The 72,089-nt window shown below is 32.3% G+C and overlaps 5 protein-coding genes and 2 long non-coding RNA genes across 8 annotated transcripts in view; 2 read left to right on the top strand and 5 right to left on the bottom strand.

Annotated features, from left to right (window-relative positions):
• Positions 1-12,623: 12,623 nt before the first annotated feature.
• LOC144546483 (uncharacterized) lies at positions 12,624-17,293 on the bottom strand. Its single transcript, XM_078295036.1, has 9 exons — positions 16,862-17,293; positions 16,060-16,241; positions 15,748-15,929; positions 15,047-15,331; positions 14,839-14,897; positions 14,648-14,684; positions 14,260-14,331; positions 13,580-13,907; positions 12,624-13,209 (listed from the first exon to the last, which is right to left on the bottom strand). Exons 1-9 carry the CDS (start codon positions 16,977-16,979, stop codon positions 12,832-12,834), a joined length of 1,641 nt encoding a protein of 546 aa, XP_078151162.1. The 5' UTR covers positions 16,980-17,293; the 3' UTR covers positions 12,624-12,831.
• Positions 17,294-29,385: 12,092 nt separating this feature from the next.
• LOC144546325 (protein VERNALIZATION 3-like) lies at positions 29,386-31,555 on the top strand. Its single transcript, XM_078294873.1, has 4 exons — positions 29,386-29,649; positions 29,832-29,893; positions 30,657-30,697; positions 31,127-31,555. Exons 1-4 carry the CDS (start codon positions 29,461-29,463, stop codon positions 31,357-31,359), a joined length of 525 nt encoding a protein of 174 aa, XP_078150999.1. The 5' UTR covers positions 29,386-29,460; the 3' UTR covers positions 31,360-31,555.
• A 4,975-nt stretch (positions 31,556-36,530) lies between these two features.
• LOC144546128 (putative F-box protein PP2-B12) lies at positions 36,531-37,465 on the bottom strand. The gene is made up of 2 exons (XM_078294655.1): positions 37,166-37,465; positions 36,531-37,058 (listed from the first exon to the last, which is right to left on the bottom strand). The coding sequence occupies exons 1-2, from the start codon at positions 37,463-37,465 to the stop codon at positions 36,531-36,533; spliced, it is 828 nt and encodes a 275-aa protein (XP_078150781.1).
• A 5,385-nt stretch (positions 37,466-42,850) lies between these two features.
• On the bottom strand, positions 42,851-43,729 carry LOC144546035 (uncharacterized). Of its 2 annotated transcripts, none has more exons than XR_013508667.1 (3): positions 43,656-43,729; positions 43,438-43,483; positions 42,851-43,133 (listed from the first exon to the last, which is right to left on the bottom strand). It is a non-coding gene; the product is annotated as an uncharacterized LOC144546035 (long non-coding RNA). The 2 variants fall into 2 exon arrangements; XR_013508666.1 differs by having other exon boundaries at positions 43,587-43,710.
• A 3,394-nt stretch (positions 43,730-47,123) lies between these two features.
• Positions 47,124-48,474, top strand: LOC144546486 (uncharacterized). Its single transcript, XR_013508794.1, has 3 exons — positions 47,124-47,453; positions 47,550-47,753; positions 48,458-48,474. It is a non-coding gene; the product is annotated as an uncharacterized LOC144546486 (long non-coding RNA).
• A 2,483-nt stretch (positions 48,475-50,957) lies between these two features.
• On the bottom strand, positions 50,958-55,211 carry LOC144546538 (anthocyanidin-3-O-glucoside rhamnosyltransferase-like). The gene is made up of 2 exons (XM_078295085.1): positions 54,738-55,211; positions 50,958-52,248 (listed from the first exon to the last, which is right to left on the bottom strand). The coding sequence occupies exons 1-2, from the start codon at positions 55,165-55,167 to the stop codon at positions 51,254-51,256; spliced, it is 1,425 nt and encodes a 474-aa protein (XP_078151211.1). The 5' UTR covers positions 55,168-55,211; the 3' UTR covers positions 50,958-51,253.
• Positions 55,212-71,489: 16,278 nt separating this feature from the next.
• The window catches only part of LOC144546539 (anthocyanidin-3-O-glucoside rhamnosyltransferase-like), a 3,220-nt gene continuing 2,620 nt past the window's right edge, over positions 71,490-72,089 (bottom strand). The window contains exon 2 of the mRNA XM_078295086.1: positions 71,490-72,089. This exon is cut by the window's right edge and continues 467 nt beyond it. Within this exon, the coding sequence (XP_078151212.1) occupies positions 71,532-72,089 (558 nt within the window). The 3' untranslated portion in view covers positions 71,490-71,531.

Genomic DNA, 72,089 nt, shown 5'->3' with positions numbered 1-72,089 from the left:
GTGCTATTCGGAATAGAGAAAATGTTGTTTAGATTGAACATTTAGAATAGCAATGGAGGGATTGAACATTTGAAAGAGCACCAATTGTTATTCCGACTTTTTATAGGAATAGAAAAACAGCGCTATTCTCGCTATTCCGAATAGCAATTAAGTATGTTTAAATAGATCGGAACAATGTTATTCTCGCTATTCTCGGTACGTCCAAACATACCATAAATGTGGGGAGTTCTTATTTTAGATTTTAAAAAATGATATATTAGACGGTTCCACTAAAAGAAAGTATTCACATGACACTATGACCAGAAATTTTTAAAATTACCATTTTATAAAAAATGTTAAACCAAAACACCAGTTCTGGCTGTTTTTTACAAAAATCGCATGGCCGCTTGCCCTGGAAGCGGCCACATGGAGCTTGGCCGCTTTGGAGGGAAGCGGGCACCTATTATGGGCCGCTTTGGGGGCCAGCGGCCACTGTTCATTTTTTTTTTTTTTTTTTGAAAACAGAATTTTTTTTTATTGTTTGTATTAAAATATTAGAAATGTTGAACATATTTCTTTGAAAATAGATGAAATACAATATAATTTGATTTATTAGAAAAGACTGCAACAAATAACGCGGATCAATATTTTTCAGGCCGGATTTTTTGCGGTTGTAAGAAAAATTAATATATTTCTTTATGTGTTATTGGAAAATAATAAAAATACTTAGATTCTGAGTTATTGATCCCGGTTCAAAATTCACTTCTAGGTAATACAAAAAATATTATGATCCTTCTAGTACATTTAATTTTTAAAAAGTTGTATCTATTTTTAGAATTATTTTTAATATGAAAGTAATTTAGTATGGACAAATCAAGTTGTGACACATCATAATTATGATAAATTGGACCATCTAAATTGTGACGCATCATAACATATGCAAAAAAAGGTTTGCACGCCCATGCAATTGAGCCATCTAAAGTGTATTTACTTTCCTCTTAATGTGTAACACTTGGAAGTTCGGAACCTTTGATGACAAAAACAGAAATAGACAGGTTTGCATCAACTTTATACGAGCGTGCCAATTTGCACTCACTGGTGGTTGCTTAATTGGTTTCTAGTCTATTCAGCTTTTAACCGAATTAGAAAACTTTGAACTAATTGTTTCAGTTTTTTTTTTTTTTTTTTTTTTTTTTGAAATGAACTAGTTTGGTTCAATTTTTAATCTATTTCGGTTTTTCTATTAATTGGTTCGATTAATATTATGATCCTTCTAGTTCAAAATGAACTAGTTTCGGTTTTTCTATTAAGGATCATAATGCACTAGAAGGATCATAATATTTTTAAAAATAGATATAACTTTTTATAAATTAAATGTATTAGAAAGATCACAATATTTTCTGGATTACCTAGAAGTGACTTTTGAACCGGGATCAATAACTCAAAATCTAAGTATTTTTATTATTTTCCAATAACACATAAAGAAATATATTAATTTTTCTTACAGCCACGAAAAATCCGGCCTGAAAAATATTGATCCGGTTATTTGTTGCAGTCTTTCTAATAAATCAAATTATATTGTATTTCATCTATTTTCAAAGAAATATATTCAACATTTCTAATATTTTAATACAAACAATAAAAATAAAAATAAAATTCTGTTTTAAAAAAAAAAAAAAAAAAAAATAATAATAATAATAATAATAATGAACAGTGGCCGCTGGCCCCCAAAGCGGCCCATAATAGGTGCCCGCTTCCCTCCAAAGCGGCCAAGCTCCATGTGGCCGCTTCCAGGGCAAGCGGCCATGCGATTTTTGTAAAAAACAGCCAGAACTGGTGTTTTGGTTTAACATTTTTTATAAAATGGTATATTTAAAAATTTCGGATTAAAATCGAAATAAAATAAATAAATTAAAATTTTATTCGGTTTTCAAATTTATAACTGAATTGATCGAAATAAACTTATCAATAAAATTAAAATCTAACAAAACAAACCAAATTAATTTGTTCGGTTGAACCAAAATAAAAAAATCAATCATAAAAATAAATATATTTTTTAATTGTTTAAGATAGATTTATAAAATTGGGTTTGATTTGATTTAACCGGTTTTAAACTGAACAAAACAATATGCATAATGTTATAATTATTAAAAAAAATTATATATTTTGTACGAACGGGGAATAGATTCAGAAATTTCGGTTGATTTAGTCTAACCGAATTTTGAAAATTTCAAAGAGTCTGGCTAGTATGACATTGGTGTCATATGACACCAACTCCAAAATTTATCAAATAGATTCCAAACAATAAATTAAAACTGTTCAAACTGATTTACTATATGAGTGATGTGTTTACATACCAATTTTATATATTTTTGAGTTATTTTAGTATCAAATCAAGCAGTCAAAAATATTGAAATATGAATGCATTAAAATTAACTTAAAAACTCTCACATTTGACCGCTTGACTTGATACTAAATAAACTCAAAACATTACAAATTTTGCATATAATCTAACAACTAATGAAGTATATCGGTTTGAACAGTTGGGATTCCTCATTTGAAGTCGATTCAATATATTTTAGAGTTAGTGTTGAGTATGGCTAATATAACATCAGTGTCATTTTAGTCTATATAACACCAACTCTAAAACCTATTAAATCGAGTTCAAATAGTGAATCCAAACCGTTCAAACTAATTTATTTTATGAGTGATGCGTTTACATGCAAACTTTTTATATTTTCAAGTTATTTTAGTATCAAATCAAGCGGCAAAAAATTGAAAAAAATGAATGTATTAAAATTAACTTAAAAACTCAAATATTTGGCCGCTTGACTTGATATCAAATAAACTCAAAAACTTATAAATTTTACATGTAAACCCACAACTAATGAAGTAGATCGGTTTGAACGGTTTGGATTCACCATTTGAACTCGATTTGATAGGTTTTGGAGTTGGTGTAATATATACTGAAATGACACTGATATTATATTAGCCATACTTGTTAGTGTTATATAGACTAAAATGACATTAATTTTATAGCCGACCTCAATTTCAAACACACACACACGACACACCCCAATAAATAAGAAATTCCAATTAAAACTTAAATATTAATTACCAATTAGTCAACATCAATAGCGCGTCGGTTCCACATCAATCATAAATTCATAACTCAGCGTCGCATGACGACGATGATATGTCCGCATTTAATTTCTCCTAGAAATATTTCTAGAATTTTGAATTTTGATAACAAGTCAGCTTTTTATTTCGACTTTTGTTCAAAGGTGGAAATCTATTTGAAAACGAATTGGTTTAATAACTTTGATAATAATAAATAATTATTTATAATTTTGAAATCCCACAATTAATACATTTATAATCTAAACTGTGTACACATCATCTACATGAAATATTTTAAAAATTGATGCAAGTTTTACTGTTTATTAAATTATTATAAAATTAATAACTATTTACTAGTATCGTGTCTGTGCATTGCAATAGAAATATATCATAAGAGAACTAAAACAACCTCATACAAAATGACATGTTTTCATACATATTAAATAAGATTTACATGTAAATAACACTCCTTAAATGACATATTTCATTAAATGACTTAAATATTTTCTTTATATTTCTGACATATTTTCATACAAAAATCTCATATAAATGACATACTAAATGACAAATAATATTCCTTAAAAGATATTAAAAAATAAAGACATGATCAATCAATTATCAATCAATCTAAAAATTTATTAAGTGACATTTAAAATTAGAAATAAATCATGACCTATCAGAAAAAATGGTACAATTTGCATCTCACGAGTACCAAGTGCGTGTCTAAATAAATTTAGACTTCTACGCATAGAAAAACATAAAATGATGTATGAAATCAAAAGAAGGCAAACTATTTGATTGGAGGGCTGATATTCAATTCAAAATTTCACAATCATTGGTGAATCGAGACATCTATGTACTTAATATAAGAATTGAGATATATTTAACAAATTAGATAAAATATTAAATGATATGAGAATTAAATGAAAATTGACACACAACTTATCTACAAGAAAAACTACATGTCTATATTTGTGAGATTTTATTTGACATGATTTTATAAGAAATTGTCAATATTATAAAAATAAATAAAACGCTGTCAAGGAAATAATCCTTTGTTTAAACTTGAAATGTTAATCAAATTTATCATCTATACTTAATTCTAATGATTGTAATCTTAAAAACTTGTATTGTGTTGTGAACCTCCTAATACTTATTTTGATAATTGTGTCTCCATTTCCTAATAAATTAATTAGGGAAAAATTATTTAAGAAAACAACAAGAAAAAAAAAGCTAATCACCCAACTTCCATCTAATCTTCTTGTAATCTTGGGTCATTTATTGTTATTTTTTTTTTCATTGTGGTATACTAAAATTTAAAAAAAAAAATGAAAATTGTGAGTCTTGAGTCCTTCACCGAAATTTGAGTTAGGCCTAAATCCTTGCCCTTGGAAATTTCTACCAACGTGTCATTTATTTTGGTGATTAAATGTATGGTGGTAAGAATTCAAATTTGTTGACTATATATTATGTGTTTTATATTCTGATTGCGTATTAGTATGGCTAAACATTGCAATAAAATATTGTTAAGGGACCCCTGGTTTGATATTAAACCGTATATAACTTATTAACCGTTTCTTAATTACATATATAGTGCGGTTGACATAGTACACAAATGTATAAAATATATTGTCTAGCTACAATAGAAATTGCCACATGCCAACTTCTGAGTTAATGTATCTTGATCGTCTGATTAGAATCTGTATCAATGTGTTCTGACGTGACACGTACGGTGCATCTTTAATATTCGTATCAATACAGTACTAATACAGATCGAACAGTCCAAATTTATTATGAATTCTGATTCCATAAAGTAACTTATTTTTTTAGTTTTGATCCGAACCGTTCGATCAGAAATAACATAAATATTAAAAGGGCATGTGCATTCCACCACAAGCTAGATTGGTCCAAAAAAAATTATCGGACGGTCCGGATCAAAACTAAAAAGTTAGATTACTTGTGAGATACAAACTTGGGAAAGCGGAGTATGTGGTAGACATCAGATCAAATTCAGTCTAATATTCAATTTGAGCCGTTTGATTCATATCGAGATTGATGTTAAAATTTAAATTATAAATTGCTTGTGAAGTTAAATTGGACGTGTGAATATATACGCAGATTAAATGGTTAAGATCGAATATCAAACTGAATTTGTATGATGCTCATTGAATCAAATTCGGTCTAATATTCAATCTAAACCGTTAGATCCGCATCAAAATTGGTGCAAAAATTAAAATTATACATGATCTGTGAATTTAAACCAGACATGCAAATATATATACAAAATTACAAATTGAATATCATGATCAAACATAAGACTGAATTTGTTTAATGCTCATTGAACCCCTTTGCAAGAAAAATCTCAATGAAAATTCAGATTTGCATAATATATTTTTAAATGATGCAAGATTCATTGTTTAAGATTAATTTAATTAATAGTGGAGGGGGACAACAACCGGCAACATGCTCTGTCTATGCATTAATTAGTTGATTATTAATTATGGACAGCTCAGTTTTTGCTAACAGTTAATTAATTTGACAGCAAACCCTCCAATTGTCATATTTATTAGTCAAGTCTCTAATTGTGTGTTTCAACTTTCAAATGTACGGATTGTTGTAAACTATTTGGCACCCTTTTTTTTGCTAAAAATTTCAAACTTAAGAACTTTCAAATGTACGGATTAAGAACCGTTTGGAAAAGGGAATTTTTTATATTCACACACAATATTTAAAATAATATAGAAAAACAGAAGAAGTAACTTTTTTTTTTGCAGTAGAAAGCTTGGTAAATATTTATGATTCAGTAAATATTCTACCAGATTCAATGTTTTTTCCTTTTTTAATAAAAGTATGGGATTTTTTTTGTGACAATCAAGACAAAGATTTTTGAAAATAATTCTGTTTATGAAGGTCAAAAGTTTGTTACAAAGGATTCAAGGCAATCAGATAAAAGGGAAAAAAAAATATTTGGATCTGAAAAATTTTATCGATTCAAACTTTGGATTCAAGGCAATCAGATTTTTTTCTGTATTATTTTCTAATATTTTATATGAATACAAATTCTCGTTTGGAAAAAAGGTGCAAAAAAATATTTAAAAAAAAAAAAAGCAAATCAATGGAAGATTTTTTTTTTGAGAAACTTTACACATTTTTTTTTTTTTCAATCATGCATTCAAAAGTTGAGTTCCAATCTATTGTTATAGTCAGAATGATAAAGACGAGTGATTTCAAAGGGCATAAATCAATATTTGTCTTATGTTCAATTAAAACCGTTTGATCTGTGTTAAAATTCAGACATAATAATTTAGATTTATAAAAATTCAAATTATTACATATTTAAATCATTTTTGCATGAATTTCAATGCAAATCAGATAATTTAAACTTTCATGTAAATGTCAATAATTTTTTTTCCTGATCTCTGTAATGACATTATAATTATAGCACATGATATGAATCATATGATATTGTGCACTTGACAAAGACTCTGAATCCTCTGCCTCTCTGGGTGTAGGAATTTCTTGTCCCCTCAGTCACTGCGTGTGGGACCGATCACTTTTAATTTTAAACTGGGAGCCCATCTCAGATCTACACACAGTGACTCTGAAGACAAAAAATTCATGCCTCCATGAGGACAGAGGATTCAGTTCCCTTGACAAAAGCCTTCACGGTTTACTATGTCTAGTAGAGCTAAACGAACATGCAATTTTTTTAATTATTTTTTATTCCCAATAACCAAGTCAGATTTTACTGGGTCTACCTTGACCTGAAAACTAAAATATTTGGTATTTGTTTCTTGATCACCTCATAAGGCTTTAAAATATATTCAACATTTTAAGATAATTTTTTATCAGAAAAAGGGTTAAATAAAGAAAAATAGAGGTACTAAAGACAAAAATTCAATCTCTACTATTTGTAAAGTTAGCTGAAATTTCTTTTCTTTTGAAAATAAGAAAGGGGGTCCAGAGGCCTAACTTATGTCAATTTATTTATTTTATTAAAGTGAAAACAAAGGTTGTTATGCTCAAAAGTAAAATCTCAAGCATATCATACCAAGTGCTTCATATAATATAAAAGAGGAGGGTTCAAATGCACCCAAATTTTTGTGCACCCAAATGCACCCTATCTTTCAAATCGTTTTTCTCCGTTTTCAAAGTCTGAATAGTCAATCCGAACCGTTAGATGTGATCTATATATTAAGATGTGCTTGGAGATCAAATTTTACATTTTTTAGAATTTTTTTTACTATTTATTAAGCCACTTTGAAAATCACTGATTTTACATTTTCTGGACCATTGGATCAGCGAATTTTCAAAGTGGCTTAATAAATAGTAAAAAAATTTCAAAAAATGTAAAATTTGGTCTCCAAGTACATCTTAATATATAGATCGTATCTAACGGTTCGGATTGACTATTCAGACTTTGAAAACGGAGAAAAATAATAGGATGCAATTGAGTACACAAAATTTGGGTGCATTTGAACCATCCTCAATATAAAATTGGTGGTCCGTTTTATCATTGCTGAAGCAAAAGCAAGTGGTCCTCGTTGGAAAGACAAAATTAACATATCTCAAATGATTCTGATTTTTTATTGCATACATGTTTGTGCCTTTGTGGTGAATTATGCAGCGAGTCAAGTACATGTGATGTAAAAATGTGGAAATTAGAAAAATCTAACAAGATTTTTAATATTTTGCTCAGAACAATTTCAATCCGAGGAATTTCTGTGTCCGTACAATTTGTTTTAAGATATGTGTGAGAGAATATTGAAGCTGTGCAGGCAAATATTGAAGCTGCACATACAAATATTGAAGTGAATCGGACAGACACATAACCCATCAGACTCAAATTCGAGTTTGATAGATATTAGAACCAAATTATTCCCTTTTTCACTATCCCTACAAAAAAAAATATGCAATTTCTATCCTCTCAGTATCGAGTTGAAGTAAACTTCCAATCGAGCAATTAGAATTCAATACCTATTTAGATATTCTATCCTCTCAGTATCGAGTTGAAGTAAACTTCCAATCGAGCAATTATAATTCAATACCTATTTAGATATCGGGGCCGTGTTGCGTTTCATGCTAGATTAAAATAGATGACTCGATCTCATTCTTTTTAGACCGGTATTGCACTGGATCAGAATTCCAAAAAATGCATAGCAGAATCATAAAACAATAAAAACCTATTCATTTGTTACGGAATTGTGCAGGATGAGATTTAACCAGCATAGTGCACAAAGTTGTACACACTGGGCGCCACAAAAATATCCAAGCCACACTTTCTTTTCCTCCAAGAATTTTTGCTGGCGCCGGTTTTCCTTCCCAACTTTGCAAAGAAGTTTTCAAACTGACTCAAATTTATTCCAAATTTAACGAGATTTATTTCCTAATTGAAAAGATACACAAACTAATTTCCTTCCGAAAGTGTTCTCACCGTTTTCACATTACACTTTTCAAGTTACATTTTGCAAACAGGTACTTCAAATATATATATTATTAATAAAAGATATCTTATTCTGAAACGAAAGCATTAAATCTGACTGACAAGGCAAAAAATATATAAATATTTTCACCTAGGACGGTTTCAATTAAAGGCATCAAATTGCGTGTCAGCCTCTCGGTGGACTTCATGTGACGCGTTCTTTCTTAGTCGGCTACACTTGGTGCATAATAAAATACATGCGGGCCATTTACAGTAGCGCAATCAATTTCTGAGAAATAGTGGTCTTGGTGTACCAAACGATCCAACAAATACGACCGTTTCAACCATCTTCTGGACTAGATAGTGAACACACCTGGAATACAAGTGTTTCTAGATACAGACCCCACAGGCAGACGAGAAGTGATGCAGACTTGGTGTACACGATAATTTTCCCAGTCGTGCCCACCGCGTCAACTAACCATGGTTACTTGTTAGGTTAAACAAACCCATCTTGTAACGGGTGACGTGCATTAATTATCTACCCTCGAAACTGCTCTAATTTACGATTCCTACCCCCAACCCTAATTCTCCTCCACCTATAAATATTTCCCCATCACCGAAGCTCTGTTTGGCAAAATAGCCACTTAGAGCTGTCTAATTTTCTCTTTTCCTCCCCTAAACTTTCTTCAATTTCCATTTCAGTCCTTCCAAAAGAAAGATTCCTATTTACAGTATGATGAGAACAAATTCAAGGCGTTCCAGTGGACCGGTTCTTCCGGTCACAAGCCACTCCACCCGGTCAAAGGGTGGTGGCGGGTCGGCGTTCGCTGCCACGTCATCCTCTCTTTCTTCAGCCTTCGCTCCTTCCTCTCAACAATCGTTCCTAACCAGATCTGCTTCACCGACACGTGTCAACTTTTCATCTCACAGTCAACCGTCTCAGTCGGTGAGCTTCTCGTTGCCGTACTCACACCGTCCGATTTCGCCTAGTCGGAACATCCCAGCCGTTAAACCTGCTCGTAAAACTTGTATGTGCTCGCCTACAAATCATCCAGGCTCTTTCCGGTGTAGTCTACACAAGGGAAACAATGGTCAAAATCGATCTGCTCAGCCTTCCTCGCACCGACTTCATGCAAGGCGATCTGCCATGACGAACTCTCTCATTCGAATCTCGACCGTTGAAGGTGAAATCGTGAAGCGTGCTTTGGCAGCGCTGATCAGGCCATCGTCGCACCAGCAGAAGAGGAGGTTCGATTTTCAACCGAGGCCTAGTCGTCTCTCTGTCATGTCCAAGGCAACGGCCTCAGATGCGTAGATCTGGTAAAAATGGTAAAAAAGAAGGGTTAAAAGGTAAAAAGAAATCTTCCAAAGGCGAGATTTGTGTGAAGAAAGAAAGAAACAGCAAGAAAGAAAGAAACATTTTGTGTTTTTAATTTTTGTATGGGGAAAAAGGGAAGAAGCCATAGGAGCTGACAGGGCTGGATTTGTACATAGGTTTTTTGTGAACAGCCATTGATGGCTTCTTGAATTTTGAACGAAGATCGATCGGGCGTTCGATTCAGCAATGGAACTTGGACACACGCAGCAATGGACAAAAATTCACTTGAATTCTAATTTTTAACCTTAATTAAAATTAAAATTCACAAAACTCGTAACTCATTAACATAATTAATATTTAACTTTAATTAATTAACATAATTTAATTTACTAATTTTTGTGTTGTGTTTTCCGTTTTTTTTTTTTTTTAATTTACAGTTTCGTTGTGTTTGTGCATTTCGTGCATTTCTTCGTTTCCGTGGTGCGTGTTGCGTGTCATCCATTTTGAGGTAATTTGTTTGTTTGTTTTGTTTTGTTATTATTATTATATTATTATTGTTTTTTTTTTTTTAATTTTGTTTTGATAAATTTTGAATTTGTTTTTTCAAATGCAGGTTGCTTGGAGGTTGAGAAAAGAAGCCAGCTAATGTGACATCCAACTTGGAAATCTACAACTTGAAAAGGACATTTGAAATTTTAAAAATTCAAATTTACTATATAAAAATGGAACAAAATGAATGGAAGAAAACAAAGGCTTATATTGCGGAGGGGATAATGCTCTGGAATCTATGGACTTTTGAATTTGAACACGGACTTTGAATGTTTGGCTTAAAAAAAAAAAGGAAAAAGGAAAAGTTCGGTGCAAAGTCACCGAAAAGACGAGAGAAGTGGGACCCACGAAAAAGAAAGCGGTTCGGTTCTAGAAAGGAACTTAATGGATTCGGGCATTAAATGCTTAGTCACTGTAGGATCTGGTTTTCGAGCCCGTTTTGATGCCAACAGCATTAGTTGAATTTGACTTTAAATGGACTCAGTCTACGGTGTCAATAAATAACATCAGGTCCCACAAATCAGTCTAATAACATCAAAACAGAGCTTTATATGGTTCGTGCGCTGCATGAAGTTAAAACTACTCTGTTAAAATCTTTAGCCAACCGAAATCAACTACGTGTTAAAAACGTAAAAGACTAAAATCCAGCTGTGCCACGTGGCAATCATCGGAAGCCAGCGAGAAGCGTGGATTGGTAGTTGTAATGTCGCTGTTAAGTTTATGCTGTCTAATACCAAAGAACAGTAATCAACCCAAAAATGAATACCTAAATCAGTAGTATCATTATCAACGTGGCAACTTGACTTTCACACCAAGAATTGAGGATAAAGGAGATCCTGTTTGTTTGTTAGCCGTCCGATTTCAATTGGATGGTTGGATTCGGATAGATGGATAACTATCAAAAGGTTTTTAAATATTAAGTCTGATTTTGATCTGGAAGTTTGAAAATAACCCACAGAAGTGAATCCAAAGCAAATGCAATCAGTTGATTTTTATTTTTTTTAGTAATTTGAACATTGTAAGAGCGATACACTTGTCTATTTTTGAATTTGAAAAATAAAACTTTAGCTTTAAATCCTGCATAACTAATTTGCGTATTTGAGAATTAAATTTCCAACTTGATTTGTAAACTTCGTCTGTAAATAATGTTCGCTGAAACTTCGCTGAAATTTGCGTATTTTTTTTCTTTTTGAAATCTTCGCTGAAACTGCCTTAAACCTGATCAATAAAATTTCTGCATAAATAATGTAAAATCAGTGGATCTCGAACTTAAATTGTAAATTTTTTTTTTGTGTGTGTATAATATACTATATAAGATGATTTCTTATCAGAATTTAGACGGAATAGAATCCCATATTATCGGTTAGGTTTAGCTTACGCAATTTCTTAAGTATCGAGGTTAGAATTAATAATTCAGAATAGAAAAAAAGACAAAATTGTTCTATTATGTGTGTGTGCACGCACAATTTTGTCTGATATGTGGATTTAAATTATCGCTGCTGTTTGCTGAATACCAGAATTCCAATTATTCCTTGACTGGAGATGGATGATTCCAAATTGTTTAGAATTTTGTAGACTTAGACAGGTCTTTAAAAACTGAACAGGGATAAATGCGTGGGGTATCTCATTTGCACAACATCAATTAACAAAGGTTATAATGCTCTTTATCCATAAAATAAATAAATAAAACCAGCTATTTTTTCAACCCAACTTGACCGTTCGATCAAAAATCGAGCCAATCTGATCAAGGTGGAATGCACAGGGTTCTTTTAATATTCGTACAAAGCAAATCGGACATAGAGCGGAGTAGATTTGATAGGCTCCAAGTCCGTGTGATCTGCTTTAATATTCATAGACACGGATCATGAAGCGAATCGGATGCTCTAGATCGGACGGTCCAGGATTTAAACTCAAATTTTCTGTTACCCAAGGTCTGAATTCAATACCAGCCCATCAAATTTTCTGTAACACAAAAACCAAATAATTTGTTGTGATTTGAACTTTCCAAAAATTGTAGTTCTGGAATTTACTTCCAACAAAGAACATTTTTCCAGCCCAAAAAGGCCCATTAGTTCCAACATAAATACAGCCCATCTCACTATTTATTTTATTATCCACAATACTCTACATCACTTGAATGAATTTGCATTTGAAAATTATCAGTATATAAGCAAATTTTTTTATGGGTCTTGAATGCTGTGGCTCATTTTTAAATAATTATAATTTGACATAACAAAAACAAAATTACACAGGAGCCAAACTTGTTTTAACCAAGGTATCTACATGATTTTATTGAGGAACAAGTTATTGCCAGTATATATCTTTTTATGTGAAGAACCTTAAGACCCAACAGAGAACAGAAGAGGTAAAATATCATATATATATACACATATATCACTGATTCAACATGAAATATGCATGTATAAATACAACAAAAATTGCTTCAAGGACCCTTATTTTGTAGCCGATGTGGTGCTGCTAATTCCTTGTTATGCTTCCTGTGCTTCTTCTCTCGCACGAATATTATCCAAAATATGAGCGACAACATAACCGCTGCTGATACAGTATCCAATCCGATGTAGATCCACCTGGTGTATTTGTCCAGTCCCGGGCAGTTGTTGGTCGAAATGGAGGCGAAAGTTTTACGTGCAAAGCTGCAGTCCTCCAGTTGGGTCAGGAATGGACCGTACTGGTACAAACCATTACTCACACTCACTGCTGCTATCATTTGTGTGTAGAGTGATGGTGTTATTCGCCCCACCGTTGTACATAATTCGTTGCCGTTTACAATTGCAGTCTCGCACTCATACTCTTTCCATACCTATATGAAACAAGTCTGTATTCATGAATTTATATATTTTGGGGTTTTTATAGATCCAAAGGGCTTTGGACAAAAATTTATCGTTGGGCCTAAATTGTTCGATTAGTGTTAAAATCTGTGCGGACAGTTTAGATTCACGGGGACTTTTAAATTTATTAAGTTCTATATTGTTTGCACGAATCTTAATGCAGATTGCACGGATGGTTTGAACCCGACTTTGGATGAAATTTTTCCAAATTAGGTCCAAATTTCAACCTCAAATTCAAATGATAGAAAGCTGTATTGGCAAGCATGGTAAAAAAGTAGAAGCTGTGTTTTCTTTTGTTCCTTTTCAATAAAAATACTTATATATCAAATGTAACTAATTTACCGTTGAAGAATTATCGAAGGTAATTTCATTGATCAAGCAAGTGCGGTCGCTCATATCGTCACTGTATGGATTACATAGAGGAGGAATCAACGGTCCAGATTGATTGTAGTATAGAGGTTGCCCGAAAGATGGAGGGAAGTTTTGATTGCTGATATTGGTTATGACCTGGTTGACTAGTGCAACCAACTGAGATGTCACTTCTCGGCTCTGATACATTGATTCTTTAGCTGTACTGACATCAACACATGGTAAGATGTCATCTAGTGCTGTGTGTGCGTGTGGGCGGCTCACCCAATCATCCATTGCTACACAAGTGTCTGTCAGAACACTGGTACATTAGAAAATAAGACAGCAAAATATATTAGCATCCATTGTTATTACTGATAACAAAAATTAAGATATATAGGACACTAATTGGTTAGAAAGACATATGAAGTTATGAGCAAAAGTTTATAGGGATATCCAAACAGTTTACCAGTGTACCAACCATGGTACAGAATTTGGAAATACTGCAATTATTTGAAAATAGATTCGGAAAATTTAGCAGAACTGTATTTTTTGTGTGTGTTTAATATAAGATGATGTTTAGGTACAATGATGGTCATGTACCAGTATCCTGCTGTTATGATAATTTTTCCTTTTTGTATGAAAAATCAATATAATAATCAAAAGAAACATACTTGTGGAAGAGAAGGAAAATTCCACATAATATAAATGTGCCTGTTACAAGGATCCATCCCAGAACAATAAGCCTGGATTTTTTTATTAAATAACAAAAGTGTCAATAATTCGATATCAAACAGTGTCATGTAAATTTATAGAAATTGTTCAATCTCTTGTACATCTATCCACATCAAATTAAATTTACTGTTTTTGGTTTAAAAAAAAAATTGACAGACTTTATCCTTGTCTTATGGAGGGAGATTAAAGGACATGATTTTTTAATTGGTAACTATTAAATATTTCAATTTTTTTTGGCAAAAGCATTTGATATGAGAGAATTTATTGAAATAAACCCGATTTCGCCTTAGTCTTTGAACTTTGTGTTGTGAACAGAGATCAACTTACACAGATACAATGAACTGCATTCCACAGATAGAGAGCACTGCATAAGAAATAAAGCAAAAAAAAAAAGAATTCTTAGAAAAGAAAAGAGAGAGAACTGCAACACCTGATATACAACATGATCATTATATATTTTTCTTTTTATTTTTTGTCATATTAGTGGTGTTTTTTTTTAAAAAGTGTAGGGTACTTACAGAATCCAATAAAAGTGAAAGCAAGCATCACAGCTGCTATTATGACCAGGGAATTTTGCCTGAAAAAAAAGCAAGCTAGAGGATTTAATGGTGGTAATTAAAAAAATAAATAAAAAGAAAAAAGATCTCTGATGATTTCTAGCTGAAGGAAAATTGCAGTATATTAAAATAAAATTGTTCAAATAATTCAGAAAGAAGAATTACATACAATTGATGTAGGAAATTTTTGATGTTCTTTGAATTATGTGTGCTCTTTTCTTCAAGTGAATTGGCCGAAGCGTTCAATTTTGTCTCGATGTTATCGATACTGCTCTGCACATTCGAGGGAAGAAAAATTTGGTCTACACCGACTGCCTTCGCCTTTCCGAGGCTGTCTGAGAAATTTCTCAGGTTTTCCACTGTCAAATTCGCCTGGCTCATGACATAGCCCATTGTTGCCATACTTGTCTTGTTGAATTTGGCTTGTCCTTTGTATAACACCACACATCCTGCTCTGATTTAAAGAACACAAAGGTGTTAAGCTATTTGCTCTTTGTTTATGTTTCCTGAGTGGATTATAGTCTATGGGGCTCAAATATATGATTGGGGCTCGATCATATAAAATTTCATGCTGAGTATAAGGTCAATTTTACAATACCCATAACTACCTGTCCTTGATTATATAGGTTTAACTATGATTTGTTATTTAGGAGGTAAATTGTTCTGAAATTGAGGAATAGCACTAAGTTAACTGTATTTCATAAGGTGAAAAAACAACAGAAACAAAATATCAGAACTGGCAACAGCTTATTTGAACTGGTCTGATACTGACCAGAGCAGAGATTGACTAATATTATATCAAAAACCTAATATTTTAATATTGTAGTGGAAAAATAAAGCAATGAGTTATAAGTATTTTGAGATGCATACATGGCAGCACAAGTGAAGAAAACCAAGAGGGCGAGAGAAGATGCATAGGCGAAGCGTGAATACGAATATTTTCTCCTTCGGCAACAGCACAAGTAAAATGCAAAACAAAGCAGAGCGAGGCCGAAGACAATGAACCAAACAAAGGCTATGCTAAACAAAGGAACTGCAGTATAAGACACTGACTGCAAGTACAAGTCCAGTAAACCAAATCAAATTCTCAAAAATGCAAAGAATTTAGATTGTTTTCCTAATGACATACTAATATCTTAATGCATTAAATTGAATTTTAATTGAATAAAAGAAGAATCATACAGCCCAGTAATGCCCATCGCTGATATTCCAACCGCCAGTATAGTAATTGTAACCGGCCATTGGATCTTTCCTGTGAGTTCTCTGAGCAGCCAACACAAATGAACTGTTATCTAGTGCTGTTACATTTGAAGCTGTAGGTGCCTCTTCTGCTAGCCACCTCCATTTAACACTGCCATCTTTCCCTGTTATGTGCCCCGGAAAATATTATATTAACTTATGAAATGTCATGTTAGGCTTAAGGGGCTGAATAGATATTTAAATCTTTTGGTTCAAATGCAAAATGCTCTGTTTATTGAATTGAAAACTGTAGTTGTATGAGATATGAAGGCTATGTTTAGATGCATGATCAAAATCAAAAGTATATATTGCATAATATCTTGAAACAAAAAAAATTATTAGCAATTCATAAAAAAAATTTCACCTTAAATAGGGGAAACTTTTCCTTAAATATGGGTTTTTCATCAATAGATACTTTTTATATTTTTAAATTCGACTCGAGAAATTGATAGCCAACATTTTTAGAAATAAAAGAGACATTACCAAAATTTGAAAACATCAGATAGGATGCATAAATTCATAAAAAGTTATGCATAGATTTATATTCAAAATTCACAAAGTATCAATTCAATGTTCATGGAATTTATCACATAATTAATGCACTAATATGTTATATTAAATTCCTTATGTTATAAACTTGAACCAAATTGAAAAACAATGAATGAATGAACATGGAAAAGAAAATACAAATTAAGAAAAGCGATCGATCAAGCTATGAAGAGGAAACATCAGAAACATCAGAAACCTGATATCGATTTGCTGTCGGGCTCATGGTAGACAGACGAAGACGAAATTGGAAGGAAGAAGAACAGCAACAGAAACGAAGAAGCAACGATCAATGAAGAACAAAAATGGTTTACCATTCTTTGAGCTCTTGTTAATTTTTTTGTTAGCTGTTTTTTGTCTTCCTCTCAATTTTTTTTGTTTGGTTTTCTAATTTGGTTGCTGATATAAACCCTTCTTTTTAATTTTATTTTCCCCTTCTTTTTCTTGATAAATTGGCGTTAATTAATGTAGATTATGAAGAAGAGGAAAAGATGGAAATTAATGGAGGTCTCTCTCTGTCTTTCCTTTTTAAATTCTTTTTGTTGGAGCTTTTATAATTCCCTTAAAAGTTTGTCTTGTTTTGCAAAAATCAAAATTTTTTTTGGGTATGTTTGTAATTTTGTGGGTCTTTTGGTTTGTTCCCTAGGGTGGCAAAAAAAACTGTCACAAGAGAGAAGTTGAGAGGGAGCGCTATATTCGCCTTATTTTTCAGTTTTGGCAGTTGTATCTCCGAATTAAATGGCCACACACAGATTGACACGTGGACTCCAGATCTTCTGTGGCGGCTGCAATATCCACCACACAGTAGTAAGTTCATTTAATTTTGGAATAGGAGGCGTTTTGACCCGCATCAGACCCGGTCAGACTCATGATCCGATCTACATCAAGATTTGCGCATATAGTTGATTTCATTTGTATTCGGCTGATGGATATCGAATCAAATTCGGTCTAATTTTAGGTCGACTAATTTGTATTAAAATCGTGCGAATAACTTTAAGATCTGTACAAATCAAGTACGCACGAATTATGATATTGATTGGATGGTTCTGACTGGAAATCAGACCGAATTTGATCTAATGCCCATCAAACCGCCCCCGCTACATTTCAATTTGGATCCATCTCCATTATTATCATAATCTCTCATTAAAAGAAGTTGAAATTGAATATTCATTCGGCATGTCCATTAAAAAACATATAAGACTAAACATGTTATACATGATTTTATTTGTAATATTTTTGAAAATGATTGATGACTATAATTACATTTCAAGACATTTTCCGATTATTATTAATATATTTTAATTTATTTTTGTGTAATGGTAAGTAGGTTATTTTTTTAGTTTTATTTTTAAATAATATTCGAATCTTACAGAAAAATAGCTCCATAATCTTTAGATTATTTTTTAATTAATTTTGTCTCTATTCGAAGAAATAGTAAAGTATTAAAAATATATGAAATTTAATTCCTTATTGATTTTGTTGCCAAGATAATCTTAACTCTTAAGTGATGTAGATTGGTCATTTGAATTTTAAAATTTAGTAACGATTTTAAAAATATGGATGAATTACATTTGTAGAACTAGGGTGTTCTTACTCAAGCCTAAAACCCGTCAAATTCGAGTATGCATTGTAACATATATATTAGTACCAAATTATATTTGATATACATAAATTACAAATTTTCGACCATGTTGTAATGATTCTAAAATTCTGAATCACGAATCTATTATTTCTTATATTAAGCATGTAGATATTTTGATATGTCAATAACTAGGATTTGAAAAGATAAAATTTTGGATTGAATATCGGTCCTCCGATTAATTAGTCTGCATTTTTTATTCTATGTATTTTTTATATTTGTTTATGTGTAGAAGTCTAAATTTATTTAGACATGTACCCACCCCATACAAAATGTATCATCTTTCTCATTAATCTTGATTTCTTTCTATTTTTAATGACATTTAAGGAAATTTTATTGGCTTGATAATTGATTGGCATGTCTTTATTTATTTATTTATTTTTTATATTATTTACGGAATATTATTTGTCATTTAATAAATTATTTTGTATGAGATTTTTTTTTATAAACATATGTAAAAAAAAATCATAAAACACATATGTCATTTAAAAAGAGAAAGGGGAGGTAGCACAATTGGCTAGGAAAATGTCATAGAGTTGTTATACTCAAAGGTCGAGAGTTCGATTTCCCCTCACGAACCTTGGTAGCTACTACCAAGTTTTCAAAAAAAAAAATGTCATTTAAAAAATGTTATTTACGTATAAATATAATTTGATAAGTCATTTAAGAGATATTATTTACTCTTTAATCTTTCTTTTTTTTTGGTAAAATATGTCATTTGGAATGAATATTTTTGTTCTTTTATAATATCTAATATGTCACTGTTACTAGTTAAATTATCATGCACAAATTGCATAAGAGTTTGTGCTTGTGTTGGTTAAACAGCCCTGGGCCTGAAGAGAGGTGTGATTTGTAAGCTTTGAAATGAGAGCTTATTTTGTCACCTCTATAACTAAGATCTCTGACAGATCAAATGCAAATAATATCTGTATCTTTTTTTATTATATGAATATAGATTCAATATTAAATGGACGCAGTTACGAATACAAATCTAACATTTAAACAAATAAAATATGCATATTCATATCTATATTTACTTTCAAAACTAAAATCATATTCGTATCCACATAAACTATATTTGTATTCGAATCTGTATCCATAAACTATATGTATATCCAGATATGTTGTTTTATAATCTTTTAAAATCAGATATAAAACTTAAATATATAGTAAACATATTTGTGCCTGTAACATAGTATTTGAGGAACAATACAAACTTGCATCATTCTTGGGCTTTAAAATGAGGATAGAAATTTCTACTTACAAGCCCAATATAAACATATATGGGCCTAAATGTTGCACTTTTAGAAAGCCCAATATCCATCTTGTTTCAAAGGTAAGATGCTTACCGCAGTCTTGAAATTTGAAATGAGAGACTATTCTTGCTTGAAGTACCGCACCAGAAAATTTTATTTTATTTTAATAAAGTAAATATCAATAATATTTTTTTTCATAATATTTGGCAAAACCATTTTAATGACAATTTAAAAAATGATCTTTTTATGTTAAATTGATTTTTTTTTTACTTAAACTATACCATGCCAGTACTCCGGTTAATTGAGACTGAGAAGCATTAATTGATCGGTGTTTATTTCAAAATAAAATATAAAATAAAAAAAAATTATCACTTGATCAATAATTCTGGTGTGAGCATTTATAGGTGATTCTCTCACATGTCAACTTTTCTAACTACACTATTGCTAAAATTATATATACATATATATTAACTACACTAATTTTATAAATTGTACATAAATTGTTCGTTAGATGATAGAAAGAGTATGAAATTTTATGAAATGCAACTATCATTAACATAATTAAGTATACAAAGACGAAATGTTTAAATAATGCTTAAAAGGAGGTTAGTGATCATAAATTGTACATATATTGTTCCCAAGAAGTTATGTGAAAACTAGTAATTACTTCATTCGGTTAGGACATTAAATGCATAAATAACTCTGAAGTTTATTTAGTTTTTTTGGTGTGAAATTGATTAGCAACATACATGTACGCAAAAACTTGTTAATTTTCATTCTCTATTTTCCTTGGATATTGTTAGTAAGCAATTGCAAGATTTTTACTTGTAGAGAAAAATTAACTTCTCTCACTATTAACATATATAATTGGATTATCAATAATTTTGGATTACTTGTTGGAGAAAGTTTAGTACGGAAGAGTAATTACAATAATTGGCGGTGTATATAAATATTTTTTATTTTGAAATATTATGGATTGGGGTCAAGCCACCCAACATATTTTAAACCTCTATGCATTCATCTGTATTGTACAAAACATCTGTTTAGGTTGATTAATCGGCCGATTAGTTGTTGGAGGTGATTAAATTGTCACGAATTTTTTTGATTAATCGTTTGACGGTATCTTGTCCGTCTGATGAGCACATACCGTTATTTACAATACTGATAGTAGTACATATGATTTTCCCACTTTGTGGATTTCGAACCCATAATTTCTCACATGGGAATTATGTGTCTTTGTTACTAGGCAAAAGACACATCTTCATATAAGTATATTTAAATTTGATAGTGTATGGATAGGAGCAAATCTCAGGACCAACTACAGATGGGAGCAAATTGTCTTTTGACCGCTTGATTATGTGCTAAATGAATTCGAAACTTTAAATTTTTTGCATGTACATGCATCACTCACGAAGTACTTGGATTTCAACGGTTTGAATTCGCAGTTCAGAGTTAATCCGATAGTCATTTGAAAGTGTGCTCATCAACTCCTCTTGATGAGCACATTACACCCTAGTTTTGCACGCTCTCTCTCTCTCTATAGACACGGACAGAGGGAGGCACTTGAAATTAATTAACCTTAATTTTAGTTAATAGGTCCATTAATTGTACTAAAAAGTAAAGTAGTCTCCGGTGAAATAAACATACCTCTCATTCCGCTAAAAGTAAGTCTGTAAGATGAATTGTTGGCATTCTTAGTTCATTTATTTTATTTTATTATTTGCTTCTGAAGAACAATCTATTTTTTGTATCTGTTGAAGATCGTATTGTTAATTAAAATGTATTATTGGTTTTGTGCTCTAATGATTCTATACATCCTTTTGTTTGTATTCAAAGTGCGAACAGTCGACTCGAACATCTCAAAATGAACTTCATATTAAAATGTTGTCAGAAACCAAATTTTATATTTTTTTTTTAAATTTCTTTAATATTCTTTTAGATATGTACAAAATCACTGTTTTGGATGGTTCAAAATCTTTCAGAAACAATGAATTTTGTATCTATCTATTTATAATAAATAGTAATAAAAGTCCAAAAAATATAAAATCTCATCTCCAAGGTCGACAAAACCAATAATACATTTTAAACATACTCTTTGTTGAAACACAAGTAGAATTGCTCAACATACAGCAGGAAATCTAATTGGCGCGCGGTTAGAGATGAGAAATTAATATGATTTATAAATAGCAACTGCTTAATGCAGACTTGGTCCATGCTGCCCCTTAACAGTATAAAGGTAGAAATAGTTTTTTTTTTTTTTTTTTGAAATACTAAAGGTAGAAATAGTTAGAAAGATAGGAGTTTTACTTTTTATTTTCTCAAATGATTAGTATCAGGTATTTTTTTTGAAATTATGAGTTGAAAGTCCAGCCACCCAACACACTTTCAAACTTCTATGTATATTATAGAAGATTTTTCTATTTCGTGAATTTCGAACTCATGTCTTCTTAATTACATGAGAGCCATGTGCCTTTGCTACTAAACCAAATGAATGTTCTTGATTAGTATCAGTTAGAACATGCATGTATGTTTTGTTCTGTTTCTCCTGTGAATACAAAAGGACTTTATTTTCTCTTATTACCATCCAGTAAATTAGTTGAATTTAATTGATTTTTTTTTAATAAATTTGTCAATTAGATAATACACAAATATTATCAAAAGGACCTAAACTTTTTTTTATTGTGATCCGGCAAAGCGACTCGAATCCGAAATCATTTAAAAAAGAATCCGAATCTAATATCGGTCTATTTCTATCTCAAATCATGATTTGGTCATCATATCCCATTATTAGAATATTGGTAGCGTGTGTGCGCAACCCAGCAAATTGCTTTCGGCCGGGAAGTTAACTGTGACCTCTATAACCGAATATAGGAAAGAAAATAATATACAATTCGACGATTGCCACTTACGCAGTCATGTGAGATATAAGGAATGTTTGTAAAGCTCTAGAGGTATGATTGGATGCTTCTGACCTTCAACAGATGCATAACATAAATATTTTGATACTTTTAAATAGGAAGAGAGAATAAATCTATTTCTCTTTACGTGACCGGCTCAGGTCCCGCGCGTACAAATATCTTGCTTCCACAACAGAAGTTATTATCCATAAATATCAAGGTTCTAAATAGCGATTATAGCGGCATAGTGGGGAGACAAAAAAAAAAGCTATTGCGAATAACGTAACTATAGCGGAAACTATCACACATAGCGATTTTTCCTTTTCAAACTTTATATTATATATTTCTACTAATTATCAACATAATCAATATTAGAGAATTGATGTAATAACTAAATGACAAATAATCTAAGTCTATACTTTTTATCAATTACGCAAATAAGAAGGAAAAAAAATCTAAAAAGTAACATTATTTAATAGTTTATACTTCATGGTATTACATATTATAATAGACAAAGAGCAATTAATTTTATAAGGTAAATGAAGTTAATATACATATTTAAACATTTTATAATTATAATAATAATCAAAATCAGCTTTCAATTAAAACAAACGATAATAATTTTACAAATGAATACTATAAAAAAAGTAATCAAAATGAATAATTAGTATTTGAATATTTCTCGATATAGAATGATAGAATAAATCACAAATAAAAATAGAAGCATATAATTTGATTTAGTATACTTATCGTAGAAGACCATGTAGCATTAGAAATAAGAATAGAAGTACAGAAGTCCATATAAATTGAAAACAAAAAAAACCATGTAGCATAGCGGTAGCTATAGCGGGTCTCATATAGCAGTTTTAGCGGTCAGCTATTATAGCTATAGCGGTCGTAGCTGAGTTAGCGCAATTTTATCTCATAACTTAACGTTTATGGTCCGGAAAAGCTATAGCACCGCTATAGCTAGCTATTTAGAACACTGATAAATATATATATGTTCTAAGGGTGTCATCAATTAGTCGGTATTGTACGGATCAGATGGAGGTAATACTCATATTCAGAAACAGATACAAAATTTTAATCAAAGGTAGGCACAAAATATTAAAAGAGTATAACATTTTTTTCCTGACGAATCAAAATGGAGTAGTGGATATGGATCTAAAAAAGGTATGGTATGACCAGAAACGTCACGGCACGACATGACACGGTTTCGTCATGGTACGTGTGCCAGTTACGTGCCATGACCATCCACATGACACGACAAGACATCACGCAAAAGGTTTTTTCACATGTTCACGTGTAATTAAGACCATTAATTAGATCTTGAAATGAATGATAAATCTTAAATAAATTAACCTAAATTATGAGAAAATAATTAAACATGAATGTGATTAACATGTTGTAATCATTCACGTACTATGAGAATCCTTCCAAATTTGATCATGACACAACAAGACACTTGATTCAAGTTATGGCGCGACTAATCATGACACTTAACATATTTATATCCTTAGTAGCAGACCTCTTTTTGCTTCTAAAAAAATCAATGATTCTTCTAAGTGGAGTAGCGAATCGGTCTTCGTCTTTTTTCTTTTCTTTTTTTACACGAATCAGTCTGAGATGACTTTCTTTTCTGCACAATTTTCTTCTACTGGACCGTGAATTAAATCTAGGAGTAGACATTATGTCCATCTAGGGGTAAGCACAAGTTTAAAATATCACTGAGTCTAATTTTTTTTCGAATCAAGAGGTAGGCACTTGCGTACCACTGACCCTTCTTGGGTCTGCCACTGCTCATATTCATTTAAAATTTCTTGCAACGAAATTAAGAAATTGTAATGATTATTGTGGATTTGTATTCTTAAATGATATTTTAAAAATGAAAAGAAATGAAATTGATTATTTGACAATCAAATAATGGGGTTTATAAAAGTTAAAAAAAAATGGAGAGATCAAAACATCTACATGTGACGAGTACATGTGGCTCATAAAACAACAACAAAGAGGAGAAAGGACAAAAAAAAAAAACCACAAAAAAACAAAAGTGCTCTACGAACTGAGCTAGCTCTCTATACATCTGAATATGTATCTAAATAAATTTAGACTTCTACATGTAAAAAAATATAGAAAGTATATAAAATAAAAAATGGACAAACAATTTGATTGGAGGACAGACATTCAATTTAAAATTTTATTTTTTAATTAAAACCGTTGACGGATGTGAATATATATCTATATATGTACTTAATATAAAAATAGAGATATATATGATAAATAGCGATGTAATATTCAGTTATTATCATCCATTGGCAATCTGATGAGATATATATTCCATATCCAAATGTTTCCATCAAATATATATTAGCATCACCGTGATATCCCTATATTGTAATATAGGTACCGTGTGTAAGCAACCCAGCAAATTGCTTTCGGCCGGGAGCTAACTGTGACCTCTAGCTATGACCGAATATGAACTTTTTTCAGAAAGAAAATAATACAATTCAACGCTTGTCCCACAGTCACGTGAAATTTAAGGACTATTTGAAAAGCTGTGGATGTCTGATCGATTGGATGCTTACAATGCAACGCTTGTCCCACAGTCACGTGAAATTTAAGGAATATTTGAAAAGCTGTGGATGTCTGATCGATTGGATGCTTACAATTCAACGCTTGTCCCACAGTCACGTGAAATTTAAGGAATATTTGAAAAGCTGTGGATGTCTGATCGATTGGATGCTTCTGGTGATCATCAACAGAATCATAACATTATTTTTTTTTGAATAATTATACTAATTTTTTTATCCCGTTCCTCCATTTATCTCCGCATTCTCTCTCTCCAAATTAATTTCTTTAACGGTCTTTTATCCCCCCACTAATTCCGTTAAGAATTTTCATTTATCTCCGCATTAATTACTGTGAATTAATAACAATCTCCGCATTAATTATGCTATCCTCTAATAATAATCTCCGCATTAATTATACTCTCCTTTAATAACAATCCCCGCTAACAATTATTTATTTGTTTATTGATGTTCAAGAAAGTATTTATCATTGTTCTGACAAGTATTTATCATTATGTCTGAGAAGTATTTATCATTGTCCCTGACATGTTAATACTTTGATTTGATTAAATATTACTTATTGACAAGTTCAAGAAAGTATTTATCATTGTTCTGACAAGTATTTATCATTATATCTGAGAAATACTGACGTTTTACTGTAAGTTGTAATTATGCCTGAGACGTATTTATCCATGTAACATAAATTATTTATCATTATGTCTGAGAAGTATTTTACTGTAAGTTGCAATTATGTATGCGAAGTATTTATCCATGTAACATAAATTATTTATCATTATGTCTGAAAAATATTTATTATTGTTGTTTTACTGAAAGTTGCAATTATGTCTGAGAAGTTTTTATTCATGTAACATAAAATATTTATCCATGTAGCATAAAATATTTATTATTATGTCTGAGAAGTATTTATCATTGGGTGAGGGGATTGTTTATTTAATGGTCCCTAGTTGTGAGGGGACAATCCAAAAAGAAAAAAAAATTGTGCGGGGATAACTGACAAGTATTTATGAGGGAATTGTTTATTTAATGGTCCCTAGTTGTGCGGGGACAATTAAAAAAAAAAAGAAATTTTGTGCGGGGATAATTGATGGATTGATTTGTTCAGTCATAAATAGAGATCATTGCATAGGGATTAATACTTTGCAAATTCAGGATAAATACTCTGGTGCTTCAAGTTAAATACTAACAGTTTCTGCGGAGTATTAATGATTGAGCGGTCTCTCCATGACTTTTTTGACAGTTTGTGCTGGGTTTTTTGCGGAATTGAGATTGCGGAGATTGTTATCAGGATGATATTTTTTCAAATATAGGAAGAGAAAATAAATATATTTCTCTTTCATCACCTCCTTTCTGTCTAATTGAATGAATATGTGTTCTCTCTCTTCTCCTAATTTTTTAATCCTTATCTGATAACCAACTATTGGTGATGGTTTCGAACCGATAGAAAAAAAATATTTTTTCCATGCCTTTTCATCTACCCTGTCTTCAGTTCGCACCTCTCCCCTTCAAATCAATTAAATTTATCTTCTCTGTCTTCCGCCTATTTATTTATCTATTTTGTCTCTTCAATTCGCACCTTTTATAATCTCTTTATCTATTATGGTTTTTCTTACTCAAAAAAAAAAAAAAATCTATTATGGTTTAGGTGCCGTTTTGTCAATCTTTTCCATTTACTCTTGATAATCTCTCAATTTCTCTGATCACTTTGGGGCCGTTCGGCAACACAGGTAGAATTAAATCTTAGTCTGCACTTAGGAGTTCATGTTCGGTTTTTTGAATCAGTGACTAAAAGCTAAGGAAGGTTAATCCAAAGATAGAGGTGCCTTAAGGCTCGGGTAGGGGATCAAGATTTGAGCAAAATGAGGTTAAAGGAGGTAATTTTAATCCTTTTTATGGAACTGCTGTCGGAAGAATTAAGTGACTAAGAAAGCTAAATGAGGTAAAAGGAAGCTTAAGGAGACTTAATCCTCCCTTTCCAAACAACTCCTTTGTGGATCGTGAGGCGGATCGACAAAGGTAGGGTTTTAGTTGGGTCCATATGGCCGACCAAATCCTAATAAATCTGGTTCCTTTGTATAGTCATGCATGTGGAGCCATTGGCAATTCTTGATAATCGAAGAAGGGAGCAGAATCTATTAACATGTATTTTTCAGAGTAGATCCTCATGAGCTGACCTCTTTGAAGCCGGTTGTTTTTTTAGGGAAGTTGTACATTTACTTTTTCATGATCTATATATGGTGATATGTTATTTCTTTTTTGCTTTTCAGTTTTTGATCTACCTTAATTTATGAGGTAAGATTTTGCTTAAATTTAGTTAACTAGTAAACATAGAGTAAGATTACATTTCAAATGTTTAAACCCTCCAAATAGACACGTCACTTCACTATTTTATTAAAATACTTTGTAATTTTATAAATGTTGATAAAGACTTATTGTTTAATAACATGAGTATAAGAAAATTTTCAAATATTGATCAAACCTAACAAATAAAAATATTATATGAATTATGTTAGTGTCATTATTTTCACATGAGAAGCATATCATGCGATTAATATTAAAAGCTATTTATTACTACTGATGAAAAAAATATTAGTTCTTTGTATATAACTTGTGCGGGAGAAATTTATGTATCATAGTATCATTGTCCCTCATTTATGATGAGTAATGATATTTTACGGACCCCTTGATAAAGTAGAATTATAATGTATGTAATATAATTGAAATGTAGTTATATTTAAATAATTTACTTAAGACATAAAGACACAAATATAATACAAAGTTGACATAGTCCTACTTTATATATTATTCTTAATATCATGTGGTAAGGAATATACACAAATAATGTTATTTATATCATTACTTTAAAGAGGATTGTGTATTTTTATTACTTTAAAGGAAATGTGATGCAAGTTTTTATATTAGAAAAAGAGTAAGTCTATGGTACTATGCATATCACGGGTTGTTACCGTGCTACGGCTCTATATTCGAGTTTTCAAATCCTAACCGTTCATCTTGTTTTCCATATTAATATGTGTTTGGAGACCAAATTTTATATTTTTTGAAAAAAAATTACTATTTTTTTTAGATATTTAGAAAATCACTTGATCTGAAAATTCTGGACCATCCAAAAACAGTGATTTCAATAAATCTAAAAAAATAGTAAAAGAATTTCAAAAAATGTAAAATTTGGTCTCCAAACACATATTAATATGGAGAACAAGATGAACGGTTCGGATCGACCGTTAGAATTTGAAAACTCGAATATAGAGCCGTAGCACGATAACAAATCGTAATATGCATAGTACCATAGACTCACTCTTAGAAAAATACTTAAACTTGATATTCATATCATTATTGGAAGTGATTTATTTTAGTTTTTTGAAATCAATGGTGCTCTTATTCAGAATGCATGCTTAATGGAATGTATGTTAAAATTGTAGGGGCCAACCAAACTATCATCGTTATTATCGGAATCATCGATCTTTGTTAAATATAAAAACTGAAGTGCAAAAACATATCTAAACTAACGTCTCCCTTCTGCATGAGAGCGACACCGATTTGATTCTTGCAGAACTAACAAGATTCTTTAGAGAGTCTCATTTGAATTCTACCTTCTCCAAATTCTTTAACGCAATTGTCAAATAAGATAACAGTTTATGATGTCTTGTATTCTAGGGACCAAACCTATATAATCAATCCAAGGAACCCTTAGTTGTCTTATTTGATAATTATTCAATTTAGTCCATCAATATTATCAAATATTACCTTTTAAGTTCTACAAATTAAAGTTCAACAACCCATATGACACACTAATGCTCAATATATTATAAACTGTAAACGGTCACTTTTAATTTGAACATAGAATTGATAGTATATTACATAGTAAATTAATTTATAATAATATATTGTTTGATTATCGATAGAATGATTTAATTTGAAAATGAAATGTCTACGTCAGAATTAGCTCATACTTTTATAATAATTTTAAAAATAATATTCATGTATGGACCGGCTTTCCACGTGGACTACTTTTGAATCTCTAGCTCCATGTCAAGTGGCGTATCTGGACTACTTTGGAATCTCCAAATTCTCTCACTCTTGTTCCCTTGTTCAACTTGTGCATGAAAGATTCTTTCCTAACAACTAAAAGAAGACGCAACATCTCTTTTACCTATACCATGTAAGAAGACGCAAGCATAGTTAGCTAGAAAGCTTTGCATCAACATGACAGACTAAACCCAATGATCACTAACCAATTAGACAATAAAGGCTGATAGCAACCCGTCTCATTCCCCCCTCTTTCCCTCTTCCTATAAGAAGACTTTCCTAGTGCACTATTTCTTCAAGCAATCCTGATAGATTGAATTCAGTAATTAGCTAGTTCAACTTAGTTGTTTCAGTTCACTCACAAGTTCTCTGCAATGACAGACCCTTTGGTTTTGGCACATGTAATTAGGGATGTGTTGGACCCCTTCAGATCAACAGTTTCCTTTCGAGTGTTGTATAACAATAGGTTGCTGTTTAACGGGACTGACCTACGACCATCAGCGGTTGTGAACCGACCAAAGATTGAGATAGGTGGTACTGACCTACGAGTTTTCTACACAATTGTGAGTTATCTTATCTTATATGTATAAATGTGTGTATACACACCCACACACTACTTATTAAGTACATACCAAGTTGTTGATATTAAAAAGGAACTCAGTCAAAATGTTCTTTTCAAATGAAAATATCTTGTGCAGCACTGTATTGTTACTTTCCTTACCATTTTTTTCTTTTACTTTGAAAGGTATTGGTGGATCCTGATGCACCTAGTCCATGTAACCCCAACCTAAGGGAGTACTTGCATTGGTGAGCTCAATATATATAAAGGAAGGTTCAAATGCATCCATTTTTTTGTGCCTCCATCATGCCTCCATTTTTAAAAACTTAAATAACTCAAAGTTTAAAACTAAAACATCAAAATAAAACTATTAGATGTGATCTATGTTATTTTTTCTATGTGCTCATAAAAAATTATCACCTTTTGATTTTGCTTTTATATGAATCAATAAGTTGAAAAATCAACGTCTATAAATTATTCACATTTAGTATACATTTTTAGAAGCTCAAGATGACAACCAAATTGAAATGTCATATTTTTTTACACGTGCATAGATAAAATGATGTAGTTCATATCCAACGGTTTTATTTTGAATTGTAAGATTTAAATTTTGGGTTAAAGTTTTTAAAAATGAAGGCATGATGGAGGCATTTGAACCCTCCTCATATATATAATCTAATTTTCTTATAGTTTTGTTGAATTTACTGGCATTGACAATATTAGTCTACTTTAGAATCATGTATAGAAGTAGTTTCTTATATTTATATGATATTGATTTTTATATATACATGCATGAATGTGAATGCATCATTTAGTATATTATATTACATTTATATATTAAATGTGAATTAAGATGATGTTTGAATTGTGCACACGTACAACAATAATGTTTCATGTAATGGAATATATTTAGGTCGTCTTAGTTTGGTTAATTAGTATCGACAGTACTTAAAACGGGAGAGAGACCATGGACATAATTATTTTCATTTTTTATAATTTTTTTTATCATAGGATGGTGACTGACATCCCTGGAAGCACAGATGTCTCCTTTGGTATGTCAAATCTTTTCATCATTTTGAATTTATAAAATTCTATTATCTTATGATTTTCTTTAATATTTTTAGATGCAAGAGAAAAACGTCTATTACAGTTTTTTAAGCATTGCTCTTCATGTGAAAATAAAGTGTTCAGTTAATCAAGCATGAAGTACGCATAAAACAAGCCCTGTTTATTTATTAACACTCAACATTATGAAAATATTATAATATGATAACAGACATGCACATGATTATTTATTAACTTACCAATTTTATCGTAATCATGTTTGCAAAGAAAGTTTAAACAGAAAAATTTAAGCACTTCCCAGGTATTTAGGCATATATCATTCATTATGTGTTGTTTTATTGCACCAATATAGCACTTCATTAATCTGTGATTTGATGCTATAAAATTGTTCAGTAATTACTAATTATATAATCCAGGAAAAGAGGTGATATACTATGAGAAGCCAGAACCAAGATCTGGAATCCATCGCATGATTTTCGTGCTGTACTGTCAGCTCGGTTGTTCTACAGTATTCCCGCCTGACATGCGCCATAACTTCAAGTGCCGGAGTTTTGCAAGGCAGTACCACCTCGATATTGTTGCCGCCATGTACTTCAACTGCCAGAGGGAGGCTGGCTCCGGTGGAAGGCAATTAAGGCCTGACAATTAGATGCTAATATTAATTGGCTATAACTGCATAAGCACAGTTCATGCTTATCTATGCTTAATTAATGTTGATTGTGTGTAATTGTATGTGTATCCATATTATATATGTCAGTTTCTCTAGGGAGAATAAATTTGTGGCAACTCTGGATGATTTGCTAATATTAATTATGGAAGATATATGGATATAATGATCTTATGCATCGTCTTGTTCTAATTAATATACTAAAATAAAGATTAATATCATTAATCTGTTAGAATATGTTAATTTATCCATCAGAAAGAAAACCATTCTATAAGAAATTTGGTCACGTGGGTTTGGTTTGGCTGCAACTCCAAGTTAAGAATTGAGTAACAAGCAATTGAGGAAGGTGATAGCTAGGTTTAAAAGCAATTAAAGTAATGCTTTTTATATGAATGGTTACAACTTACATGCACAAAATCTATTTAAATTTTTTATGTTAATATCAATTGTTAGAAGGTTCGATATTGTTTTTCACCCAAAAAAAAACAATGCGGATTATGCTTAATTGTGAATTAAGAGGTAATATTTCGTTAACATGTAAATTCATTTTAATATTTACTAGGATTAGATCTCGCAGTTCGCACCAGATTTATCTAAACTACAAAAATACCCGATCACCATATTTCAATTCAGTAATTCATGAACAAAAAAATGTTGAAAAATCCTGACCAAAGTGAGAAGAAATGGGTTCAACTTGGGGCCCCGATGTACTATTTATAATAGCGTCCACAACTTTAAAAAATTCCATATATTCACGTGATCACCTGCTAGTTGCGGCGAATTGCATTGCTTTCTTTTTCAAAGAGCTCATATTCTGTCGTAGATATGTCACTGCTATACAGGTAATTAAGCCCTTTTCTCGGTTGTGTACACAATATTGTGCTATCACTATCAGGTCCTTGATGTATACAGTTGGGTGGGAATTTGAATACATAATACAGAGTAGAATTATGCACTACTACAGAAGTGGGCTCTTTTATCAGGTAAAAAAAAAAAAGGATTTAATACACTATACTACAGAACTGTAGACTTCTAACGGTAAAAAAAGAGCATCTAATAATGCTTTGCTCACCGCTAGTAGTTAACCTGATAGAACAGGGGGGGGGGGGGGGGGGGGGGGGGGGGGGGGGGGGGGGCAATTTATAGTGTATTCTAAACGTTAGCATAGGAGCCACTTTTTCTAGCAGCACGACTACAGAAAAACACTTTACCATTGGTTCAAATTGCATCCCACAATCGGATTCCAAACTGATGGCTATCTCCCAAATAGGAAAGGTATACATATATGCCATTGGGTCAAATTGATGGCGTTCAGCCCCACCGCCATCAGTTGAAAATAAGAGATAGATGACAATAATAGTTTTTCGGTCATTAAATAAGCCGTTCAATATATATAGAAACGCCATCGGATCTACTTTGGTAGTGAACCGATGGTGATTCTACATATGGTTTTTAATTTCTGACGCCATTCAATAGCTGCGCTATATGTTACTATTTTTAGCCGTTGGTAATTATGTGAATATATGTTTTCAATTATGCTTTTATTAGGGTCTAGCCTCTGTGTGTGTGTGTGGCTACCATACATTGCAATGCATAGGCATTTTTGTACATTAGACTATAAATCACCGGATTCAAAGTCCAAATAACGGATCCAAACCGTTCATCTTGTTCTCCATATTAATATTTGTTTGGAGACCAAATTTTACATTTTTTTGGAAATTTTTACTATTTTTTTAGATTTATTGAAAATCGCTGTTTTTTATGGTCCAGATTTGTCTAAAAAACAACGATTTTCAATAAATCTAAAAAAAATAGTAACAAATTTCCAAAAGATATAAAATTTGGTCTCCAAACACATATTAATATTGAAAACAAGATGAACGGTTTGGATCAGTTATTTGGTCTTTGAATTCGGTGATTTATAGTCCAATATATAAAAATGCCTATGCATTGTAATGTTTGGTAGCCACTGATATATATATAGGGTAAGGCTAAGGTGCTATGGGTTGCATAGAGACCTATGGTGCTACGGCTCAATATTCGAGTTTTAAAAATCCAAATGGTCGATCCGAACCATCCATCTTGTTCTCCATATTAATATGTGTTTGGAGACCAAATTTTATATTTTTTGGAAATTTTTTACTATTTTTTTAGATAGGTAGAAAATAAAATATCTTAATGGTGCAGAATTTTTTAGATCAACTGATTTTCTACCTATCTAAAAAAATAGTAAAAATTTTCCAAAAAACATAAAATTTGGTCTCCAAACACATATTAATCTAGAGAACAAGATGAACGGTTCGAATCGACCGTTTCGATTTTTAAAACTCGAATATTAAGCCATAGCACCGTAGGTCTCTATGCAACCCATAGGACCTTGGTCTTACCCATATAATATATATATATATAGATAGAGTAAGGCTACCATACATTGCAATTATATCCATTTTTGTGCATTGGACTATAAATCATCGGATTCAAAGTCCAAATAACCGATCCAAACCGTTTATCTTGTTCCCCATATTAATATGTGCTTGGAGACCAAATTTATATTTCTTTGGAAATTTTTTACTATTTATTAAGCCACTTTGAAAATCGCTGATCCAATGGTGCCTTTTGATTTTACTGTTATAGTTGGATTAGCAATTTTCAAAGTGGTTTAATAAATAGTAAAAATAAATTCCAAAAAATGTAAAATTTGGTCTCCAAGCACATATTAATATGGAGAACAAGATGAATGGTTTGGATCAGTTATTTGGATTTTGAATCTGGTGATTTATAGTCCAATGCACAAAAATGCCTGTGCATTGCAATGTATGGTAGCCTTACTCATATATATATATATATAGTGACTAATGTGCATTAGGTAGCATATGGGCTAATATGCATACGGTCCAAATTTGAAATTTTAAAATCCAAAATGTTGATATGAATTGTTCATATTGTTCTCCATATTAATGTGTTTGGAGACCAAATTTTACCTTTTTCTGATTTTTTTTACTATTTATTAAGTCACTTTGAAAATTGTTGATCCAACGATGGCTTAACAAAACAGTAAAATCAGCAGCCACCGTTGGATCAGCAATTTTCAAAGTGGCTTAATATGGAGAACAAGATGAACGGTTTAGATTGACTTTTTGGATTTTGAAATTTCAAATTTGGACCGTATGCATATCGGCCAATATACTACCGAATGCATATTAGTCACTCTCTCTATATATAGATATAGAGAGAGTGACTAATGTTATGGGCCGAAATACATACGGTCCAAATTCAACTTTTCAAAATCCAAACGGTAGATCCGAACTGTTCATCTTGTTCTCCATATTAATATGTGCTTGGAGACCAAATTTTACATTTTTCTGAATTTTTTTACTATTTATTAAGTATTTTACAAAATTGTTGATTCAACGGTAGCTGCTGATTTTATTGTTTTGTTAAGCCAGACTACTTCTAATGGTAAACCCTCTCCAAATTCTCTATCCCAGACAACAATCGGAAATTCCACCGATTTGAGTTTGAGGAAGCCTTTAGCTGCCAAGGAATCAAGCCATTGCCGAGTCGATGCCTTGATGAGGTATTTGTACTCATCAAACACCGAGACGATCCAGTTGTAATCAAACGCCTTGCAGAGGGCGGATTCAACACTAGCTGGCCCCCAAGCCGCTGTGTCATCTAGTACGAAGCTCTGCATGAGGGTGGCCTCTACCTCTGTCGAGCGCAAAGTGCCGATCAGTTCTGTGATCGGTGCAAGATACGCCATTGTCTCCGCAGCAGGAATGTGGTTGCGAAAGACCGATCGGGAAGCACGGAGAAGATCGATCGTCCCAATGCTAGGTTTTGCTCTCTGCACTGGTTCCCGCATTTTCTGTGGAAGAGAAGTAGAGGGGTGTGAAGTGCAAAAGCGTCCTTTATGGCCAAATTTATTACAAACAAAGCAAAGGAGCGCATTGCGACATTGTTGAATCACATGGCCTCGTGATCCGCATTTGAGGCAGATCGAATGATCTGGCGTCGATTTGGATCGAATTTCCTCCAATTTTTGTTTAATCATCGTCGATTGAAAATCAAGTGGTTGAGTAGCAAGTGGTGGTTGTTTCCGCTGTTGTGGAGTCTATTGGAGGGTTTTTTTGTAAGACCCAGACTCCATGTCAGAGCCCATTGTAATTCGAGGCGCCATTGATGGCCCTTTTGACAGCAACTGTAGCTCTCGTGATCTCGAAAACGGAATCATCGCGATTATTCTAGATCTTGCTATTACTGTTTTTTCGGATTTTCTCTGCTTTTGCTTTTGCTTTTTTTTTTTTTTCTTGTTCTATTGCCTAAAATCGTCCGAAAATCGCCTCATGTCATCACGTGGTGCCTCATCACCAGAGATTTGACTAGAAACAACTCTTTTCACTCCTTCCACTAATTGGAGAAATCCAGTTCCAATTCAAGAGATTTGACTAGAAACAACTCTTTTCACTAATAATTGTTGGATAGTAAACACCTTAGGAATTTGTATTATATATGTTCGTGGGTATTGACTTTTTTCCATGAGTTGTTAAGCGTCCACTGAAATAATCTTTTTTGTGCTTACTAAGAAAATTATCTTTGTCAGTGTTGTAACAGAGTTGTTTACACAAAAAGACTCGCGTAAACAAGTATGCACGGGAATTATGCAACAAGATACGATCACGGTTCTGTATGACCCATGAACGTTGGCAGAGTTAAGAAAAAGAAGAGATTACATTACATTTAAAATGCCTGGTCATCGCTTATATATTAGCAGGTTTAAACCAAATTGAATAGTTCTTGGCTCTGAATTGATTAAGCGACTATCCTCATCGTCTAAAAATTAATACCATATGCATTACATACCAACTATCCTCATCGTCTAATTATAAAAATAAAGATATCACACATGAAAATGCAAATAAATAAAGTTTTTTTTTTTTTGAGAGAAAGATGGAGATTTAGCCTTTCAAATTCCAATATCGATAAAGAATTTCCTATGCAAGTTTTGAACACGTGACCTCTCAAATGGAATGTATTGACTTTTGCCACTAGACGAAACACTATTACTCTAGTGTCCACAATATATAATATAATGACATAACTCAAACAATTTTTCAGCAATTATCTCAACACCTGTAATTACTTTAATTACTTTAATCATCAGGCCTTATCTCAACACCTGTAACGGTTAGCTCGTTTTTCAGCAATTTAGTATTGTCATCAAAGAAGTAGAAATTAAGCTTTTGATCCTTCCAAAAGGAAGTACTAAATTTTCCCAACTTAATTTCACACTGTCCATCTTCTCTCATCCGAGATTCTTGAAAAACACCTTTCTTGCATTCTCGGAAAATAAAAGGAGGGGCCCATCCACTTGACATGTCAGCACACAATCGCTGATAATTTTCGGAAAATTTGCGCGCAAGTGAGAGGAAAGTACTGATAAAGTCCAGATCATTGTTATAATTATTCAGCAAGTCATGATGAACATCAGGAATTGAGTAGCGTATTCTTGTGAAGATCATGTAGGTAGCATAGTTTGTTTCACGAGAAAGTTCTTTGCAATCAATCATTCCATTTATCCAAAATAGTGGAATTGCAGTCTCTCTTGAATCGAATATTATTATTGATCTTTTTGGTAACATAATCTTCTTTGCTCCACTCGATAGATCCAATCCGAAACTCTTTTTCACACCAAAGATGTAAAGAACAAAGTTAGACAGAATCTGCTAAAACATATAAAAAACAATTGTATCCAAAATGTTTACAAAAGAAGCCATTACAATCTCACCTTTAAGCCACGATCGAGATTGATCCAATTATGGCATAGGTGGAGGTAGAGCTCCTTTTTATTGAGAGGCAGTTTGTTTCCATCCATGTCAGCATGGGAGAGGATCGTTGAGAGATCTGCAGGCAGGAAGTGCTCCCACATATCATGGGAATCAAGCAGTGATTGAAATGTGGTGCATACAACTGTAGATCGGCATGCATCCTGTGGAGAGGTTAGTTTCATCACTGTCATGAAACAGTCTATTGGTAATCGAGAGATGTGGTTTTGTAGCTCTTGATTGGAAATGGCGGTGACTTCCATGGAATACAATTAATTAGTTTGAGTATTGTATTATGTAGAATATAAGGATGCGAGTAATATAATATAATTAAGACTATTTTTGTAGTTTGTGTATAATTATCCCTTAATATAGATTTGTATTTGTAGTATCAATATTGTAAATACTATTTATACCACGTAATAAGCTTTATATACAAGAAATTTTCATTATAATACAAGTAAAGAAGAATATATAGTCATCTTACTCTTATAGAAAATTTTCACATTTTCATAAACTGCATGTTCCCGCATGCAACAATGGATCAGAAATGTGGTATGCAGCTCTTTCTTGTCGTTGCTGTTGCCAGAAGAAATGGAGGTACCTTTGATTCAAATAAAAATTGGGATGCTAGTTTTGTATGCTGTTCGAAGATTATATGTCAAACATAGTTAAGACTGATTTGCATGGAAATATTTTTTATTTCTTTTCGTCCCTTTAGGTAACACAATAGTATAATGTTAGTTAAATATATTGCTATATCTCGCAATATAGATTTGCAGTATTAATATGTTGCGGATGTTATTTATACATAAATAGCTTGGGAAACAAAAGAATTTCATCATAATAAAAATCTATAATAGCCATTTAGTTTGCTGCTATAAAATGCGTATAAGACTTCTCCTACGGAGGTCTTCATTTGTACTTTGTATTTCCATCGTTGCAGAGATTTTCATGTTATCTACATAAAAAAATCAAGTATAACTTGCCAAATGGTAGGCACGAATCAGAGAATTGTATTTGACAAATTTTGTTGGGCTCAGTAAATTTTTTTGGGCCAACTTATCAAGTTGATAGTTAGAGGCCCAATAATTTAAAATGCATGAATCAGACCTATATGTTTCTAGCTCCTGTAAATAGTACCAAAGAAATTCTATTAGTTTGAGGCGCACTAATTTAAACTTGGATTTGATTGACTGTGTTAACCGCAAAGTAGAAGATGGAAGGATAACAGATGCAGTTGGTAGTTATTTCTGTCTATACAATTCACTGCACTCTGTATTGTGATGAGGTGACTTTTCTTGATAGATTCGATGAGTAGTTGATATCAGAATTATTAAACTATTATTTAATACATTGTAAGATTCAAACTTGAAGTGTTTAACACAATTTTTTATGTTGATACTGTACTGATATATGGTACGCTTAATAAAAATGATTATTTTTCATGTTCGTATTGATTTATGTCATCAAAGACCTGATTGAAACCATCGACGTTGTTAATTATGGGGACCAAATTCGACGTATGCATTGATCTTGTGAGCCAACTGGATGAACGGGTTGATGTGACCGTATGCGAGACAAGGAAACATATCATAATATGCATGGTGCTAATATATATATGTTTTCAAGACACCTTCCAAATTGTTTAATGTTGTGCATATTAATAAAATTTAGTCTGTCAAGAGGTTCGTTCAGGCTTATCTAAAGACGAAACTTAAGCCTTTTAATACCTGTTCAGCAGCACAAGTTTAAGCTTTCTTAGGCTTCCTTAGACCAGATTAAGCGTCTCTCCTTAGTACCATATCTTAATCCTACCTCCCCCTTCCTTAAGATTTCGATCTCCTTAGAGCTTCCTTAAGATACTTTTCGGACAATTATATCCTTCAAAAGCAACTGCTCCTTAGTATCCCGTCATTTTTTTATTGTTTTTCGTACAGCTCCTTAAGGAGCACCATCTTTTTTTATTGGCTTTTACTCTTTGACTCCAAATGATAGCACAAAGTCCGAGGCAGCAAAACAAAAACATCTTTCCATCTCTACTCGACATTATCGGTCCTCCAATAACAAACTCGTGAATCTAGCACCATACATAGCTTTCTCTCGTGAAGCTCTTTCTATAGACATCTCTTTCGACGGGTTTTCGCTCTCTCTTTATCAAATGTCACTACAATCTGATAGATTGTGAGTTTTAACTTCTGAATTTCATCAAATTATTCTAGTTTTTCTTAATATTTTCTCAAAATTAAGTTATTTGTAAGAAGAGATCGTGTATATTAGGACATAACAATTTTATTATGAATAATAATTTCATGTATTTATTTGGTGGCTGAAATACTTTTTTCTTTTCTCGTTGAACAAAGTGATCAAGAATTAGTAAAGTCAAGCTTTTTGAAATAATAATGCTTAGACACCGGACAGGACAGAGATTGATTGTTGGTTGATTTCTCAATTTCAGTTATTTAAAAATATATCTACCCCTTTTTTTTTATATATTGGTACAAGCCAATTTGTAGTAAGGACAAATCAAGCTAATAACTGTATTTTGTTTTTCATGTAGCTAGTTAATTTGAGAACCTTCAGCAATTTGTAGTAGGCCAAAACAAAATTGACGTAACATTGATTTTACTTTTTGTTTATATTTTTAGATTTTTGTGTTAGCATTCTGCTTAATCACTGGTATCGGCAGTATTGTATTTTCTGATACATGTACCAGTATCATACTGAACAATACCGCATCTGATACGATCACCTGATTTATTATAATACCAAAAAATTGTTAGTTCACAATACCAAGCTTTGCTTGATTTTATTTCTCTTTAGTTAATTGTGAGCATGAGGTTTTTCATTGCTGGATTTCTAATTAAGGAGGGGACGTCCCGAATGAATAATAACTTTTTAAAATTAATTTGTGTGCTTAAATTTATGAATGAATAATAATATATGAGGGTTCAAATGCACCCAAATGTACTCTATCTTTCAAATTCTTTTTCTCCGTTTTCAAAGTCCGAATAGTCAATCCGAACCGTTAGATGCGATCTACATATTAAGATGTACTTGGAGACCAAATTTTACATTTTTTTGAATTTTTTTACTATTTATTAAGCCACTTTGAAAATCGCTGATTTTACATTTTCTGGACCATTGGATCAGCGATTTTCAACGTGGCTTAATAAATAATAAAAAAATTCCAAAAAATGTAAAATTTGGTCTCCAAGCACATCTTAATATGTAGATCGCATCTAATGGTTCGGATTGACTATTCGGACTTTGAAAACGGAGAAAAGGGATAAGGTGCATTTGGGTGCACAAAAATTTGGGTGCATTTGAACCCTCCTCATAATATATTTGGAAAAACAATAAATTAATTAAAGTTATCAGTTAGCAAATACTGGTAAGTCTTGTTCTGAGCATTAAATTTTAGCTACATATAATTATAATCACTCTTGACCCTCAATCTAAATTTTATTGATTTTATTAACTAGAGTACCTTGAATTTTAGTTAAATGTAATTATTTACACTATATTATAATCTAATGAGCCTTCTTAATTAAATTGCATAGCAACAACGATACAAGAGTATTTAGATCTTTACATACAAAATAATATATTTTATTCATACTAAGTTTTTGTTCTTAATGCTACTACTTACCGAACAAGTGCTCCTTAGTAAGAATTAAAATCTGAATCCTTGACCTCTTAAGGAGAGTTGCTAAACACCTCCTTAACTTGTAATATTTATATGCAATTGGGAGCTCCTCTTTCATTATTTATTCGTTCCATCACGATATATAGGAATCTTTGCTCTTCTTTCAAGGGGTAGTCACTATATATTGGATTCTTTTCTCTTCTTTCAAGGGAGAGTCACTATATATAGGATTTTTAAATTTTGAAAAGTAGACGAATAAGATGCTTTTATTGGGTGCCATTATCCCATGTTTCCACGCATATATAATAATAAGATGGACAACCAGCTGCTATATAAAAAAAAAAATGGAATTCAAATACATGTTATTTCCACGCATCGAAGTCATCCAAAATTTTAATTTAGTGGTTAGATGTAACCTCCAATGAACAGGAATATGGACAGGACCAATGAACTAAATTTTTGTAATTAATGTCTGAGCCGTAGCCACATGACCTATTTAAACTTATTATCTTTAATCTGGTACGTCCATCAAATGCCAAATTAAAGAATTAGATCTAGTGTGCTGTTATTAGTGGAGAACCCAAAAGATTGAAACGGTTATTTGATAACACAAAGAGTCTCAAAACTTTCAATCATTAAAATATTTCTTCTGGCCAGTTTAGTTTAGAATTTAATCCAACAAGATAGATTATTGGAAGAATTTTGGAACCTAACTTTTTAGGTGATTATATTTTTATCTTAAAGCATTAGATTAAGTTAAAGTAAGTTATTGCATTAGAGTCCTTAAAAAAACATTATTCCATTAAGGAGGCTATCCTACTACATAGTGTAAACTGTAAATGCAATTGAGCAAGTAATAAATATCATTCCATCCTCGTTTGGCTAAATTCTCTTTTGTGAGAATTTTATTATTTTTAACTAATTATAAAAATGCCTAAAATCATTAATGGGAGTTTGTCTCCAGATGGTAACAAAATTTGATTTCAAAACATTGATCAAAATCACGTCCAGAAAAAACTATCTCCATAAGTTCTCATTGTGAGTGTCATTTGTTTAAGAGAAAAGGTAACATCCCCGGGCTACAGTCCCCCGAAAATCCCCGTGTATAAAAGCCTTCCCTTTTTAGCTTAGTTCTGACGCGCTTTCAATTGCCACAACTGTAATAATTTCAAGTACAATATGTATGTTTACAGAATAATGTGTATGTTTACAGGATAATATGTGTATGTTTACATGATACTATGTGTATGTTCACAGAATAATATGTGTATGTTTACAGGATAATATGTGTATGTTCACAGAATAATATGTGTATGTTTACATAATATTATGTGTATCTTCATAGAAGGTGGTTCCCAACACACTACTAGAATCCCCAATATTAGCAACGGTAGGATTTTGATTGTAGCAACGGCGTGCCCTTGCTACAAGCCCGAAAAAGACCATTAGCAAGCGCGGCGCTTGCAATAACTACCGTTGGTTAAAGCTCCCTTGCTAATACTCGGATTCTGATTTGTTGCAAGGGCTACGCTTGCTAATATTCTTGTCCAGGGTATTTGCAAGCGGGGCGCTTGCAAATAGCATGCTTGCTAATACATTGATTTTTGGAGCCCAACTGAGTATTAGCAAGGTTATGTTTTGTGGGTCCCACTGAGTATAAGCAAGGATATGTAGTGTAGGCCCCACAGAGTATTAGCAAGGAGCCAAGGATATCATTTGTGGGTCCCACGTATTATTTGCAAAGATATCCCATGTGGGTCCCACTTGATTATTAGCAAGGGTAACGAACGTAGGCCCCACCTAACTATTTGCAAGGGTAATGAATGTGGTCCTACCTGACTATTGGCAAGAATATCTTTGATACTTTTTGCATGCTCCAATCCTATTATCCTCTCACGTTGTACCAATAGGGTACCAACCCGATACCAACCCAATAACAGAGCAGATTTACAAGAACAGATGGAAATCCATTGAACCAGATTACAAGAACAGATTGAAATATAGAGATAACATGTAATAAGCATTAATCAACAAAGTGTATTATCATACATTTTACTAAAATACCAAAAAACAATACAACAACAGTACAAAAAATATAACCACGGCCCATTAACAAAAATTTACAATAATTTACAGTCAACAAATTAGTTGCATAATTCTAAAATTTGTAATTAGCATCAATCATCATATGCAACATTGACTTGGTCTTGTTACAAGTTTTCTCTAGGCAGAATGATAAACAATTACCGAGAAGAAAAACAAATAGATCCTTTGAAGCGATCCTGTAATTTGCACAAGGAAAAAAAAAGTACATTAAAAAATTATCATATATTTAACCATAAGAAACTAAAATATGTTTACAACTTACAAGTCCTATAAGGTTTTCAAGGCAGACTATAACTAAACTTTTCCTGTTTTCAAGGCAAGACTATAACTAAAATATTATTCAAATTATCAAGTCATTTCATGTTTTCTAAAAAACAGTACATAAATAAATTACCCAATATCAAGGTAATTTGCTAATGGAAGCCAACTGAAACAAATTGTAATTTAAGAGAGTATGAGCATGTGTGTATAAATACATACCAGTCAATAGTGACGCCTGCTCTTCGGTTAATTTTGCACTGAAACCCTTAAATAATACAGTGAAAACACAATCAAATATAGTAAAACATAAATAATACGGTTTTTACTGTAACATCCACTTTCTAAATAAGATATATATGAATATTAACCTTAGAGAGCTTATGTATAGTCTAGACTCATCAGCCAGGGAAAATACAAAACAGGTTTATAAGGTGCACCTGCTGCTGGATGTGAGCTGTTCTTTAAATTTCTTGAAGTTCTGATTTCTCATGCGTTTTTATGAAAATTTACCAGGGATCCTTGGCCACCCTTCCCTTATTTTCTATTTTCGACAAAGTCACTGTATGTTTCAATAAGCAATTTGAAAAAAAAAATAGCAAGTTGCTCTTTTTTACTACTTTAAATTTCTTTAGAATATGCATCAATCAAGGATAAGCCAACTTCCCATTTACCAGTAATCATAAAACCAACAACCCTAACATAGTTTTGAAAAAAAAAAATAGCAAGGAACACCAATAAACCAGCAACTCTAACGAGCAAATTAGACAGATTTCACAACACAACCCAAAGTACCACTAGATTAAAAGCCACTCATGATCTGCAAATAAACTTCCTAACTAAGACTAGAACATAAATGCAAAAAGAAATCAGATCTTATGTTAAAGAAGGGCAGTGCAAAATTGAAGCAACACAATGCACAAATATAGTAGTGAAATTTTATTTCTTGTAAACTTCATTTGTACTATGAAATCTTATACACAGTACTTACATTACTTACTTTTTCAGAAAACTAAGAACAAATTATGGCAATTTGGTTTACCTTAAAATCAGAATATACAGACCTTGCAGCTCAAGCAATACAAAATTTGTGCTCTAAATTTTATCTTTAAAAAGGATTAATAACTTACCAAACTCCAACAACTAACCGACCCTTACTGGTGACTGTTCTCGCACACACCTGAGCACACGCTACATGTCCGCACCAGACCAGCGATTGCCCCACCTGAGCCGCCTCCAGCCTCGCACGAGTGTTTATAAGTTAGCTTTCACATAATATACTTGTCCTTGTTCAGCCAAAACACTAAATTTACAGAACTTGTCCTTCAATTACCAAAAAGTGAAAATTTTAGGGTTACCAAAATTAAACCAAAAAAATGTAAAACTAGTAATTTCCAAATTAATTACCGCCTTACTACATGATTTGGACAAAATCAGTTGGCTCGCAACAAACTCGACTGGATGTTCGATCTAACCTTACTCGATGGGGCAGATTTCTACCTGATATCAGTTGACATATAACTGACGAGTGCTTGAAGAATCTTCGGGTCTCTTCATCATGTGTTTGCATTAGTCCACCCTAAAACACAAAATATTGAAAAAAATATATATCAACTCCTAAATGTTAGTGTTTTAGTAAAATTAATTATGTTTATCCTTTTTTTTGGTAAACCAGTACTATACTGACCAGCTTGACCTTGTCATACACTGACCAACCTACTATGTATATCAAGTGGTGTGCCTCCAGTATGGCATGGCATGAGAAATTTATGTATTTTAAATTGACTTCAGCCCACTGCTTATAAACTAAACTTCAGCCACTGCTTAAATTTTCCAATAAGTTTATGTATTTTCCAATAGAACAAGAAATTTAAGTTCTTTTCTCCTCGGCCACTGGTTTCTTTAAATTGACTTGCATAAATTGGTGCCTTAAATGGACTTTAATTGAAACAATTATGGCAAAACTTAAGACCAAAACTAATAAACTAAACAGTGCTGGAAAAATGGTGCTAAATCTCCAGAATAATGGAAAAATACAAACCTCAATTCCAATTATGTCAAAATCGGTGCCCAAAATAGATCTCAGTTCTAGAATAAGGTTGAATTTACCTCTAGAGCAAACTAAATTAAAGATAAATATGGTCGAACTGACCTCCGAGAAAGAGCGCGACGTTGCACACACGAAAAGCATTTGCGGCGTCGTGAGAGGCGTTGCGCCCCGCCATGGCCGTCTCCACCAGCTTCTCTGGGCTTCTCACCACCTTTCTTCATAAATCGTGTAATCGGACCTACGGAGAATTGTAGCCCCGCCTTGCTGCTCCTGGATGCGGTTTCGATTTGGGTGTCGGCTCAAAGAGAGAGAGAGAGAGAGAGAGAGAGAGAGAGGGAGACAGGCCGCCCAAATGAAATGTTTGGAGAAATGAAAACAAACCCTAAGTGCAGAGAGGCTTTGTATCCTGTTTACTAGGAAACTTACATACAAATTCATATAGTCTGAGGTAACGTTATATTTATGTTTAGATCGGAGTCGTATGATTATCGTTATGCACGAATATTAAAAGATTATGTGCATCATCTACAACCGAATCTAAATAGATATATTATGTTACCTTAGAGAACAGGGACTCTCTACTCACACCCTCTAAAATGAAGTCATCAAGACCATCCATTACCTATCGAACAGTTCTAAACTTAATATTTACTAATTGAGTAATATATGTACAGCAAAAAATTTGCATAAAATTTCAAAAAAAAAAAAATTATTTACATCTTATATCATCGAATGATACTTATCATTATCATTTTTTTATATGCTCGTCATTATATGCCCATTCAAATTTATAAAAATATTTTTCGAACCGTTCGTTTTCACACGAGAACTCAACGGTTGATTTGTAACGAAATCAATCCAAATCTATTTTAAAATAATCAAGGGAAAACATTGAACGTATGGAACATAAATATTTTGTAGTTTGATTATGACGGGGCTTCGATCCAACATGAAGTGCTTATGGCCATACGATGCATCAATTTTCAATCAACTAGATGGATGGGTAAATAAAAATAATTTTTCGTCGAACTTTGGTGCAAGACAATAAATGCGGTGCTATTTAATTTCAACGGTTCCGATCGGCCAACAGACAATATATTTTCGCGCGCCTTCACTAACTCACAAAACAAGAGTTTATGTCTCATGTAACATAAACTCTTGTCTTGTGAGTTAGTGAAGGCGCGCGAAAATATATTGTCTGTTGGCCGATCGGAACCGTTGAAATTAAATAGCACCGCATTTATTGTCTTGCACCAAAGTTCGACGAAAAATTATTTTTATTTACCCATCCATCTAGTTGATTGAAAATTGATGCATCGTATGGCCATAAGCACTTCATGTTGGATCGAAGCCCCATCATAATCAAACTACAAAATATTTATGTTCCATACGTTCAATGTTTTCCCTTGATCATTTTAAAATAGATTTGGATTGATTTCATTGCAAATCAACCGTCGAAATGGCAAGAGAAAATGAACGGTCCACAAATATTTACTAAATTTGAAGGGACAAATAATGATGAAATTATTTAGAAATTTACATTTTAAGTATGATTTGACCATAGTAGATGTAAAAATAAATTAATTTTATTTTTTGAATTATTTTCATGTTATTTGTTGTACATCTATTTAATTAGTAAATATCAAGTTCTGTGCCGTCGGATAAAAAATGACTGGTTCTGATGTCTTAGTTTGGACGATTTTGTTAACAGAGCAGTTTTGATTTTAAGCAGCACATGGCCTATATAATTTAAAGAATGTTCAATGTATATAACAAATTTTTTGTAGCTAAAACTGCTCTGTTAAAATCTATACTTAACCATTTTTTTGGTTACCCCATCGCATCCAGAGAAATTCCTCTCTAGAAAATTCATCTCCTTAGCTGGATTTTTCTCTTCTCAGCCCCCTTTTCGTTTCCCTCTAAAACCATTTGGTTTCCCTCTAATTCGCCAAACATTTCGTTTCCCTCTAAAACAATTTGTTCCCCCCTAATTCGCCCAACATTTTGTTTCCCTCTAAAACGGTAAAACCATTTTGTTTCCCTCTAATACCTCTCTCTCTTTCCTCGACTCTTCTCCTCTTTCCCTCCGCCACTTCAGATTCTAATCGGTCGCCACGATCGAAGAAAGCACCGTTCCCAAGGTTGAAATGGGCAGATCAAACTCACAATCGAGTCTGACAGTGCCAAGGTTTATTTTTTCAGTTTTTTTAGTTGTATACCACTGTATGATTATGTGCACACAAGGTGTTCGATGAATTGACATAAGTGCACAATAAATTTTCAGGCAAGAAAGGCTATAAGCACTAGTGAGAGGCCATTTGGTAAAGAAGCAAGCCACGGCGACTCTGCGGGGCATGCATGCCCTGGTCACACCAGGCCCGGGTCCAGCGAATGCACATGGTCGATGAGGCACAAACACAGAGTTATCAGCACCCAGCTCAAAGCTGGAGATCGTCTCCCCAGCATCCACGGCACCAGCCATATTTATGTAAGTCAAAATTAAGGCTATGCTTAATTGTTATACCAAGAAAATAATTCAAGTATCAATACTTCCATAGGAAGGTGTGCTATTTTAATTTGTAACTAAAAGATTGTCCGATTTTGGACTTACCATTGCTAAATAAATATGGCAGTGATTATAGTCACCTGATTTGTTCAATTTTTAAAAAAATCAGTATAGTAAAATCACAGGGCTTTAGTTATGAAACCAATACACCATTACATTGATTATATTTTGATACATGATAAACATCACCCGTTCAACAGATTATATGATCTGGGTGCTTTTATAATGAGAAAGGACACAATCTTTTGTAATTGGCTCTGTCCAATTTATACAACTTATTGTAGGTCGCATGATATATTGAATTTCAATATACAGGGATTTACTTGAAATTGACCTGTTATCAGGGAAGTTACAAAATTGTATAATTTTTGGTAGATATGTACTAACAAAGAGTATGCTATTATAATCGATTTAATTTGTAAAGTGACATGTAGATTTTCCTAATTGTCATACCATGTTGGTTTGCAATAGATTGACATCCAGAATAGCTTATACCCTTTTGTTTGTGGTGAGATGTAAGCCATATAGCATCGGAGTGAAATAAGTTGGATCAATCTGCCAACTTTGTATGTTATTCTGAAATAAATTGTAGAGGTTGTGAACAAAATAAACATACACATTATCAGGTCACGTAGAGGTTGTGAATTCCGAAATCCTTCCCCTCATTCTCTTGATATACTAATTTGTAGTACTTTAGCTGCCTCCATCTCATTTCCTTACTAGCGTTGAAGGTTAAAGGTAATATGCAAGTATCTTAGTTTTGTCGCCCGTAAGTCCGTAAGTTTGTTTATTTTATTTTGTGCGCAAAAGCTGTTTGATGTAATGCCCACATGATCAAATAAAAATTACTAAATAAATTAAGGCTTTCAGACTGTGCCCACCTTCTTAGGTCAAGACCATTGGGCAGAATGAATTTGGTACCAACTATTGGATTCGGAGGTGCCAGTTCTGAATTGAGCCTGGGTTACACATGGTGCTGGTACCAAACGAGGAGGAATCGATTCTCATAGGGGAGGATGAGACGGCAGCATGGCTCCACTACCCAATTGACACGGCTGATACTAGAGTCGTTCTGAATAGTCAAACAGTGGCAGGAACCGGTAATTTACCGCTGCCTTTGTTGCCGGGTAAGGCTGTGGAGTCGGGTTGTTAGGTCCTGCAACCTGTCTTACCAGAGAAAGATGCAAATTCAGACTGTCACCCGGGTCCCTTAGAGACGGGTGAACTGTAAAAGCAAGGTAAAGATCGGTTTTGAATGACAAATATGTTTGCTGGTACTCTTTCAAATTTGTTTGGTTCATTCTGATACAACTTCATACCATATTGGTGTATTAAGGTCTCAGATTAGTTGTTTAATTTCTTTCAAATTTTGGAGTTAACCCTGGATGGCCAGATATTAATATCATTTTTGCCATGATAACTTAGATAGGGCTTTAAAAAAAGAAACATCAACAGGACCTTTTTCCCATATCAAATGTTAATTTCTTTCTGTTTTCTTTACAAATGTGCTTTTGAGCATATAGTCCCTTAGCTAAAATACCTGAATTCGAGTATAGTTTTATTTCTGACTTTGAATTTATGCTAATTTTTTCATTTAGATTATATCTCATGTGTAAAAAAAATATGCAGGAGGACATATGAGATATTTCAGTAACTTGACAACACAAGTGCAGACAATATTTGTGATTTGTGGTATATAAGAAGGATTGTAATATTTAACTACTATTTACATAGTTACAACTGTATCACTTATTTCAGATCAAATTGTGCTATTTAAATGGGACTATGAAAATCATGTTCAATTCAAAATTTATGATATATTAAATTGTCAGAATTAGAGAAAAAGTTGTTGCTGCTTAATTACATTTCATTGCGATTAAATAGTATTAATTAAAAATAATAAGAAATATTTTCTAATTATTAAACAACAATTAAGGCATTAGATTGGAAATTTTTATTGAAAAAAGATAATCGTTAGACACCAATTGTCTCTTATATTATTATTTTTTATAGTGGAAATGCATATTAAAAAAAAAGTATTATTTTCTTTCTCTTATAAGAAGTTAATCAGTGTATGTGTCTGATATATTTTAATGAATTTTAAAAAAAAATATCATTAAACTTTGTTAGTTTTGATATAAATATGTATTATCATTTTTTATTCCAAAAAATATATTAAAATTCTTGTTGTAGTCGCTTATAATTATATTAACCGTTTGAAGGGAGAGATCATATATTCACCAATAAATTTACATGAACCTTTCGTATAAAATTATTGTAGCCACTTATAAATTTGTATTATAATTTTCTTTCTCTAAAAAAAATAACTAAAGTTTTTGTTGCTGTGGTTTATATTTATATTCACCATTCAACTATTAAAGTCTCTCTATTTAGAAATTAAATGATAAAATATAATAAACAACATCCTAAAAGTCCTTTTGAATAATAATAATATAAAAAACCACACTAAAAACAATTGCAACGGTGTCGCTTGCAAATAGTAATGGACTTCACAATAAAATAATATAAACATAATTCTTAAAATTATTTGCAACGGTGGCCCTTGCAACTAGTGTGTGGGGCCGTCTAGGACTCATGTTTTGGGTGGGTCTTATTATTTGCAAGGGGGAATAAGAGATATTAGCAAGGGCCAATAGGAGTCATTAGCAAGCGTGATTATTTGCAAGGGCTTGCCGTTGCAACTATATTAATTTAATCAGAAAAATCAAAAACTCAATTTCTATTGCAAGGGCCCTTCCTACGCTTGCTAATACCACTTAGTATCGTTGCTATTATTGGGAATTCTAGTAGTGACAGCTGTCACGCGTTTTTAACAGTTTTCACGCGTTTTTATGTTGACAGGAATTGTTGAATTAGTTTACAGGATTTAGTATTGATGTTTACATAATTCGTTGAAAATATCCGGAGATTTTTGGGGGACTGGAGTTGGGGGACTGTTAGCTGCTTCCTTCGTTTAATGAGAAACTTTAAAATTCTTGCATTCATGATTTCCATTCAACTGACAATATAACATCTAATTGTTTAATGGATAAGGATAGAGTATGACGAAGACTAATTTTAAGTTAGTATGGGTATAAAAATGTCTCCACCCGACCCATGTTGTACCCTTTGACACCCTAAGTCAAAAGAAAATAAAACAGTTCCCATCTGATATCCCTAATGATTGATTTTATTAAAAACAATGACAGTTTCCGTCACCGTCAGAGAGAAAACAAGATACAAGATCAATAAATTGCTCACAATAGATTTTCTTCTTAATTTATAGCAAAATTACTTCAAAAAGCTGCAAATAATATTCAACCAAATATCCATATAGGCTTGATTATCAATTATATATTTATATAGAACCTTTGCCTTTTGAATTCATCCTTATTTCTATTCTCCAAGGTAATTCAATTCATCTATAGATCTCTCAAGCTCTTAACAAACTCCACCATGAATTTCTCTTGCACCTCCTTATTCATCAGAAACTCCTTCCATTTCTTCTGATTTTCTCTCGTCTTTTTACCTCGACTTTCCTCTTTGGCCATCACTGTTCGAATAGCTTCGCTGATTGCCTCCCTACGGAATGATCCATCGGCTTCATTCCTTTCAACCTCCACACCTACTCCCAACTCCTTTTCAAACATCAAGGAAATTAAGAACTGGTCCATCGTCTGCGGCAGCATCACAAGCTGACAGTCAGCAATGAGCCCCTCCATCACAGCACTGAACCCGGCATGGCACAGAAAACACCCGACACTCTTATGCTGCAGTATATGTTGTTGTTGCACCCAGCCACAATGCACAATCCCTCTTCCTTTCACTCTCTCTTTGAAGCCCTTTGGAAGTTTCCTATTGAGGATCTCTTCCATGTCCCCTTCTCCGCTCGGGAATTTGAGTACTACCAAAAATGGAAATCCAGTACTTTCAAGTCCAAGAAGTAACTCCTCGACAGCTTCGTCGGTCAAAATTGCTTCACTTCCAAACGAACAGTATACAACAGATTTTTCTGGGAATTCGGAAAGCCATTCAACCCACCAATTCTCGAGCTCTCCTGGAGGTATTTCTGGTACGATTGGTCCAGCCAATAGCAACTTTCCTTGTTGAGACTTGTAAAACTCTATATATTTCCCTTCCATCTCCATACATGTCTTGAAAATAGTTCCATCACAATCCTCTGTAGTCTTTAAGAACCGGTTAAAAGCAGAAGGTTGATCGTAGAATCTCTTAAAGACATAGAGGAAGTTTGCGGCCTTGTAAGCAGGAACAGATTGGAGAGGTGATGAAGCTGGGAAGCCAGCTGGTGCCTTCATCAAGTCTTGTATTGTTGGGTTTGGTCCATGGAGCTGACGAGAGGCAGCACTGACGTAGGTTATTGCAGCAGGAAACACAGAAAAGAAGAGCGTTTTGATACCTATATCATGAAGAACAAAAATTCAAAAATTTCCTGACGTCAATGCAAAATAGTAGACTGGCAATTGCCAACCTACCATCAAAAAAAAAAAAAAAAAAAATTCCTGACGTATTTATGAGCAACTAGTTAGAGCCAAGAGGATGTTTTTCTCAATGTTAAATGAAAAAAAAACCCAGAGATTATTATAAACGAATGAACTAGTCAATAGAATAAACTTATGGTCCATTGTAAACCGGGAGTAACGAAAATTTTCATGGAGAGAGGTACGTAGGACCACTTGTAACATTATAGCTGCCTCCACCTTTTCCTCCTGCTCTCCATTTCAGTTTTCCTTGGACCTATCCATTTGAAAAGTTTTTTGTATTTGTTTTTGAATTAGCTTTTCATGTTTTCGACCTTTTTTTTGTTTCCTTTTCTTCCTTTATTTTTTTAATATATTTAGTTTTTTTTAATCAAAAGTATTTTAGTTACCAATTTTTGCTTATGATTTTAGTACAAAACATGCTTTTCAATGGCATTCACCCGATTTCGATTTCACAGTTTAGTGACCTTTCCGAAATATGTTTTGAAATTTGAAAATAAAAATAAGAGCGTGAACCACCAATTGCCTATTTTATATATATAGAAAGAGAGAGATTATGACTAGTCCTGCAACCAACCATGGACACATCTTAAAAAAAGAAAAAAAAGAAGAAGAGAGAGATGGCCGGTGACAGCCTCTGTCAGGATTTAAAAAAAAAATAGAGAGGGAGATGGACTATGGTATATTAAATATACCTTTGTCACTTTAATCAAACAGGTAATTAAAATATAGTGTACACATTTGTAGTGTATTAATGGTCGGGCGGGTACGGGTACTCCGGGTATACCCGGACACAGGTACGGGTACGTCTCGGGTACGGGTATGACGGGTACTAGGGTATACGGGTACGGGTATGTCGGGTATGTCGGGTATTTTTTTCAAAAACCATACCCTACCCGTCCTATACCCGTACCCGTGTACCCTTGACGGATAGGGCGGTCCGGGTACGGGTATTTTTTTTTTTTTGTGCTGTTTTTTTCTGGTTTTTTTATTTTCGTTTTTTTTTCCGTTTTTTTTTCAGTTATTTTTTTTTTCTGTTTTTGTTATGTTTTTTTTTTACTTTAAAACAATAAAATATAAATATAAATATAAATAAAAAAAACAGAAATTAAAAACAGAAATTAAAAACAGAAATTAAAAAACAGAAATTAAAAAACAGAAATTAAAACAGAATTTTAAAAACAGAAATTAAAAACAGAATTTTAAAAACAGAAATAAAAACAGAATTTTAAAAACAGAAATTAAAACACAGAAATTAAAAAATAGAAATAAAAAAACAGAAATAAAAACAGAAATTAAAAAACAGAAATTAAAAAACAGAAATAAAAACAGAATTTTAAAAACAGAAATTAAAAAACAGAATTTTAAAAACAGAAATTAAATTGAATTTGGGGGAAAATTTGAATTTGGGGTTTGAATTATTGGGTCGGGTATAAGGGTACGGGTACGGGTAAGGGTAGACGGGTACCCGGGTAGGGTAAAGTCGAGTACGGGTAAGGTCGGGTACGGGTATGGTCGGGTATTTGTCCAAAAAAACCGGTCCGGTCCGTTTTTTGCCCGTACCCGCGTACCCGAGTACCCGACCCATACTCGGACTCGGGCACGGGTACTCCGGGCGGCGGGTACGGGCGGGTAGGGTAGGGTATACCCTTAACGGGCATAATTAATACTCTACACATTTGTCACACGATAAAAGATCAACTCAAATATTTTAAAGATTTTTTTTGCATTTCTTAGAACTAACATAGGTTTTAACACAAAGATTCCTATATATTACATTGAGAGAAACATAAATTTCCCTGACTTTTTAAAATAAAAGAGCTTGTTTACTTAAGAAGACTTCTTATCCTCTGTAGAGTTTTTTGCATGCAGCTTTTGTGAAATTACAGCAATTCACCAATTTTTTTCGGTACAAATCCAGAATCACTTACAGATACTAAATATCAAAAGTTGTTATTATCGCTTGAGCTCACCAAAGAAAGCCTTTGCTAAAAATCAGAAAGAAAAATAGATGCTATTCCATCTTCTCAATTTCACATAAAGGGGAAAAAGATTGACTGATCGGTACAAATCCAGCAGGTCACTGGTACAATAAACGGACAGGAAACTATACTGAACCTGAGATACTAATTTTTTTGTGCATTGTGTGTTATATTTGCAAAAAAGGTAATTGATCTTTTCATTTTAAACTTGTAGATGGTTGGTATCATAGTCCGAATTATCGGTATCGGGATCGGGATTGGTGTATCGAATCGGTATCAGCTCAGGATCGGGGTTTTTTTTTTCTTTATGATTTGCTACATGAGGATCGGCTCAGGATCAGATCGGGGTAGGCCAATACTGATCCGTATCGGCCGATTATTCCTACTATGGTTGGTATAGAGAAATAAAATAAGATTAACCATACCGAGGGGTTTAGCGAGGGACGGCAACCACATCTGAACGAAGTCGGTTATGACAATGTCTGGCCTTGTATTCATCAGGATATCTTCAACTTGAGGCTTTGTCTTGTCAATGGCGATCTTTAACAGCTCAGCACCATCAGCTGTTACCTCAGCAGTGCTCTCAGCGCCCGGAGGGAGGCCAGGAACATGGGGGAGGTCTAATGGCAGTATAGAGATGAGCGGGGTGGACGGAAGGAGTGTTGTGACACGTGACACATTTCCTTTGGTTATGAGAAAGGTCACTTGTATACTATTGCCGGCAACTGCGATGATCTTGCGAGCCAACTGAATGAACGGGTTGATGTGACCATATGCGAGCCATGGAAACATCATAATATGCATGGTGGTTTCATGGGTGGTTGGGGCTGCACCAGGTAAGGTTATATTTTCCATTTTTTTTTTTTTAAGAAGTTTTCTGCAAGATGGATCTATTTTCTGTTCTGATATTTATGAGCAAGGAAAGAGAAAAGCAGTGGCCCGGAGGCCTACTTTCATCACTGTTTAACTCTTATCAAGTTTTATTTGAATAAATAAGAAAAATGTTTTTATTTGGTGCCATTATCCCAAGTTATTCCACGCATCTATTTTTTTTAATGGGAAAATTAGTTATTTGCCACTCCAAAACCTTTAAATTATCAAAATACCACTTTAAATTTTGAAATTGTCAAAATACCACTCTAAACTTCATTAATTCCTAATTTGTCATTTATACTCAATTCTTATACTATTTTTATTAAAAATTAACTGAAAAATACTATTTCGAAATACGTATTTCAGAATTGCACAACCCGGTATAGAAATATGTATTTCAAAACATTATTTTTCAATTAATTTTTAATAAAAATAATATAAGAATTGAGTATAAATGACAAAATTACAAATTAGAGTGGTATTTTTACAATTTCAAATTAGAAATTAGAGTGGTATTTTTACAATTGGAGTGGCATATTTACAATTTCAAAGTTTAGAGTGGTATTTTGACAATTTGAAGGTTTTGGAGTGCCATTTTGACAATTTTTTCCTTTTTTAATCTACACATGAGTGTATTTTCTCCATATTAACGTATAATTATAATATTTTAATGCTATATTTATATATCATGAAAAATAAAAAATAATAACAATACTAATAATAATAATAAGAATAATAATAAGGTTACAGAGTATTTAGGTTTAGATCTATATCGTCCGATCGATCGAAATCTACATGAATATTATAGGGACCCTAAGAATTTCACCTCTGGTTGGATTGATCCGGATTTTGATCGGACGGTACGTGCATATATAAAAGTTAATATTATGTTACCTCAGAGGATAGAATTGGGGTGATTTTGAAGGGTTTCCGACGGGAAGGTAACATAATATTTAGGTTTAGATCGATCTGGACCGTTCGATCGTCGTATTCTGCATGAATATTTGAACACCTCATGGATTCCATATGTAAGCATAAATATTCTGTTACCTGGGACGATATGGATTTCAGGTGGATTTCCAAACGGGTTCTCCCGGTTTTCAACAAATCGAATGGTTTTGATGAATTTTTGAGTTTGGATCCGGACCGCCAGATTTACTCTGGCACGATATTAAACAGACCCTGCATTTTATCTCATGTTGGATTAGTTCGAATTCTGATCGGACGGTCCAAATTCAAACTCAAAATTTCATTTACTATAGAGATTCGGATCCGAATCCATAAAACAGACGGTTTGGAAGTTTTATCTGATGGATTTATTTTTTATGCACAGAACCGTATTGCATATATATAAATCCTAAATTGTCATGATCCTCTAGTGAACCCTAATCTGAAATTTAAAGTTACCTTGATCGGTAGCCATGGTCTTCCAGGGATGCACAATCACCGTTGATCACCGGAAGCCTTTAGATTTCCAAGCAATCCCTCTCAAGTCCGATGGAGAGAGCGAGAGAGGCGGCAGCGGCAACGCTCTGTTCTGCACAAGGAGAGATACCCGAATTGCAAGTTCTTTACCGAAAGTTCCCTTCTCAATCACTCTAGATCAATCTTTATTTTTGTTCTTCTGTAGAGAGAGACTAGAGAGAGAGAGATAGAGCCGTATGTATTCTGAATAAATAATCAATAGGTGCTTACAGACCCATATATCATTAGGCAAAAGAATAGGCGCCTATTCAATTTCAATTAATCATGAATGGTCTGCATCCTCTCTGATTATCATATAAAAGAGGCGCCCTTTGTTTAATTAATTAATTAAATAAATAATTAATCAATTTTATTTTTCTTATTGGATCTGTAGCCTATTTTTATTGGATCCTTAGCGGGTCTGAATTCAGAACTTGCCTTATTGGGTATTTTCTTATTTACGGAACATTGCCATATTTGATTGTGTTCCCCAGGGACCAATAGCATAATTGTATTATTACCAAACTTTATATAATTTAGACCATCACTAAATCATAAAGTTATTAATACGCATTCTACACATTAAAGGCCCCACTTCTCATGACACATATTGAACCCGATAAATAATACTTAATTTGATCACTTCATAACGGGTCTAATTTTGACAGTCTATTATTCAATATATATTTATTTTACATATAAGCCCACATTAATTGAAATTAATTCCAACATTATCCGGCAAGAGAACTAGAGGAAATGAATTTGATGAAAATTTGTGCTATATCCGTGCAGCTGAACTGTTTTTACAAACCTTCCCCCTTATATATACCTTAATAATTCATGAATAATTCTCATATAATTCGCGTATAATTCATTTTTTTTAATGTTTCTGAACCGAACATCAAATAAAATGCATATATATATATATATATAGGCTGTGGCTAATTTGCTGCCGGCGGTGCTGCCACTGTTTTTTCTATTTTTTGATGTTCAAACGACAAATATAAACCGTTAGATGTTTAATCTATATTATAATCTACTTGGAGACCAAATTTTACATTTTTTGGAATTTTTTTACTATATATTAAGCTGGTTTGAAAACCGCTGATTTCAATGCTGCAGAAATTTACTGAAATCAGCGGTTTTCAAACTAGCTTAATATATAGTAAAAAAATTCAAAAAAATGTAAAATTTGGTCTCCAAGTAGATTATAATATAGATTAAACATCTAACGGTTTGGATTTGTTGTTTGGAGATCACACGGCTAAATATAGCCCCGGAAGCACCTCTGCCGAAATGCTGCCAGCAGCAATTTAGACAGACCCTATATATATATATATAGAGAGAGAGAGAGAGAGAGATAGAGAGAGAGATAGGCTAATATCAAAACGTTTGCACCACGCCTCCTGTGCAACCAAGTCATTGTCCGATTTTTAAAGTCCAAATGATAAATCTAAATCGTTAGATGTGTTCTCCATATTAAAATGTGCTTGGAGACCAAATTTTACATTTTTTGGAATTTTTTTACTATTTATTAAGTCACTTTGAAAATCGCTGATCCAACGGTGGCTTCTGATTTTACTGTTCCAAACAGCCACCGTTGGATCAGCGATTTTCAAAGTGGCTTAATAAATAGTAAAAAAATTCCAAAAAATGTAAAATTTGGTCTCCAAGCACATTTAATATGGAGAACACATCTAACGGTTTAGATTTATCATTTGGACTTTAAAAATCAGAAAATGAATCGGTTGAACAGGAGGCGTGGAAACGTTTTGATATTAGCCATGCTCTCTCTCTCTCTCTCTCTCTCTCTCTCTCTATATATATATATATATATATAGGAACCTGCTACGATGCTACGCGTAGCATAGAGGGCCTCCGTGCAACGGCTCAATATTCGACTTTTCAAAATCTTAACTGTCGATCCGAACTGTTCATCTTGTTTTTCATATTAATATGTGTTTGGAGACCAAATTTTACATTTTTTGGAATTTTGTTATTATTTTTTTAGATTTATTGAAAATCGCTGTTTTTTTATGGTCCAGATTTGCTGAAAACAACGATTTTCAATAAATCTAAAAAAATAGTAAAAAAATTCCAAAAAATGTAAAATTTGGTCTCCAAACACATATTAATATGGAGAATAAGATGAATGGTTCGGATCGATCGTTAGAATTTTGAAAAGTCAAATATTGAGCCATTGCATGGAGAGCCTCTATGCTACGCGTAGCATGCTAGCATATTCCTATATATATATATATATATATATATATATATATATATATAGAGGAGGGATCCAATTACACCATTTTATGGTGACACATCTTGACACCATATTTGTATAAGTCATTTTTATGATTTTAAAATTCAAACAGACGATCCAAACCGTTCAGCATGATCTCCATATTGAAATGTGGTTGGAGACCAAATTTTACATTTTTTGGAATTTTTTTAGTATTTATTAAGATGGATACAAAATTGTTGTTTTCAGGCAATTTTGGACCATTGAAAAACAACAATTTTAAAAAATTCTAAATAAATAGTAATAAATTTCCAAAAAAATGTAAAATTTGGTCCCCAAGTACATTTTAATATGGACATCACGTTGAACGGTTCGGATCGATTATTTGGATTTTGAAATCGCAAAAATGATTTATAAAATTATAGTGTCAAGATGTGTCACCATAAAATGATGTAATTAGATTTCTCATATATATATTTTTTATTCGCAAATAAAATGAAAATGAAATACAAATAAAATGGTCAAGGCTCACCATGAACCACGAGAAATTTTAAATTTTGTATTGTAGAAAGTTATACACCAAGCCTATCCGAACAAATAGTTGAAGATTTTTTCTCCCAAGCCAGTCCAATTCATATCACATGAGGTAATACAAAGCGTCTGATCTAGTCGAACGGCTCGAATCCAAACTCAAATTTTGAGTTACTGGATCTAGAATTCAACCAAGCCAGGGACTATTCGCCCTTTCCAATTTAGTTCAAGCACCATTATCTCTCTTCAAAACAATTGCAAAATTGAAGTTAAAATCTTAAATCAAGCAATAACGGGTCAAGACACTATTCTTCGAACCATATATGCAGTGTAGTAAAATATGGTTCATGCGGTCGCATATGCGTCTGCAGTTACATATGCGTATGTGGTTGCATATGCGTATGCAGTTAGATCCGTATAGAAATTCTTATGCAGTCTATATATGTGGTTCCGCATATTATTATTTCATATTCAGCCGTATTCTTATTTGTATGATACTGTATATTACTGCATACTTGTTTTCTCATTTTAAAATCTTTATATATAAATTTACATGAAAATCCGTACATATGGTGACATTCCGCATATCACAGCATGAAAATCACATTTAAGAACAATGAATATATGTGATTAGATCCTAGCCGAAAACCTAACTGTAGCCGTGTCACAGGCCTGTAGATCCCAAAACATAATAAGACATCAGTTATTGTACTGCAACACAGCCTCCCCGTTTTGATGCGTACCGCTTCAATGAACCTCCATCAATAATCAAGACATGGATATATATTCAAGGGTTTTTGACAGGTTACCTGTTATACTGTCGGGTCTCAACCAATATTGTCATTTCCCTTGTGAGTTTACTTGACCTTAGAACATTAGAAATTGGGGTGCTGATATTAGCACAATAATTTTTTATATTAACACAATAACTTTAAATTTTCAAATTTTATGGACAATTTTGCCCTCCATATATATTTCTCTCAAATACTATTTTTGATCCCGTGATTATGTAATCTTCTAGCATGAGGATCATTTATTAGTTACTATATATTCTTCATTGTTAGATCTCCATCTAATTTGAAATAACAACAAAAAAGAAATATTAACCCATAAATCTCTAGTTGTATTGGACATCAATTATTTGAACTTTCATTAAATATATTTCGGTTCTTTTTGTTTCAATATATTTAGTTGGTATGAAAAATATTAAAATAAATTTTACTACATGACATATCATTTTTCGTTTAACAAATTCAAATTGATATTTTTAATAACTGCATATACAAATTCAAAATAACACACCACTTAAAAAGCTGCAATAAAGGCATAAAATTATTACTGCTAAGCAAATCTTATGCTTTAATAACATAGCAAGAAAAATTATAATTTATGCTTTCTTCAACTCAACAATGGAGCTTATATTCAAAATAATGTTAAGACAAGTAGTAGGATGAACTCTTTAATTCATTAATTTAACGTTGTGGTAAAAAAATAATTATTTCTAGTATTAATTCAAATTTAATTAATTTGACGTATTCATTTATATTACCATGAAGCATTAATTTATGTTTAGATAATTTTTTGAAAACTATTTTTTTTAATATGGTATATATTCTCTGTTGTCATGTAATTTAATAATAGATTTTAGTTTTGTTTCTCAAAATCAAGACAAATAATAAATTAATATCATAAACGAAAATATTTAGATTAATTTAAATCGAATACAAAATCACATAAAATACAAATTTCTTTTAATAAACTAAGCATGCGAGGAAATAAAGACAAACAATTATTAACGTAAGAAATTAATTGTGGAAATAGATAGTAAAAAAGGATCAAATTGTATACAGATAGTTAACCAATAAAATACACGTTTATTTCTTCATATTAATGGCTATTTGTTATTTGTTTTATTTTAATAACTGAAACTTACCCCTAAAACATTTTGATTTCAAAAAATTGAAAATAATAAATTAAAAAACTCATTATTTACAAATGGAAAAATCATTCTATCGAACAACTTTGTTAGATAATATTTTGTGTCAGTGTGAAGTGTAATTTCAATTAATAGAGTTTTTAGTATCTTTTTTACTGAATCATGTTAATATATCATGAATGTAGTTTGTATCATGTTTTTTTCTAAACTCAACAATGAAAAATTTGTACATACCACCTCATGCATAATAAATTAAAGTGAGAAAAATAAAATCGTGTGATGCAAGAAATGAAGCATTTATGTTGCAAATTCTACTAAGTCGACTAAAGTTACTTAAATGAAAACTTGTTTTTATCTATTTTTTACTATAAGAAATGATTGCTTAAATTTTTGTTGTTATACTTCTCAAATTTGAAAAATAAAACATTCCCTTTATAGAGTATTGGACGTTTAGTTATAGAAATAAAATAAATGATCAATGATCTTTAATATAAAGAAAGTTAATCTTGAAAAAGATATGGTATCTCTAGAGAATTGAAGTATTAAAGTAAGGGCATATTTGTTCATACAAGCCGGCCCGTTGCAACTATATTGGCCTTCCTTATCCAAGGAAATTTGTAAATTCTTAATCAAGGTTCTAAATAGCAATTATCATATCATTGTGAAAATGTTAAAAAAAATTGTGAATAGTGTAGGTATAGTAAAAACTATCCTATATGTTTTTCTTTTTCAAAAATTATATTATGTAATTCTACTAATTATTAACATTATTTAAAGTCTCATATAGCAATAAGTAACATCAAATTGATTAAAAAATTATAATATTCATATTAAACTAATGCAAAATTCAAATTCCTATTCAAAATATCTCTAGTAATATCATAAACTAATTTTTTTATTCAAAATAACCTAAATTAACATCAGGACATAAACTATTTTTTTTTCTCCTATTCAAAACAACCTAAGGATCATGTTCTCAAAAGAAAATTTCAATTTGGGCCTTGAAATAAAAAGCTATGTAGTATAATGTGAGCTATTTGCACTATACGCTACACATTATATCGCGCTACTATTACTGCTATAGCGGTCGTAGCTGAAATAGCACACTTTTATTCTATAACTTAGCGTTTAAGATCCAAAAATACTATAACGAGCTATTTAGAGCACGGTTCTCAACCCAAATTAACTACTCACATATATAGCTTTTCAAAAAGTAGTCATATGCTGAAATCAGAGTTTCGTGCATACAGTTAATGTGTGTTTACTATATACATATATATATATAGAGAGAGAGAGAGAGAGAGAGAGAGAGAGATGGGCTATGGTGCATTGCAATGCATAGGCCATGGTGTGCATTGGACCATAAATCACTGATTCAAAGTCCAAATGACCGATCCAAACCGTTCATCTTGTTCTCCATATTAATATGTGCTTGGAGATCAAATTTTACATTTTTTGGAATTTTTTTACTATTTATTAAGCCACTTTGAAAATCGCTGATCCAACGGTGACTTCTGATTTTACTGTTCCAAACAGTCACCGTTGGATCAGCGATTTTCAAAGTGGCTTAATAAATAGTAAAAAAATTCCAAAAAATGTAAAATTTGGTCTCCAAGCACATATTAATATGGAGAACAAGATGAACGGTTTGGATCAGTCATTTGGACTTTGAATCGGTGATTTATGGTCCAATGCACACCATGGCCTATGCATTGCAATGCACCATAGCTCATCTCTCTCTCTCTCTCTCTCTCTATATATATATATAGGAATATGCTACCATGCTATGCGTAGCATAGAGGGCCTCCGTGCAACGGCTCAATATTCGACTTTTCAAAATCCTAACAGTCGATCCGAACCGTTCATCTTGTTCTCCATATTAATATGTGTTTGGAGACCAAATTTTATATTTTTTGGAATTTTTTTACTATTTTTTTAGATTTATTGAAAAGTCGAATATTGAGCCATTGCACGGAGGCCCTCTATGCTACGCATAGCATGCTAACATATTCCATATATATATATAGAGAGAGAGAGAGAGAGAGAGTTTAATGTGCATTACAACGACATTTCAGCAGCAAGGGATTAATTGCACCGATAGAGTAGTAATTGACATTTCTCTGCTGTCATCTAAATATGTTAGGTGTTATATGAATTTGGTTGATGTTGGCAGCAATCCAACTTTCACCCGGGACCAGACACATTAAAATCATTACCAACTAAATAACCAAACCTTCTAATAATCGCTGTTGTTGATGCATGCATGCATGTGTACGGGTTGGTGGATTCTTAATAAAGATTCTTCCCAGTGGCAACAGTTCTGTAACAGTCCATGTACACTACCACAAAAACCCTAATTGTATACGGAAAATCCTACACGAAAGCAACAAAATTACCGACAAAACAGTATTGTACATAAAAAGAGGTGGTGCGTGCACTAAAATGCGCTCAACCATGCACACACAGTCATTAACACAAAACAGTGTACGAAAGATACCTGAATTTGTGCCACTAGTGGAAAATATGGAATCAGGATCGGTTATATATGCATATCAGTATCGGAATACAACCGATCCTGATGAAGGCGATACTGATACTATCAGGATCGGTTTTGTATTTTTAAAGAACCGATCCAAATAGTAACTATTAGGATCAGTTGTTTATTATAACCGATCTTAATAGCAGTTATCTGGATCGGTTTTTTTTAACGAACCGATCCTAATAGCAGTTATCTGGATCGGTTTTTCTTAACGAACCGATCCTAATAGTTATATTCTGGATCGGTTTTTTTTCATATCCTCATTCTTAAAAAAAAAAAACAAACAAACTTTTAGGATCGGTTATTATTAATAACCGATCCTAAATTTTTTTTTTTTTTTTTTTTGCAATTATGATTTTAAAAAAAAAAAAACTTTTAGGATCGGTTATTTTTTAATAACCGATCCTAAAAGTTATTTTTTTTTTTTTTAGAATTAGGATCGGTTATTTTAAACAACCGATCCTAATAGTAGTAATCTGGATCGGTTGTTTAAAATAACCGATCCTGATGTTTTATTGAAGCTAAAAAAAAATATTTTTATTTATTTGACCAGCTTCCATATATATTTTGCTGGCCAGCATCCTAAATTTTTCTTTTTTGCACAGTAAGAAGCAATAATCAATTAAATATCATATACACATTCTAAATTAATTATCATACACATCTTAAACTATTACAAAAAATTCATGTACTTCATACAAAGTTTTGTGAAGCATTACATATTATAACAAGAAATTTAAATCCAAAAAAATATTAATTAACAAACATACAAGTGACTAATTGGGCTAGTTCTTCAATTAACACACATTTATGCAATATACACATTTATGCAATTAATGTAAAGCACAACAATAAAAAAATCAATAATTACCTCTTTTGCAATCACATCACTTGAGATTAAAAAAGACCCTAAAAACAAAAACAAAGGTAACAATTAGATGGAAAAATATTTTCCAATAAAAAAATACAAAAAAATGTGTTTTAAAAGTATAATAATGAGAAAATTAGATAAAGCTAATACCATGATAGTTGATCGGCCGGATGATTAAGTAACTTGAGAGAGATGTCCTCAAAACTGTAAAACAATATACAAACACTATTAATTAATTTTTGAAACAATAAAAAAAATTAAAAACTGGCACAATTGAGCCGGAGGTGCGAGAGGTTCGACTTTGAGAGGAAGAGACGGAGAGAAAGAGAGAGAGAGACACGGAGGAGAGGGAGAGACAGAGACAGAGAGAGAGAGACAAAGAGTACTGAGGATTTGAGAGGGAGATACGGAGACAGAGACAGAGACGCTAAATTGAAAATGAGAGGCGCGAAATGAAAATAAGAAGAACCCTAGCTAAGCTGGTTATATAGGAAGTTATCATTAGGATTGGTTGTTTATAAAAAACCGATCCTCATACAATTTTTTTTTTCAAAGTTGGTTCTGCAAAAAAAAAAAAAAAAAAAATCAGGGTCGGTTTTTTATAAAAAACCAATTCTAATAGTATTTTTTTTTTTTTTGCAGAACCAACTTGGAAAAAAAAATAGTATCAAGATCAGTTTTTTATAAAAAACCGATCCTAATACTTTATATGAGAAGAATCACTGAGGTAAACCCCACTCATATTGATGGTCTATCAACCATCAAACGGCTACCATTTATTTTCTTTTCTGCTTGGTAATGCATGTACATGGATAAATATTAAGAAAAATGTGAAAAATATAAAAATTATTTATTTGTGTTTGTATGGCCAAATCAACTCTACCATGATCAATTTTGTACAATTTTATTATTATTAATGGCATCAAATTGTTAAATGGAATGCAGACCGTTCATTTCTGCATGATCATCCAACGGTGGGTCTGTAATTAAATGACATGTAATAATTTTTAAAATGATCAAGATATAACATGGAACATTAATAACGTAAAAGTGCCGAAGGCCCGACAACTGTAAGTCTTGATCCAACGTAAACTATTTACGGCCGTGCGATGTTGCTATATTGTTTTGCTTTGATGAACTAGTAAATGAATCCCGAATTGTATCAAATTTTATAATGGTGAAATTAATATGACATTCTTTCATTTTAACGGTTCCGATCGACCAAATGCTAATGTTCGTATTCGTTCCTTCACAACCCCACACAACAAGGGTTCAAGTCCTATGTATATTATTATATGGCAAAAGTCATTGATGCATCATGCATGATTGTATAAAAAAATTCAATAGTCAAAATGACTTCAAAATGAAATATCAATGTCAAATAATTAATTATATTATCACATATATTTTAATAATATAAATTACATTAATGAAATATCAATGTCAAATAGTACCTTTCTGCTGTTTAATATTATTTAAGTAGAATTTGAAAATTAAATAAAATTTCTATTAAATAATTAACTTATATTTCTAATATGTAATTTTTTATATTTATTTAAACATAACCATATGAAAAGATTTTTCAAATAAAAGAAAAAAACTATCAGGATCGGTTTTATTGCTAAAAACCGATCCAGATACTATCAGGATCGGTTTTATTGCTAAAAACCGATCCAGATACTATCAGGATCGGTTTTCAGCAATAAAACCGATCCTGATACAATTTGTTTTTTCAAAGTTGGTTCTGCAAAAAAAAAAAAAAAATCAGGGTCGGTTTTTTATAAAAAACCGATCCTAATAGTATAGGATCGGTTTTTTATAAAAAACCGACCCTGGTTTATTTATTTATTTATTTTTTATTATTGTTTTTTTTTGCAGAACCAATTTTGAAAAAAAAAATTGTATCAGGATCGGTTTGTTTATAAAACCGATCCTATTATTTAAGTAGAATTTGAAAATTAAATAAAATTTCTATTAAATAATTAACTTATATTTCTAATATGTAATTTTTTATATTTATTTAAACATAACCATATGAAAAGATTTTCCAAATAAAAGAAAAAAACTATCTGGATCGGTTTTATTGCTAAAAACCGAACCAGATACTATCAGGATCGGTTTTTAGCAATAAAACCGATCCTGATACAATTTTTTTTTTCAAAGTTGGTTCTGCAAAAAAAAAAAAAAATCAGGGTCGGTTTAGGATCGGTTTTTTATAAAAAACCGACCCTGATTTTTTTTTTTTTGCAGAACCAATTTTGAAAAAAAAAATTGTATCAGGATCAGTTGTTCTAAAAAACCGATCCTAATAGTTAAACTATTAGGATCGGTTTTTTAGAACAACTGATCCTGATAGTTCTCAAATTAGGATCGGTTGACTAAAAAACCCGATCTAACTAGTTTTTAGGATCGGTTTTGTTCAGAAAACCGATCCAGATAGGTATTAGTATCGGTTGTTTCATATAACCGATCCAAATAGGCCGATCCTGATTCATGTTTTTCCACTAGTGTGCATGTTTTCTATATTAACAAAACATGTATGATTGCATCCATTCATATATATATACACGTTTTAAATGCAAGCAACCGTGTACAATTCACTCGCGTTCTCTTCACTGACCATGTTCAAAATTTGTATGCATGTGTCAATTTGTAGAAAGGATAAATATTTGTGCATTGACTATTGAGTTCAATTGGATTCTTAATTTATAAATGTTATTAGATTAATTTATGTTGGTTTATAGTTAGCAAATTAACATATATGCGAGCTATTATATTATAAACATTTTATAAGATGTATATATATAGGGATGGGCTACGGTGAGTTGCGAAGTAAAGCGACTATTTTACTTCACGCTCATATTTTGCGATTTTAAAGTTCAAAACGTTGATTTGAACTGTTCATCTTGTTCTCTATATTGAAATGAGCTTGGAGACCAAATTTTATATTTTTTGGAATTTTTTTACTATTTATTAAGCAATTTTGAAAGTCGCTGATCTGATGGTCCAGAAAATTTTACTGTTTTTTACTGTTTACATCAAAACAGCAATTTTAAAAAATGCTTAATAAATAGTAAAAAAATTCCAAAAAATGTAAAATTTGGTCTCCAAGCACATTTCAAAATGGATTAAACATCTAACGGTTCGGATCGATCGTTTGGACTTTCAAAATAAAAATACGACGTGAATTCGAATTAGAAACGCGTTTTACTTCGCAACTCACCGTAGCCCATCTCTCTCTCTGTATATATATATATAGATATATATAGACACACACACACAAATTAAATAGCATGCAACATACAAGCAACATAAATTAATACCACAACAAGCAACATATATAAATTAAATATAAAACATACAAGATAATACATAAAATAAACAAGCCATAATTACATAAGACAGTAGTTCACAACACTAGAAATTAAACAAATTTACATAAATAATTGAATAAAACATCTAATTTAATTCTAAATATCCGTGCTAATGCTACGCTACAATTGCTAATTTGCTGCTTACATATCAACATTCAGACCAATCTGAACACGACCACCCAAACATACCCCTGTGCTCGCGCTATATTAACGAAAGGGATCTCTAGCTAGCACATTCTTTCATGACTCACTTCATTTTCCCTTTATTATGTTTATTTTGTGTGATTGTATGTGGTATGACAAAATAGTGGTTAAACATAGTCGATAAATAGAACAACATAGGTGGTACAAGAGCATAGGTAGCTTAAGTGAGATTTCTCTATTTGAAGTGTCATAAAAGAAAAAGAAGTTCAGAGCACAATGACGATATAGGTCTGGTTGAAACTTGAAAGACGAAGTGGCTGATTGATTAAAAAAATTAAAAACAGAAAACTCTATGGAAAGTGTTGTCTTGTATGACTAGATAAAAAACATTCATATTCTGCTAAAATTCTCGTATTGACTTTAATGGTTCTCAAAATCGATATCTGAAACGAAATAAATAAGTTGATCATAGAAATGGAATCAGATGGTATCGGATATCGAAAAAAAAATAATAATAAAAGTAAACACGTTTGAGACGTTTGAGAAATTAAATAAGGATATGGCCCTCTCATAGAGTTCAATTATATAAAAGAAAAAAATTAAACAAATTGAAACTTTGATATAGTTAAATTGTAATTTCCATTTTTATATGAAAAAAAATGTTACATAAAAGTAAACACGTTTGAGACGACATATTGTCAGATACAAATCAGATCTACCACATGGGTTTTTCAGGTCCAAATCAGAAGTAGCACATAGGTTATTCGGATTCAAATCAGTGTGTGGGCCAAATTAAATCAAATTTTGATTGTGCTGTCAAAAAATTTAACTCAAACAGTACAATAATGCAGAGGATGCGGGGCCCTTCCCCTACCCCCACTCAAAACCTGTAACAAATTACAATTGCAACAGAGTTATTGGGGGCCCAAAACTTTAACGATCGGCCATCAGTGAATTGCATTATTGGTATGGACACGTGTTTCCTTTTCTTTTTCATATTTAATTTTCGTATTAGACAATATCCTTATATTTAATATAATATGGTTCTCACTAATTATTTAGAGGTTGGACTATGGTTCCCACTAATTATTTAAATACTTCTAAAATTACACGGTCTACTTCTAAAATTAGAGGTTGTACTATGGTCCCACAAATTATTTATCCGTACAAAAAAATATTCATCACAATAAACATATACAAGGTGATTATTCAAATATTTTTTACGTATGTATAAATATTTGCATGTATAGGTATAAATACTTGCACAAAGAAATATAAATATTTGTAATACTTGCACGATGAGGTGTAAATATTTGTAATACTTGATATTAATACTTTAATATATCAGCTAGTCTCATATGTGCAAAATATTTGCAAGTATAGGTGTAAATACTTATACGACGAGTTATAAATACTTGTGTGATGATGAGCCCGAAAGTATGTCATTATGGATCTCATTTGAAAGAGAAAATTGCGTAGAAAACGTTCGTGGTTTTAGATTCGCAAAATTCCTCATATATCATGAGAAACGTGGACGAGATTGAAATGAAATAAAAAAAAAATTATATGAATCCCCCCATCATCCCCCCATCTTTTAATAACCCCTCATACACATTTTAAGAGGTGATTTTATTTTTATTTTTTCAATGTCATCCACATTTTTCACCATCTATGATAAATTTTGTGAATCTAAAACCACGAACGTATTCTACGGAATTTTATCTTTCAAATGAGATCTATACTGACATACTTTCAGACTCATCGTCACACAAGTATTTATACCTCATCATGCAAATATTTATATCTATACTTGTAAGTATTTATCCCCAATCGTGTTAACTTTCATAAACTAACTTAACTAACTAGTTAATTAAATTTATTCAAAACACTGTGGTTTTCCAAGTTTAATTAAATTCATAGGTATAAATACTTAGAAGATAATAAATTAATACTTGCAAACTAAGATATTAATACTTGTATGTCTAACTTGATATGACTATATGGTGGGGGGGGGGACCACTCAAACTACATGGAGAGAAGAATCATACACATTTTTAAAGGTGAGGTTTGTTTTTTCAATGTCGTCCACATTTCTTATGATCTATGAGAAATTTTGCAAATCTAAAATCACGAATTTATTCTACGCAATTTTATATTTCAAATGAGATCCATGATGACATACTTTCGGGCTCATCGTCACACAAGTATTTATACCTCATCGGGCAAATATTTATACCTATACTTGTAAGTATTTATCCCCAATCGTGGACCCTGCATCTCTGGATCAACCTTTCCCAATCGTCCCTGCATCAACCTTTTTCTAACAAAAATAGTTGACCACATAGGTATAAATACTTGTAATACTTGATATTAATACTTTTAAATGTCAGCAGTGTTATATGTATAAAATACTAGGTATAAATACTTAAATGATAAGGTATAAATACTTGTGTGACGACAAGCTCGAAAGTATGTCATCATGGATCTCATTTGAAGACGTTCGTGGTTTTAGATTCGCAAAATTCCTTATAGATAGTGAAAAATGTGGACGAAATTGAACAAATAAAATTGAGGAGATAATGGGGGGATGAGAGTGGGGGGGAGGGGGGGGGGGGGGAGGGGGGGGCAATTATTAGGGCCTAGAAAAAATCACCTCTAAAAACGTGTATGGTCCCCCCATCTATACGTAGTTTGAGATTGGTTGGAGAGAAAATTATTTATATAAAAAATGTTCACCTTATATGTATAAATACTTCCGTTCTTAGTGATAAATATTTTTCTGCATAAGTATTAAAGAAAAACAAAATCAGTGCTAGAGTTTTTGTGATCCCCATGGTAGTTATAGAAGTTAATGTGGAGATAAATGCTGAAATGGAAGTGTGGGAATAATTATTAGAATCCATGTAAATTATGTACTGCGTGTATCCATCAAACCAGGTGAGAATCACCAATATTTCCAACTGCATGGATTGAGTTCAAATTTAGCTTCTTCTCTGGAAACCCTTATAATTATATATTCAACAAGGAAAATTCATCTAATTATTATTTATTGAAAATAATAAGGAGTTTCCGTCAATAGATTGCTTACAATAGATTTTTCTTCTTATTTTCCAGCAAAAGTACTTCAATTAATCTGCAAAGAAAAATTCATAACCACATATCCACATAGACTTGGTTCTCAATTATATATTTTTGCAACTGGTACTTTTTTAATACTTCTTTGTTTCTAGTATTGAAGGTTAAATTCAGTTCATCAATTTTTCTTTAGAAGCTATTAGATCTCTCATGCTCTTGACAAGCTCCACCATGAATTTCTCTTGTACCTCCTTATTCATTAGAAACTCCTTCAATTTCTTCTGATTTTGTCTCATCTTCTTGCCTTGAGTCTCCTCTTCAGCCATCACTCTTCTGATAGCTTCACTGATTGCCTCCCTACGGAATGACCCATCAGCCTCATTCCTTTCAACCTCGACACCTATTCCCAACTCATATTCAAACATCATAGAAATTAAGAACTGGTCCACGTTCTGCGGCAGCATCACAAGTTGACAGTCAGCAATCAAACCCTCCATCACAGCACTGAACCCGGCATGGCACAGAAAACACCCGACACTATTATGCTGCAGTATATGTTGTTGTTGCACCCAGCCACAATGCACAATCCCTCTTCCTTTCACTCTCTCTTTGAAGCCCTTTGGAAGTTTCCTATTGAGGATCTCTTCCATGTCCCCTTCTCCGCTCGGGAATTTGAGTACTACCAAAAATGGAAACCCAGTACTTTCAAGTCCAAGAAGTAACTCCTC

Source organism: Carex rostrata, chromosome 29 (assembly GCF_964058835.1).
Source record: "Carex rostrata chromosome 29, lpCarRost1.2, whole genome shotgun sequence".
Lineage (NCBI taxonomy): Eukaryota > Viridiplantae > Streptophyta > Magnoliopsida > Poales > Cyperaceae > Carex > Carex rostrata.
Note: the sequence above shows the minus strand (reverse complement) of the source record. Positions and strands in the feature narration are given on the sequence as shown.

What these genes read in the sequence shown, in the direction of transcription:
- LOC144546128 (XM_078294655.1), bottom strand. Translation starts at nt 37,465, where the DNA reads ATGGAAGTCACCGCCATTTCCAATCAAGAGCTACAAAACCACATCTCT. An exon ending in ATCTCGATCGTGGCTTAAAG is followed by an intron (nt 37,059 to 37,165) that starts GTGAGATTGTAA and finishes GGTGTGAAAAAG; the next exon opens with AGTTTCGGATTGGATCTATC.
- LOC144546325 (XM_078294873.1), top strand. Translation starts at nt 29,461, where the DNA reads ATGACAGACCCTTTGGTTTTGGCACATGTAATTAGGGATGTGTTGGAC. An exon ending in TACGAGTTTTCTACACAATT is followed by an intron (nt 29,650 to 29,831) that starts GTGAGTTATCTT and finishes TTACTTTGAAAG; the next exon opens with GTATTGGTGGATCCTGATGC. An exon ending in AAGCACAGATGTCTCCTTTG is followed by an intron (nt 30,698 to 31,126) that starts GTATGTCAAATC and finishes TATATAATCCAG; the next exon opens with GAAAAGAGGTGATATACTAT.
- LOC144546483 (XM_078295036.1), bottom strand. Translation starts at nt 16,979, where the DNA reads ATGGTAAACCATTTTTGTTCTTCATTGATCGTTGCTTCTTCGTTTCTG. An exon ending in AAAAATTTCCTACATCAATT is followed by an intron (nt 14,898 to 15,046) that starts GTATGTAATTCT and finishes CTTTTTTTTCAG; the next exon opens with GCAAAATTCCCTGGTCATAA. An exon ending in ATTTTCCTTCTCTTCCACAA is followed by an intron (nt 13,908 to 14,259) that starts GTATGTTTCTTT and finishes CTAATGTACCAG; the next exon opens with TGTTCTGACAGACACTTGTG.
- LOC144546538 (XM_078295085.1), bottom strand. Translation starts at nt 55,167, where the DNA reads ATGGAAAATATAACCTTACCTGGTGCAGCCCCAACCACCCATGAAACC. An exon ending in GTCCCTCGCTAAACCCCTCG is followed by an intron (nt 52,249 to 54,737) that starts GTATGGTTAATC and finishes TTCATGATATAG; the next exon opens with GTATCAAAACGCTCTTCTTT.